Below are 72,089 nucleotides of genomic sequence, written 5' to 3'. Positions count from 1 at the left end.
GCAAAGAATTAGAAATTATAGGGATGTCCATCATTTGGGGAATGGCTGAACAAGTTGTAATATATTAATGTAATGGAATGCTGTTGTGCAATAAGAAATGATGAGCAGGCACATTTCAGAAAAACCTAGAAAAACTCATAGACTGATGCAAAATGAAGTGAGTAGAACCAAGAGAACATTGTACACAGTAACAACAACATTATACGATGATTAATTCTGATAGTCGTGGCTCTTTTCAACAATGAGATGATTCAGGGCTGTTCCAATGATTTTATGATGAAGAGAGCCATTTACACCCAGAGAGAGAACTGTGGGGACTGAGTGTGATTCACAACATGACATTCTCATTCTTTTTGTTGTTGTTAGCTTGTTTTTGCTTTTTTTCTCATTTTTTCCTTTTTGATCTGATTTCTATTGTGCAGCATGATTATTGTAGAAATATATATAGAAGAATTGCACACATTTAACATATATTGGATTACTTACCATCCAGGGAGAGGGTGGGGGAAGGTAGGGAAAAAATTTGGAACACAAGGTTTTACAAGAATGAATGTTGAAAATTATCTATGTTTTGAATTGTTTTGAAAAAAAAAAACAATGTAAAACTATGTAGATTATTTCAGTGAAATAATTAAATTTAGTTGTTAGCTATTGCTGGCAGATATTATGGAATTATAAAACTTGCAAGGACTTCAAATTGTCACCCAATTCTCCATAGTCTGGTCATTACAGTTGTCCTTGCCTTGCTTAAAAAACAAAACAAACAAAAAATTACAGATGAGATTACCCAGTTCTTCTTAGTAGAATGTTTAAATATTTATCTTAACATTGGTTAAACATTTATCTTAATATATAACCTAATCTTTCATTTCTTAATCTACGAGCAGATCAAGTCAGAGAGTCTCAATAATATGGAAGAGGAAGGGAGGATAGTTCATGAGTGCCTGACCTAAATACTGAATACCTGCCTTGATACTGAAATTAATCTTTGTGACCATAAATAGTTATTACATTTTGCCTTGCTGTTTAAGAACAGTCTTTGTCTTTTGCAACTAAAATGCATTGATTGTTGCCAATTTCTCAGTAGAAACTAAGTAGCTGTTCTTCCCTAGGCAGATCTTGTAGACTTAAAAGCTTTAAAATTGAATGTCTCCTCCCTTTATGTCCTAAGTTCTACTTTCATCACTTTCTCCAAGCCAAGTAAATTCAGTTTCTTGAGCCAGTTTTTTCCAATGTTTTCAAAAACAACAGGGAATTAAAAGACTATTCACCTTATAAAACTTTAATTATGCTTTCATAATTAAAAAAAACCCAATCCTTTTTATTGAGAATAAGATGGTCTTGTGAAAAATTCATCAACATTCTAGGTAACAAGCCTCCTGTCCTCCAAGATTATCTTTGCACCTAGCCCATGACTACTTAACAATTCAACTCCTTATTCATGTTAAGGGTAGATTAAGAGTATCAGAGTCCTACATTATAGCTTTAACAAATATGGTAGTCAAATGCCAAAAGAAAGCTTGGCTGATTAAATTTTTAAAAAAAGGTTTTAAGCCATAAATGTTATTGTTAAAGTGCACCTAGTGGATTTTTGCTTTTACACAATATCTATTGTCTGTAGATAATCTTAATATATCAGCCTTAAATTCTTCTGAAGAAACATAAATGCCAAAGAAGTAATTAACTGATCTTTCATATATAGCTCAAGATCTTATTTCTTTAAAATTTTTACTAGGATTTTATTAGTGATTTATGACTAAACAACTCAACACATAGTAATTTTTGTTATACATATCTGTTAGTATTTACTGTAATGTCACAGTATTTCTAAATGTCAATGATTTCATCAAAACAGGCTCTCTCACAATTAAAATAGATGAAACCCCTTCCCAGTGAGTTACCTTGGTAGGGAAGAAATGCATTCCTTGGTGGCCAATGTTGATGATAAGGCTCTCCAGATTTAGCAGGCTGGTCCATGGGCCAGTTAATGTTTTCTGGTAAAGAACCTGTAACTTCAAAACTTACAGCTTAATGACACATTAGAGTTTGTGCTTTTTTGGAATAATTTTCAAAACCCCCATGTCATCCAGTTATTGTTTTGTCATTCAGTCTCTTCCAGTCTTTGTGACCCCATGGACCACAGAATTCTAGGATTTTCTGTCTTCCACACTTTCCTGAAATCTTTCAAAGCTCATGTTCATTGTTTCCATGATACTATCTGTCTATCTCATGCTCTGCTATCCCCTTCTTTGCCCTCAATCTTTCTGATCATCAGGGTCTTTTCCAAAGAATTTTCTCATTATATGACCAAAGTATTTAAGCTTCAGCTTCGATATTTATTCTTCCAACGAACAGTCAATTTCTTTAAGTATTGAAATGATTTTATCTCCTTGCTGTCGAAGAGAGTTTTTAATTGGAATAACAAACAAGTTTGACCTTGGAGGACAAAATGAAGCAAGGTAGAACCTAATAGAGTGTTGTCAAAATAATTGTTCATAGCAAACACTCTTTTTCAACTACCCAAAAGGTAGCTCTAAATTTTTTTTTTTTTTTGAGGCAATTGAGGTTAAGTGACTTGCCCAGGGTCACACAGCTAGGAAGTGTTAAGTGTCTTGAAACCAGATTTGAACTCAGGTCTTCCTGACTTCAGGGCTGTTCATTGCACCATCTAGCTGCCTCCCAAAAGGTAACTCTATACATGGATATTACTATATGGTCAACCCAGAAATTAGATTATATATTTTGTAGCCAAAGGTGAGAAGCTCTATTTAGTCAGTAGGAATAAGACCTGGAACTGATTTGTGATTCAGATCACGAGCATCTTATTGTAAAATTTAGACTTAAATTAAAGAAGGTAGTGGAAACCATCAGACTGTATAGGTATAACCTAAATAATATCCCTTATTAATGAGAATAGGAAGTGTTGAATATTAAAGGATTAGATTTGCAAAAAAGAAAGCCTGAATGATTTCAGAAAAGCCAGGGAAGACTTACATGAACTGATACTGAATGAAATAAGCAGAACTTAGAGAACATTGTCCATATTAACAACAAGATTATGTGATGATCAATTGTGATAGACTTGGCAATGCAGTGATTCAAAGAAATTTCAATAGACTTGGAATAAAAAAATGCCATCTGCATCCAGAGAGAGAACTGTGGACATTGAATATGGATGGAAGCATAGTACTTTTACCTTTTTGTTGTTGTAGTTGTTGTTTATTTGCTTTTTTGTGGTTTTTTTCCCTTTTGATCTGACACAATATGACCAATATGGAAATATCTTTAAAAGGATTGTACATATTGAAACTATATCAGATTGCTGGCTATCTTGTGGAAGGTGGAATTAAGGAAAGAAGGAAGAAAGATTTGTAACACAAAGTCTTACAAAAATGAATGTTGAAACCTATCTTTATATGTATTTGGAAAAACAAAATACTATTGAGGGAAAAATAGATCCTAAAGAACTAAGGACAGAATTTTCTAGTATTGTACAAAAGACAGTAACAAAAAGCATCTCCAAGAAAAGGAAGAACAAGAAAGCAAAATAACTGTCAGATGAGGCTTTACAAATAGTTGAAGCATGAAGGAAAGTGAAAGAGAAAGAAAAAAGGGAAAGATATACCCAACTGAATATAGAATTCTGGAGAATATAAGGATAAAAGATATAAGTTTTTTTTTTAAAGCTAGCCATTTAAAGAAATAAAAAAGGTCTATTAGGACAATTAAGGAAGAATTGCTACTACAACAACAACTACTACTATAAAAAAGCAGTAACACTTACACTTACACTGTGGTTTTGTAGTTGTTTGCTTGGAATTTAAAACATACTTCTACAAAGTGAATAATGTTATTTGTAACATATAGGGAACTTAGATGGGGATTTTCTCCTGATTCTTTTCCTAGCTGCTCTTCAATCTCCTTGCTGAATCTTCATCCAGGTCTCACTCACAAACTTCAGGCATCTCATAGGGCTCTGTCCAGGGCCCTCTTCTCTTCTCCCTCTATATTAGTTCAATTCTTAATTTCATCAATTCCCAAGGATTCAATGATTATATCTACATTAATGAGTCTTAAACTTATTTATCTAGCACTAAACTTTGTTCTCCAATCTTGCACCGGCAAACGCCTGTTGGATATCTTAAACTATAGATCCTATAGATATTTAAAAGCCAACATACCATACCCAAAAATGAATTTATCATCTTTCCCTACAAACCCTTCTCTCTTCCAAATTTCCCTAATAGTATTTAGGACATCACTACCTTTCCAGGGCCTCAGGCTTACAATTTAAGTGTCATCCCTTACTATCACATTCTCCACTCTTCATATACAATCTGTTCCCAAGCTTTTCAATTTCAATTTTGCAACATCTCTCCAATATGACCCCCTCTCTCCTTTGGCACTATCACTATCCTGGTACAAGCCCTCATCACTTCATCCCTCATCTCATACTACAATATCCCACTGGTGGGTGTACCTGCCTCAAGTCTCATCCTCCAATCAGCTATCAAAGTGATCTTCCTAAAACTCAAGTTCCACTGTCACCCCGGTGATTAGTAGATTCCAGTGGCCTCCTATCACCTTCAGGATCAAATATAAAGCCCTCTGCTTTGGTGTTCAAAGTTCTTCATAATTTGATCCCTCCTTATCTTTCAGACAGTATTTTCTTTTGGGGGCACTTGGGGTTAAGTGACTTGCTCAGGGTCACACAGCTAAGAAGTATTAAGTGTCTGAGGTCAGATTCTGAATTCAGGTTCTCTCTTCTGACTCCGGGGTCAGTGTTCTGTTATACCATCTGGCTGTTCCAACAATGAGTGTTTTTAACTGTCTCCTGTGCCTAATGTGCTTAGAATTCGTTCTCTCTTCATTTACTTCCTAACTTCCCTGGATTCCCTCAAATCTCAACTAAAATCCCACCTTCATAAGAATCTTTTCCCAATTAATACTTACTTTTTTCCTTCTGTTGATTATTTCCAATTTATCCTACTTGTATTGTACATAATTGTCTATGTGTTAGACTGTAAATTTCTTGAGGGTAAGGACTATCTTTTGCCTTTATTTTTATCCCTAGCATTTTTAGCACAATACCTGGCACATAATTAATTAAATGTTTATTGTGACTGGTGAAATTTCATTCTTAAAAAAAAATTCCCATGTGAAGAAAGTCCCACTAGAAATGGAAGTGAGCATCTTTTTTGCAACATAGAGTTTTTTGAGAGTTGTCAGAATTCAGAAATTAAATAACTCACCCAGAATTACATGTTCAATATGTATCAGAGGAAGAATTTGAATCCTGGCCTTCCAGACTTACAGGCTAGCTTTCTATGCAGTAAGTCCTGTTGCCTGTTTGAAATGGATCCGGACTAGCCCCCATCCAAATATATATATATATACAGTATTGTAGTTATATTATGCATTTTATATATATATATATAATTATATATATATAATGCATAATATAACTATAATACTGTACATTTGAAGTGAAAAAATAGTAGAAAACAATGTCACCTGAATAATATAATAAAACAAAATGCAAGATTATATGTTCACATGTAAGATATTTTTGTTAACTTGGGTTAATAAAATGAAGCTCTTAAGAGGTGTTGAGATATATAAATATTGAGATATATATGTATATATAATATAGAACTATATACACATATACATATACATCCATATGTGTATGTACATTTATATACACATACATATATATCTTGTACACCCCTCTCTGAGGAAGACTTCAATTATTGCCTTGAAGGGAACAATATATTGAAGGACCACAAGGTAGGGCATTCTTTTCTCCAGTATCTGAGTAGATTGGTTTATCTATTCCCCAACTACTACCACCCTTAGATGCAGATATATCACTTTTTTATTCAATAGTATTTTATTTTTCCAATTACATGTAAAGATAGTTTTCAATATTCATTTTTGTAAGATTTTGAGTTCCAAATTTTTTTCTGTCTTTCTTCCTTACCTCCCCACTTCCCAAGTCAGCAATATATATACAAATATGTAGGTCACACATGTATAATCATTTTAAACATATTTTCTTTTTAATTGTGTTGTAAAAGAAAAACAGAACAAAGGAGAAAAATAACAAAAATCAAGCAACAAAAAAGGTGAAAATATTATGCTTCAGTCCTCACTCAATCGCCATAGTTCTCCCTCTGGCTGTGGATGTCATTTTCCACCTCAAGTCTATTGGAATTACCTTGGATCAATATATCACTGAGAAGAGCTAAGTCTATAATCTTGCTATTACTATGTACAATGTCCTCTTGGTTCTGCTCACTTTACTCAACATCAGTTCATGTAAATTTTTTCAGGTTTTTCTGAAATCAGCCTTCTCATTATTTCTTATAGAATAATAACAGTTCTATACATTGCATTACATACCATTATATTATATAACTTATTCAGCCATTCCCCAATTAATGGGCATCTACCCAATTTCTAATTCCTGCTACCACAAAAGGAGTTGCTACAAACATTTTTACACATGTGGGTCTTTTTCTCTATTTTATGATCTCTTTGGGATCTAGTATTGGCACTGCTGCTTCAAAGGCTATGCATAGTTTTATAGCCCTTTGGACATAGTTCCAAATTTCTCTTCAGAATGGCTGGATTACTTCACAATTCCACCAATAATGCATTAGTGTTCCAGTTTTCCTACATCCCCTCCAACATTCATCAATATCTTTTCGATGCAGGTATATTATATAGTAATAAGGTTTTTTAGACATCATTAGTAAAGAGACAACATGTATAGAAAGAAGAAAATGAGAAGGGCGAGAAAAGGAAAGAGGAAGGGAAATTTTCCTCAGTTACCTGAGAAAAAGTTGGAAGAGATTTAGGAAGGAAGATGTTAATGAGGATGTATGTATTTGTGAGGAAGAGAAGGCCTAACGTAGAATTAACTGAGTTGAAAAAGAGAGGAAAAAACAGAGAACAAAGTCTATGCATGAAGGAGAAAAGAAATGTGAGGAAGAAATACTGTCAAACCATTTTGTCTATTAAATTGGAAGACTACTACTCAGAGGTAGAGGGGTAAGATGAACTGGGCCTGTGCATAGAAGTATCTTTAATGATTGAAAGAGGAGTGCAAGGTAGCCATTTTATAAATGACTATTTTTATGTATGTTTATAAGTTAGAGAAAACCCTCTACAAAATAACTGACAAATAGAAGACTTCCAAAGAGGAGGAATCAATCACCTTCTGGACAGCCCATATGGGCTCAACAGCTGATCTTCCTAAGACCCATATAGGCTCAAGGCCTTTTACTGTCTCGGTTATCTGTTCTGGATGTTTTCCAGTTTACTATTGTCTTTTTTAATCTGTGACACCAAGAACTGAACATAGTATTCCAGATAAGGAATAATAAGGACAAAGTACAGAGGATTCCCTTTTTTATGCCTGGAAATGATACCTCTTTTAAAGAAATCAATTTGCATTCATTTTTGGGCTGCCAAGTCTCATTACTAACTAATATTGATCTAGCAGTCCACTAAAATTCCTAAATATTTTTCAAATAAACTGCATTTTAAAAATATATTTATTAAATTTTGAAATTTATTTTAACTTCCAAATGATATTTTATATTTCTGACAGTTCAATAAACTGCAACTTAACTATGCCTCCCTCATCTTGTATATTGACTTTTTATACCTAAGTGTAAGACTTTACATTTATTCTGAAATAAATTTATTTTTTTATTATAGCTTTTTATTTACAAGATATATGCATGGATAATTTTTCAGCACTGATAATTGCAAAACCTTTTGTTCCAATTTTTCTCCTCCTTCCTCCCACCCCCTCCCCCAGATGGCAGGTTGACCAATACCTGTTAAATATGTTAAAGTATAAGTTAAATACAATATATGTATACATGTCTATATAGTTATTTTGCTATCAAAATGAATCGGACTTTGAAACCGTGTACAATTAACCTGTGAAGGAAATAAAAAATGCAGATGGACAAAAATAGAGGGATTAGGAATTCTATGTAGTGGTTCACCCTCATTTCCCAGAGTTCTTTCGCTGGGTGTGGCTGGTTCAATTAATTACTGCTCTATTGGAACTGATTTGTTTCATCTCATTGTTGAAGAAGGCCACGTCCATCAAAATTGATCATCATATAGTGTTGTTGTTGAAGTATGCAACGATCTCCTGGTCCTGCTCATTTCACTCAGCATCAGTTCATATAAGTCTCTCCAAGACTTTCTGAAATCATCCTGCTGTTCACTTCTTACAGAACAGTAATATTATATAACATTCATCTACCATAATCAGCCATTCTACAATTGATGGGCATCCACTCAGTTTCCAGTTTCTGGCCACTACAAAGAGGGCTGCCACAAACATTCTTGCACATACAGGTCCCTTTCCCTTCTGAAATAATTTTAGCCCTATTACTCTCAGCCTGATGCTTTAGTTTATTTTTTTGTCAGTCAGTCTATGAACATGTATTACTACAGCAGACAGACAGGGATTCCACGTTGTGGTTGAAACAAAAAAAACCAACAATTTTTGCAAAGATGTTTTCACTCATTGGTACACGGAATGTGCCAATAAAATATAACACAATATCCACTCAACTAGGCTTGAGAAATAAACAGCTCTTGTGAGAGAACTCAGCAGGTATTACATCCAAATGGCATCCTTGACTGAAACAAGGCTGGCAAATATAAAGGCCAAGCTTTCTGAAGTTGGAATGGGATACATGTTTTTCTTGAGTAGCGGCTGTTATGTGGAACACTTGGAAACTGGCATAGATTTTGCAATCAGACATAATTTAGTCAGCAATCTTATATGCCTCCTAAAATGAGTGAATGACAGGCTCATGACAATGTAACTGCAATTTTATTTTCTTTCTTTCTTTTTAAACCATATTAAAAAAATTTAGGTTATATATGTATATTCATTTTCTACATGTTTCCTTATGAGTCATTTTGGCAGAACAAAAGAGAAAAATCGCAAGGAAAAAAAAAACAGAAAAAAAGGTAGAAATAGTATGGTTTGATCTATATTCAGTTTCCATAGTTCTCTCTCTGGATCCAGATAGCATTTTCTATCCAAGGAATTGCCTTGTATCACTGAATTGCTGAGAAGAGCTAAATTTTTAATAGGTGATCACACAATCTTGCTGTTACTATGTTATGTTTGCCTGGTTCTGCTTACTTCACTCAACATCAGTTCATGCAAGTCTTTCTAGGCTTTTCTGAAATCAGTCTGCTCATCATTTCTTATAGAACAATAATATTCTATTACATTCATTTATCATAATTTATTTAGCCTATTCCCAATTGATGGGCATCTACTCATTTTCCAGTTCTTTGCCACTACAAAAAGAGCTGCTACAATCATTTTTGCACATGTGGGTCCTTTTCCCTTTGTAATGATCTCTTTGGGATACAGGCCCAGGAAAGACACTGCTGGATCAAAGAGTATACACAGTTTGATAAATCTTTGGACATAATTCCAAATTGCTCTCCAGAATGGTTGCATCAGTTCACAATTCCATCAACAATACATTAGTGTTTCCAGTTTTCCCACATCCCCTCCAACATATATCATTATCTTTTTCTGTCATCTTAGCCAATCTAATAGGTGGGAGATGGTACCTCAGAGATGTTTTAATGTGTATTTTCTAATCAACAGTAATTTAGAACATTTTTTTCATATTACTATAGATAGCTTTGATTTCATCTGAAAATTCATATTCTTTGACACTTATCAATTGGAGAATGATTTGATTTCTTAAAAATTTGACTCAGTTTTCTCATATATATTTTAGAAATGAAGTTTTTATTAGAAGCCCTGGCTACAAAAATTGTTTCACAGCTTTCTGTTTCCCTTCTAATCTTGGCTACTTTGATTTTGTTTGTGTAAAACCTTTTTAAATTTAATGTAATCAAAATTATCCATTTTGCATTTTATATTGTTTTCTATTTTTTGTTGGTCATAAATTCCCATCACCTCCAAAGATTTGACAGGTAAACTCTCTCTTACTCTTCTAATTCACTCATACTATCATCCTTTATGTCTAAATCATGCACCCATTTAGACCTTATCTTGATATAAAATATGATATTTCTTTTTTTAGCTTTTTATTTTCAGAATATATGCATAGTTTTCAACATTCACTCTTATAAAACCTTGTGTTCCAAATTTTTTCTCCCTCCCTTGCCTTCACCCCCTCCCTTAGACAACAAGTAATCCAATATTTTTAAACATGTGTAATTCTTCTATACATATTTCCACATTTATCATGATGTACAAAAAATCAGATCAAAAAGGAAAGATAATGAGAAAGAAAACAAAAAGCAAGCAAACAACAAAATAGGATGAAAGTACTATATTGTGATCTACATTCACTCCCCATGGTCCTCTTTCTGGATGTAGATGGCTCTTTATATCACAAGTATGATGAGTTTCTGACATACTATTTTCTAATGTCCCCAGCAATTTTTGTCAAAAGTGAATTCTTATCCCAGAAAGTGGAGCCTTTGCATTGATATATCAGATTATTATAATCATTGATTATTGTGTCTTATTCCTATTCCAGTGATCCACCACTCTATTTCTTAGCCAATACCAAATGGTTTTGATGACTGCTGCTTTATAATACTGTTTTAGGTCTGGTATTGCTAGGCCACTATCTTTTATATATTTTTTTTATTAATTTCCTTGATATTCTTGACCTTTTCTTTTTCTGGATAAGGTTAAAGAAAAATTTTGTGGAGACCTGAAGATCCTTATCATTATAGTGTTAAAAGGGGGCAAAATTGTAATTCTGGGTGATTTAACGCTATAGTAGGAACAATTAGACATGGCAGGGAATACTTGGGAGGAATGAAGTTGGAAACAAACAGTATTGGTCACTTACTCCTGAAGACTCATGACCATCTCATCACTAACACTGTCTTCTGTTGCCCTAAAAGCAATAAAATGTATGGATACACTACAAGCAAGCACTGGCATTTAATATACCACATTATTATGAGGAGAAGAGAGATAGGATCTAAGAAGGACAAAGGCACAGAGTGCTGGACTTCTCTCCAAACTAAACATTCCTATTTAATAACATCAGAGGCCCCAAGGCAAGACAAATGTCAGGAAACTCAACATCAATAGATTAGAGCATTTCTCCATGCGGGAAATTTATTGCTGATCTGGAGGGAAAGCTGGGTCAGCACTCAGCAACAGAGAAGAAGAAAAGGAGTAGGAAGCTGTCAGAGACCTAGTATACAGTACTGTATTCCTTCACTTGAGTCAGAACACTCACAAACATCAATACTGATTGGATGAAAATGATGGAATAATTCAAAAACTGCGAAACAAAAATAAGAACTCTATAGGATTTACCAGTAAGACAGTTTGTCCATCTCTAAGAAGGCAACATTTAACTCTATCAAAAGTAAAGTGCAAGCAAAGCTGAGAGAGATGCAAGGTTCAGTAAAAAAAAGCAGATGAAATTCAGTTTTACACTGTTGATAGCAACAATCCAAAGTGCTTTTATGATGCCCTGAAGACTTTTTATGGGCCAAAAATTTAGGAGGCATCTCAACTACTTAGTCCTGATAGAGCCATACTAATGAACAATAAGGACATGATCCTGGAGAGATAAGCTAGATATTTCCATGGTGTTTTCAACAGACAACCATTGAGCAATGCAGAAGCCACTAATCATATACTGAAGGTTGAAGTCAGTCCTTCTCTAGTCAAAATTCCAACTGAAGAGGTTTTGAATGACATCAGGTTCCTCTTGTATGGCAAAGTACCTAGTGCTGGTTCTTTTTCAGCTGAGATTGGGTTTCACTACTTATAGAAAAGCTGCTTGAATTCTTCTGGATTTTATGGCAAGAAGAAGTTATTTCCCAGAAGATCAAGGTTTCCTCGACTGTACATTTCTAGAAAGAAAAAGGAAACTGGTTGTTCTGTGACAATCACAAGGGTAATGTCTTAGTCATTACTGGCAAGATTCTTTGCTAGAGTTCTTCTTAATCAGCTGATCCTTCATTTAGAAGATGGTCATTTAATCAGAGCCATTCTGTCTTCAGAAAGGCCTGAGGAACATGGACATGGTATTTACTACCTGAGAACTCCAAGAGAAATGACAGGAACAGAAGAAAATTCTTTTTTATAACATTCATTGATCTGGTCAAGGCTTTTGATACTGTCATTCATGAGGACTTGTGAAACATCATGGTGAAATCTGGTTGTGTGCCAGTTTTATGATAGCATGCTTGCATGTTCTGGATAAAGGAGGATATTTTCATACTTTCTCAGAAAGGAACAAAGAAAGAAAGAAAGGAAGAAGGAAAGAAAGAAAGAAAGAAAGAAAGAAAGAAAGAAAGAAAGAAAGAAAGAAAGAAAGAAAGAAAGAAAGAAAGAAAGAAAGAAAGAAAGAAAGAAAGAAAGAAAGAAAGAAAGAAAGAAAGAAAGAAAGAAAGAAAGAAAGAAAGAAAGAAAGAAAGAAAGAAAGAAAGAAAGAAAGAAAGAAAGAAAGAAAGAAAGAAAGAAAGAAAGAAAGAAAGAAAGAAAGAAAGAAAGAAAGAAAGAAAGAAAGAAATTATCTACTTTTGAGAAAACTTCAAGACTGGATCTAGTCCATGTAGGTTAATCACTCAACATTCTGGAACTGTGCTAAGCACTAGGCTAAACAGAGTTCTAAGATACTTTCTGATTATGCTGTATGACTTTTTGTTCACAGATGATTGTGTATTCATTATAGCCTCTGAAGTTGAGATGCAACAGAATATGGATTATATTTCTCATTTGTGCTAATTTTGAACTGACAAATAACACCAAGAAAACAGAGATCCTTCACTATACAGCATTACATGATCCATACATGTATCAATTATAGCAAATGGAGAAATTTTGAATGTTGTGGATAAGTTCACATAATTGGGTAGGGAATGTATAAATAAATGATGAGATTGATGCATACCTTGCCAGAGCTAGCTCAGTGTTTGGGAGGCTCTAAAGTAAAATGTGGGAGAGAAGGGGTATTAGTCTGCCTATTACACTGAAGATCTATAAAGCTATTGTGTTGACCTCATTGTTGTATAACTGTGAAATCTGGACAATACACCAACACCTTGCCAAAAACTGGCATTCCATTTGAATTGTCTTATTAAGATTTTTGACAATCACCTAGCAAGATAAGGTATCAGACACTGAGGTCTGTTCTCAAGTTGAATTGCCAAGCATTTGAACTTTTATTACAGAGTGCAACTGTGATGAGATGGTCATGTAGCCTGAATATTAAATATATGTTTAACTTAAAAGAATTATTTTTATGGAGAACTAGCACAAAGCAAGCAGTCACATAGATATCAGAAGTGATACAAGATAACTTTCAAGGTCACTCTGGAGATTTGATTGAAAGCATTGGAGACACTGGCACAAGACTGCCCAGCATGACATACCTTCATCAAAGAAGAAGCTATACTCTACTAGCAAAGTAGAATTTCAGCAGCACAAACTGATATGCAAATGTAGAGACATCTCCATCCCAAATATTCAAATGGACTATTCGTGTTTTCTCTGAATTTGTATTGACTAGTCACATTTGGTCACTGTTCTTTGACCATGTCATTGGTCTTCTTGGAATGTGAAAGACAAACAATATTTATTCTCTATCAGTATCTCATAGGGATGGTTTCAGTCTTTAGATCTGTAACCTAGCTTAGCACATAGAGAGTACTTAATAAATGCCTTATTGATGGATTAAGTGCAATTATATATGTTCTTATCGCCTTATTTATTTTGGGTATTGATTTCCTGTTATCCATTTTTGTTCTATTATTTCTTCTGTAAGGGTCATTCTCATTATCATAGAAAACAAGCAAAGTTTATATTGAAGTCTTTCCATGAACCTTCTTTTTTAAAAAATTTCAATAGTATTTTATTTTTCTAATTACATATTTAGTTTCAATACAGATTTCCAATTTTTTCCTCCCTCCTTTTCTTCTTCCCAAGACAGCAAACAATCTGATATAGATATTTGTGTACAAACATTTAAAACATATTTTCATATTAGTTATGTTGTGAAAGAAAAATCAGAATAAAAGGGAAAAAACCATGTAGAAAAAAAGAAAGCAACATTTAAAAAAGGTGCATTCGGACTCCATAGTTCTGTTTCTAGATACAGATGACATTTTCAATTCTAAGTCTATTTGAATTGCATGAATCTTCAATTGACAGTCTTTCTTACCTTCTTTTAGATTTCTCTTAGGAGGCCTGCTAGTGTAACGGATAGAATGCAGGATGCCGAATCAGCAAGACTTCTGTTTGAATCCTGGATCAAATACTAGTTAACTGAGTGACACTATGTAAGTCTCATAGCCTCAGGTTCCTCATCTATAAAATGGGTAGCTTTTATTTCACTACAGTGCTTTTGTGAGGCTCAAAAGAGATATGTATAAACACTTTGTAAACTTTAAAACTTATCTATATAGGTCCATCTTCCCATAAATACTCAAGAATGTTAACCGAATGTTTTGGAAGTCCTGCTTCTTTAGAGTCCTCCCCCACCCTATGTGTGTGTGTGTATATGTGTGTGTCTGTGCATATCAAGTAGACAGGTCATAGATAGGTGTTATATATTTGCTATATAAATATGAGCTATTGTTATTTTTTAATATACTATCACAGTAGTTAGGGTTGTCTGTCACAGGAAGAATGCTGGGTTTTAAAAACATGGCACTGGGTCCCAGACCAGCTTGAAATTACAAGTGTTACACATTTTTTCCATTGCAATCCAGCTCACTCCCTTCATTACATTTTGAGCTTAGCTCATTGTCCTTTCATATTAGGATAGGCTCTACATTCAACAATTCCTAACAAACCATGGGGAACTTAAGATTAATTAAACTTATAGGCATATAAAGTATATGAAACATTTAATGAAACTAAATGAGAAGTCAGCATGTTGTCATAAAAACACTTGATTATGGAGTCAGGAAATTTGTGTTCCAGCCTTGGCTCTGTCACTAATTAGCTGTGTGACCTTGGACACCTCTCTGAATCATAGTTCCTCATTTGCCAACTAAGCTTCCTTTCAGCTTTAAAATACTAAGATTTGAAATATGATTATTCCATATCTCAATGATTCAATGGATTTGTAAGGTCATAAGCAATATTTTTGATTCTATCCTATTTCTGTCCATTTCCTCCCATAAATCCTCAAGAATATTTAGTGTATGTTTTGGAAGTCCTGCTTCTTTAGGGTCCTCCCCCACCGTATGTATGCTTATATATATGTGTGTGTGTACGTGTGTATATAAATCAAATGGACAGGTCATAGATAGAAGGGATTATAGATCAAAATACTTTTTTTTCAAAGAACACAGAATCAATTTTATTTCTTTCCCATTCACACTCGCTCCTCACTGGAAAATTAAAAAAACCGAAAAATAGAAAAAAAAAAAAAAAAAGCTATGGATGTGAATTGTCAAACAAAATAAGTTTCTGCATTCTCCAAGCCCCAAAATACTTAGTTCTGCACTCTCAGACTATCATCTCTCTCTCAAGTGGTAGGAAGGTAACATGTTTTACCATATGTCCTCTGGAATCACGGCTAATTGCTGCATTGATCACAGTTCTTAAATCTTTCAAAGTTGCTTGGTTTTACCAAGTTGTTATTGGATAGATTATTGCCCTGGTTTTGTTCATTTCAATTTGAATTAGTTCACACAAGTCTTTCCAAGTTTTTCTGCAACTCTTTCAGAATTCTGGATGGCACAACAATATTTCATTTTTACATATTTATTAAATGTTTATATTTGTCCACCAATCTCCCTCTGTTTAGCATCCTCTTATCTTCAGCTCTACGCTACAACTGTTTTTGCACATACATGTTCTTTTCCTTTGCTCTGTATACATCTAGTAGTGGTATCACTGGGTCAAATAGTAACAAATTATTTTCCAGAATGATTGGACCAATTCATATTTAACGTTCCAGCGTCCTTTCTAAAAGTTGTCATTTTCCTTTTTCGGCCAAAAGTTTGCCATTTTGCGGGTCTGATAAGTATGAACTGTTACTTTTCTCACATTGCTTAGAAAATTCACTTTAAAAGAATACATGTAATTGACTTTTAAGATAATATCATGGGGGGGGGGGAAACTATTGGAATTGCATAGCCACAAGTCATGAACTTGTAAACTCCGGCCGAAGTTCTCGCATTTATTTAGATCCTCACATCGCACATCTTCCCGGTCCCTTTGGGAGGAGTAGAGCAGCGGGTGGGGTGGATCTGAGCGGCGGGGACACGACTTTAGTGCACAAATCAAACAATCTCAGATTCAGACTTCGGAAGAGACCTCGGCAGCCGCCGGTCCGACCACTCCGTTTTACAGATTAGAAGAAAGAAGCCCCGGGAGTTTAACTCACTTTCCCTGGAATACACGGGATTTAAGCTTCAGAAGTCATTTTAGAGGTGAAATGCAGGACCTCTTCCGGGGTCTTCCAACCCCTAGCTCACTCCCTTGAAGGGCGGCGGGGGAAGGGCGCTGGTTGGATTTGTCTCGGGACTGTTCTCGGAAAGCCCAGGTCCCTTTTCCAGCGCATGGCCGGAGGGGAAAAGCTGGGAGAGAACGCGTGGGCGGACCCTGGAGGCAGTCACGAGATAGGGGAGGTGGCTCAGTGGGTCCCGTAGCGCGGGGCGGGAGAGGTGCGAGGCGGGAGGGCGGAGACAGAGCGGGCCGACCCCCGCCCACCCCCTCCCGGGACTCTCGCTGCCCCTCCTTCCCTACCCCCACCCCCGTCCCTTTTCGCCTCTTCCGGTCCCTCCCCCCCCCCCCGCCCCGGCTGACTCTGCCACATCCTCCGGTGACATCAGCCCGCGCCGCCATATTGGAGGAAAGCCGCCGCCGCCGCTTCCACCTCAGCGCGCCCGTCACCGCTGCCGCCCCCGCGAGCAGGAGCCCCTTCCCTGCCCGCGCGCCGGCCTCTTCCCGGCCGCTGAGCGAGCTACCCCGAGGCCCATCCTCCATGACTCCCGCCGGCGCCGGCGCAGACGGACATCGCCTCAGCGCTTGAAGCGGAGCCCGTGGGGGCCATCGCGGGCTAGCGGAGAGCGAAGGCGAGGCGGCCCTCGCTCGCGCCGCGTCCTGCCGCTCGGCTCCGCCGCTGCCTCCGACCTCCGTGGCCCCGGCCGCAGTCATGACCTCGCTGACCCAGCGCAGCTCGGGCCTGGTGCAGCGCCGCACCGAGGCCTCGCGCAGCGCCGCTGACAAGGAGCGGGCGGCCGGCGGCGGAGGGGGCGGCGGCGGCGACGACGACGAGCAGAGCCGCCGGGACGAGCAGGACGACGACGACAAGGGCGACTCCAAGGAAACCCGGCTGACCCTGATGGAGGAGGTGCTGCTGCTGGGCCTGAAGGACCGAGAGGTACCGGCCCGGCCCCGGCCCTGGCGCGGAGGGAGGGACGGCCCCGCGGGACGCGTCCCGGCTCCCGGCCTCGCGGCCCCGGCTGCCGGGCCCGGGCTGGGGCATCCTCTCACCTGTCTGTCTTTGGGGAGGGACAGTGAGTGAGCGGGCTCGGGACTCGGAGGGCGGGGGGAGGGCAACTATCCCTCTTTTGCTCCGGGACCTGACACGGGAGAGAGAGCGTTCCACCGACCACTCTCCAAACATATGGTTTAACATTTCTTTCTATTCCTCTAAGTAAACAGCGCTTTCTAGTCCGGGAAACCGCTTAATAATGCCTGTTTCCGCGACACCTCTGCGTCTTCCTTTGTAGCACCGCCACGGGTACCATTTTACATTTGAGACTGTCCTTGAAATTGGAGTGATCCTGTTAATCCAGCCGCCCTCCAAAACTCCTCTTAAATTGTTCGCCCAGCCACCCCCACAAAAATCATCCGTAACTCCCTTGTTACGGGAAGAAAAAGCCACTCTTTTTGTTTGTTTTGAACTTGGATTAGAAAAAAGTTATGGGATTTCAAAGGTTAGATAAAAGTTTTTATGGAACCTCTGGACGTAAGACATCAGGAAGTAATGTTAGTGGCCGTTTAAAAATATGTGGAGTCCTTTGCAATCTCCCCCTCCCCCAAGTCCTTATTTGTACCGTTGGTTAAAGCTTATCCCGGAAGCTTTCTGCCCTTTTTCGATATCTGCCTGATTGATTGATTTTTGATGGTGGGAAGAGATAAATAGGGAAAGAATCCAGATGTCTTTTTGACCCAATAGAACTGATTGTGAGAATTGTCATTTAATCTTGTAGTAGTTTATAAAGTTGCAAGACTTATAAAAGCATGTTGTATTAAAAGATTTCTAATATAAGATTTTAAATGGAAAAATGTGCCAGAACCAGCTTCTGTAATTTTTCTTATTATGAATAGAGCTTTTTCTTCAAGAAATTGCATTGATTTGCTGATGACATTTTGGGCAGGAGGAAAGGTAAATAGACATCAGTCAGGACAGTCTGGTATTGGCACTAATTATAGTACTGCAAACTCAAAGGAAGTTAGTAAATTTTACTCTTTGTTTAAAGTTATTCAACATTCTCGAACACATAGAATTGCTGCACTGTGAGACATTTTAGTTTTTCTAACCTAATTTAACCTTTTTTTATCCCAGTTAGGTAATATTCTGTTAGGTTTTTCGGTTTTCTTGCCAAATGTTGCTGTTCTTTTAGAATACTGGTGTTTGGGAAAATTTTTAAAAAATCCTTTAATTTAACTGTATAGCATTTGTTCTAGTGTGTGTGGTGCCTCCTATTCATTTGCTTAGTCTTAGTTCTATAAATCAGTGATGTGTATCTTTGACCAAGTTAAACTCAGTGTATTTACAGTCTCCAAATATAAATGACTATATAATGCCTGTTCTTTTATCTGTTTCAGAAATGTCAATATTGTAAATGCAGTCTTGTACTACAGTTGTTTGTAAGGGAAGATTCTGGGAAGAGAGGAGATGAAGGATAGACTTTCTGGAGGAAATGGCATTCAAACTGAGTCTTGACAGAAGCCAGGAATTCTCTGGCAGAAAAGAGGAGGGAGAGCACTTAGAGACCGAGGCTGGAAATAGAGTGGCCATTGTTAGTAACAGCAAGTAGTAAGTCAGTACTGGCTGGTTCCTCTAAAGTGTAGGAGTAGTGTCTAAGAAAACTGGAAAGGTGGGAAGGGGTCAGGTTGTGAAGAGCTTTAAATGCCAAACAGGATTCTATAATTGATCTTTTATTTAAGAGGGGGCCTATTAGAATTTATTACTTTGGCATCTGAGTGTAAGATTTATTGAAGTGGGGAGAGACTTGAGGCAGGATTTCCAATTAGGAGGATACTTCATTAGTCCAGGTGAGAGATGATGAAGACCTGAATTAGTGTTGTGATTATGTGAGTGGAGAAATGGTACATGTATGATAAGAAAGATGAACAAAATTTGGTAACTGACTGAATATGTAAGGATTAGTTAAACTGAGGGATTTAGGTAGCAGAAAGGATTCCTTGACAGCAGAAAATTCAGATGGTAGGGTTTACAGGAAATGATGAGGTTTTGGAGATTATTATAAGCCATCCAGTTTGAACTATTTATTAGACAGTTGGTTAGAAAAGACTGGCGCTCAGGAGACCGACTAGGACTAGATATATTGATCTGAGAATCGGTTGTTTGCATGAAGAAAACTGAAACTCATGATAGCTGGTGAGATCTCCAGGTGAGCTGTTTATGAGGTTAATGCTAAGAACCTTTTGAATAGAGCTTTTTTGGACTGACTGATCCCAAATAGTGGGATTGTGGTGATTAAGTTTTGAGATGATCTGGTGAGAAATTGCATTGGTATGTTTTCAGTTTGTGAAGGATTAAACCCTTTGGCTTTCTCTGTATTCTTATTTTCCCTGAAAATAACTTATACCTAAGCCTCTCATTTGAGTTAATTTAATAGTTATTTTGAAGTTTAGATAGTTCAGTATTTTTCAGTGATAGACTCAGTCTCCAAGTAATTTAAGCAATCTGTTTACTTCATTTTAAGAACTGAAATGCTTTCAGTGTAATTGGATTTAGAACCCAAAGGGACCCTAAAGATCAAGTCTAATCCTTTAATTTCATATATAAGAAATTGAATCAAGGAGTGGTTCTATGACTTGCCTAGAATCATATAAGCAGTAATTCATATCCAGGATTCCTACACTCATAAATCCCATGTGTTTCCACTATGCTATACTTTACTGACTATGACTATCCAAGATTGCTGATGTCAACACTAGTCATAATTAGAGGAAAGATTTACATCTTCTCTTAGAGATTATAATTGTATGGAAGGCTAGCATAGTTAATTTTTGTATCAGTCTAATTTTCCCCTATACTAGAAAATAGTTACTGGATTCATAGATTGTCATGAATATGACATATGTACTTGGGTTTTAGCAAGCCTTTTAACAGTCTTTTCACAAATGGAAATAGGTGAATTGAATGATTGTATTGAAAGGTGGATTCAGAATTGGCTAGATGACTAGAACCAAAGATAACTGAGAAATGATATGGCTTAGTAGAAAGCGCACTATGTAAAATGAAAAGTGCATGAGAATACATAATTAAGAACTCAGGGGATTACTGGAAAATTTATTTTTCATGTATTTAAATTAAATATAAAGCAAATTCGATTGTACATATTTATATGTCTTAATAAGTTATCGACTACTATGTGCCAGGTACTATGCTAGCTAAGAGATGTTGATAAAAATTTTTTTAAGAAAAGAAGAGTGAGCAGTAGTCTTCCTGTGATGAGACCTGGCTTTGCTTCCTGATTCCAAAAACTAATTGCAATTATTTGGAAATATTTGGAAAAGTTTGCATAAAAAGATATATAACAGCAATTTTATTCCCTTTCTTCTACTGGGAAGACTGTTCAGCTATCCAGAGTGTGTCCTGGAACAGCCACCAAATCCTTGAACAGGCTTTTTTATGCCCATAGGTGACCAGGGAAGCTACTCTCATCAGGTCTGAAGCCACCTGGAAGCCTTATCTACTGCTGTATGGCTTGAGTCTTCTGGCCACTTAAATCTTTTAGTTAGCTTTTTTTTTTTTTTTTTTTTTTTTCCCTCTCCCTTTTAGGTAAAGAGCCTAGAGGTGTCAGATACCTGGTTTGCACTACTGAGTACAGCCCAAACCAGATTAACATGTAATTGGGAAATAAAAATGAATGAATTTTTTTAAAAAAGGGGTAACATTACATTTTAGAATGAAGTCAATAATGCAGCCTCCAGGGATCCCTATGTATAGATTACTGGTTCAAGTTTCTATTTGAGTTTGATATGTCTCAATTAGCCTCACCTTTATGGAGAAGGGAGCTAGGTATTGATTCTATTTCAAGGGCTCTTAATTATCTTTCACTTTTGTCAGGGTGAAAGACAGCCTTCCAGAAAATCTGACATGTCAAGAGGGGGTTGGATGGGATGGGTAGATAAGTGGGATCTGTACAGTTGTTGGTGTGGGTTCCTAATACTATTTTATAGGTAAAGACATAAGATAATAGATTAAAACCTGGAAGAGACTATACTGGCTTTTGATTCCATTTTACAGATAGGGAAATTGAGGTACAGAGGTTAAATGCTCACAAGTCACTCTATTCTAGTAAGAATTTGAGTATATTTTTAAATCTAGATCTTCTTTATTCCAAGTACTGTTTCTTATCCATAGTGTGCCAGAGCACTTTGGTTTCATTCATTACCTGGTTTTGCATTTGGAGGAATGGTGAAAATAAGGATAGTTATGATTGTGTTGGAGACAGTTGACTAGCAGAATAAAGGTCATATGACCCACTAGGTCACATTTCTTGGGGCAGGCTAGTACCTCCTGATTCTATTTCCCATTTAGAAAGGGAAGGGGGAATGGAATAGTTTCTATATAGTACCTTTTATATATCAAGCACTGCTAAGGGCTTTGCAAATATATCTTTTTCTTTTTTGGAGACTACTGACTGAGCTAGATTCTGCCTGCTAATTTTTTGGTCCTCTCCCTTCCTTCCTCCCCTTATTTTATTTTATTTATTTTTTTGCTAGAAGAAAATTACAAAGAGAATTTCATTGTGACTTAAAAGCCAATCATCTTACTAAAACATCAAAAGTGGGAATGATTCTATTATTTAAAAAAGCATTAGAATTTCCCCTCCAGCTTTTAATCCAAAAAAATGATCTCGGTTTGATGTTGTATTCTCACTATAAAATAGTGAAATTTCCTGTGGCCTGTAGGATTAATTTTATATTTCAGTTATAGCTTGTATTTTTTAAAGACTCATGCTTTGAAACTAAATATACTTAAAAATAATCAGACTTTAAGTGATAATTTTATTTTTAAAAGATCACATAATGAATTAAAGGTTTAAAAATGAGTTTTCAATAACTTATGAATTGCTAGTTTTTGGGGGTAGTTGGAAAATAAAAAAGATAATTGGTAGTAGACAAAGGGATAGTCGTGCACATGACTGGGCTTAGATGAGTTAGAACCTTGGTAGGAACTAATATTATTATTAATATTGGAAGTTCACAAAAAAAAAAAAAAAACTATAGAAAAAAGGGATAGTGCCAATGCGCAATTGACCTTGTTGAAAATTATTTATTGACTTGTATTGATACCTTAGTCTTGAAATTAAGCATATTTATATATATAGTTTGCACTAGTGATATATATATATATATAATATAGTTTATATATATATATTATATTATATATATATATAATATAGACTATAATATAGTTTGCACTAGTGAAGTTATTAAACCTGCTCTTAATACTTTAACTGCAGACCAAAGTTGTTAATATTTTAAAATAGATTTTAATTGATATTTTTATTTTGTGTCACTTACAATCCCCTTGAATCTTCCCTTTTTTTACTAAAAATTAAATGCACAAAATCTGACTTTATACATTTTAATTAATTGTATTTAACTTAAAATTACTAATTGATGATTAATTGTTCTCTTGGATTTGGTGCTCTTTATCATTTGTTAAGTTTTGTAAACAATCTTGAAAAAGACTTCATATATTGATTAAATCAAAAGTGTGCATCCTCTCTCTCTCTCTCTCTCTCTCTCTCTCTCTCTCTCTCTCTCTCTCTCTCTCTCTCTCTCTCTCTCTCTCTCTATATATATATATATATATATATATATATATATATATATATATATAAATTAGCAATGAGGTCCTGCGTCACTAGATGGAGTTAATAGAGAAAGCTTAAAGTACTGATAAGATTGCTTTCTGAGGTGAGCAGGGAAGGACAGTGATGGGGCCCAATACCTGGAGAGGTCTTAGGTAACCCCCCACCTTTGCTAAATCCCTTTTGGGTTAGGCCATCATGGCATTTTTTCCTCTCCTCTCCATCCCCCATGCCTCATGGTGTCTTTCTCCTACTTATGGCTAACTAACTTTTTTTAGGGTACTAAACTCTTCTATAGATTTAACCTGCCAATCAATGGCATATTCCTGTTGAGTATTTCCTCTCCTGGTTAATAGTGAGTTCCACTAAGGAATTTGTCTTTTTCATTGTTGATTTTTAAATCTCTTTTCCTTGCTAACTATATGTGCTCTTTACCACTCTTTATTTTGTCTGTAACCTTGTCTCATACATATATATATATAATATATATATATATTTTACCAAAGAGGAAGGCCATTGTGAATTCTTGCCATTGTTAGTCCCTGGATAGCAGGCCACATACTCCACCTCCCTTTTTTTCATTTGTGCAATTAGACTTGGAAAAATTGAATTTAAGAAGAAAACTTTTAAACCTTGAAGCTCCGACTCTCCTTCATATACCAATGAAAGATAGAAAAGAAAAACATTATCCAGGTGCTTCTTTGACTTCATCCCTGTCCAAAAACCACCTTGGGAATAGAATTATTAAGGACAATCTCATGTCCTGTAGTTAGTTATGTCTTTGTTATAGCTAGGATCTATCCAAGAATGGTTCTCCTCCCCTGTCTGACAGAACCAGAGCCTTAGTCTCCAAGCTGTAAATACCACCAAGTTAACTCCTCTCTCTTTGCCCTCTCTTTGAAGTAAAGATAATAAAAGCTGCAAGACTAATTGTACTCTTGATTCTGTAGTTTGCTTGCTAGAAAACTTTAAGTAAACAGTGTGCCTCTGTTACTCTGGACTGAATGCCCATAATACTACTCATCCAATCCCATTATAATGGATACCTTAAAAATTTTTAGCTGACAAAAAACTACCCAAGCCCAGACAAAGACATACTCATTTTAAAATGTGTTTAACGTAAAAAAATCTTGTAAAACAAAGTGGATGACCTTTTAGAGGTTCTTTTAGCACAGTTTATAATAACTTTTAATCATACAGGATCCTGGATTCTCCAACTTTTCTTCTAGATGCTTCTTTTTTTTTTTTTTTTGGCTACCTGAATCAAAAGATGCATAGGAGATGAACCTATTCTGTGATCATATGTAGTATATGATTTGGGCCACTTATAAATTGCTGTAGCCAAACTGGGTGCATATGGCAATCTATCTCATGACCAAGAACCATGCTGGCTTAAATAGAATAATTGGCTGTAAAATAATTCATTCCTTATACTTTGTTCTACTGCTGTTCATGGTAGTTAGTATAAATTTATTGGAGAGAAAACTCTTTACTGAAATGAAATTTTGAGGTTATGAATTTTAATCCTTTTTTGATCTTTACATCTTTGGAGTATTATCTACACAGCCATAAAGGATGAGTAGGTACCTATTGTTTACATGTTTTAAATATATGTATATTATGTATGTGTGTGTATATATATATATATTTGCAACATTTTGTTTCTATATCACTTACATTCCCAATATATTCCTCGCTGTTTCTTCCAGGGAGAATTATCTTTTATTAAGAATAAAGGATCATAAAGATATAAGATCAAAAAGAATAAAGGGGAAGGGGCAGTAGGTGGCACAGTAGATAGAGCACCAGCCCTGAAATCTGGAGGACCTGAGTCAAATTTGACCTCAGACAATTAACACTTCCTAGCTATATGATCCTGGGCAAGTCACTTAACCTCAGCTGCCCCCACAAAAACAAATAAGTAAATAAATAAATAAATGAAAGAATAAATAAATAAATAGGCAGATAAATTTAACAAATCTAGCTAATACATTGAGAAAGCCCAGTGTTTTGTTCATTGTTTCATATCCATTATCTCTCACCTCTGTGTAGAAGTTGGAGATTATCTATAAACTAGTTTGTGGCCTCTACAATTCAAGAGTTCACATGAATATGAGACATACTGATTGGACTATTGAATTTTAGTAAGATTATTTGCCAAGATTTTCAGCAAAGAGTATGTAATCATCAGTTATGGTGAGAAACACATGTAGTTGAAAAATTAGTTGTGAATAAATTCCATCTTAATTATAACTTCTACAATAACATGTTTTGGTATTGATTCTGGGTTGGTGGATTTTGTTGTTATTGTTTGTTTTAAATTTTGGACCAAGGACCAGAGAAGGAAGGCATGCTTAAGAAATATTTATTGAATTAATGGAAACCTGGAAGAAAATGTGTGGTGAGGTTGTTAACAGCCGATTAAATTACAGAAAAGCACAGGTTCTTGTTTACCATTTTAAAATAGAATATACTTTTCTTTACATTTTTAAAAAAATCTTGATATTGGAATTATTAAAGTGACTTTTTAATCTTGAAATACAGACAAATGCTGTTTATTTGATTATGAGGTATCTTCTGTGAAAGAGTTTATAACCAGGGTACAGAGTAACATAGCTGCTTTCTTGTGAATTATGGACCAGGATCAAGATCCTTATCATTTTTCCTCCTTTTAAAAATTTATTCAATAAGTCGTATAAACTTTTTCCTTGTGTCTTTTTGCTCCTCCAGGCAGCATGATCAAATATTTTCTGGTTTATGTACAAGGTATTATTAACAGAATACTTTTCTCCATCAAGATAAGTAGATTTTTTCTTTTTTAATTGTTTCTCCACTTCGTTTTTTTCTCCTACTTTCCATCTTTTATACTGTTCTGTCAAATTAGGCAACTCTCTACGCTCCAGAGGGCAGCCCACAGCAGATAAAATTATAATTGATAAATATTTAACAAAATAAATAAATTAAAGCAAAAATTTTTAAATTTACATTTACATTTTAAAACTTAGAAAATATGCAACTTGCAGTGATCATTATATACAGATTAATGGCCCTCTTTTCTATTTGTGTTTTACTTAAAATCTTTTTAAATTAAAAGTCTTTTGTATTTCTTTGCATTCCTTTCAGTGATATAGAGTGATTCCTTGACTTGTGTGTAAATTGCATTTAAGTCATATAGAGTTGCAAAAGTTGTCAGTCTCACTGACTTCCTGAAACATCAAAGTACAGTGGCAAGATAAAATGACTGTCAGTAGCCTGGAATGAATTGGATGATCTTGGTGTCTTCAAAGTCTGACCGGGTTCTAAGGGTTCCATAGTGCCTGTTTTCAGCTACCTTCATGACTGTTGGAAGAAATTGTTCTCATCTGTCCATTCCCTTAAAGGAAGTCTTCATGTGCTTGGGATAGACATACTCTTAAAGTCTTGAAAACATGAAACCTTGAGAAAGTAGTCTGGGCTAGTGAAGGATATAGGAAACTTGGGATAGATAGTAAGGATAGAACCAATCAATAGGAAGAGATTGAAGATTAAAGAAGAGGGAGATTGTATATGTTGTTTGCCTAATTCTGCTCACTTCACTTTGTATCTGTTTATTTCCATTTTCCTTGTATTCATTATGGTCATTGTTTCTTATGGTTCATTAATTTGCCATTATTTTATATACTGCGACTTAGCATGCAAATCTATGTTCCCAATTCTTTGCTACTGCAAAAAGTGTTGGTGTAAAATATTTTGCGATGTAGGGGATGTTTCTTTTTGTCATTGATTTCCTTGGGATATACATGTAGTAGTGGAATCTCTGTCAAGGGTATGAGATGGATATCATAATCCTTTTTTTTCATATAATTCAAAGTTGTTTTCCAGAAGGTTCTTAACATTATCGGTAGCAGTGTTTCTTAGTTTTTTTTCCATGTCCTTAGATTATTTATCTGTACCTGAAAAAGAGGTGTGGAAAGAAACAAATTTTTTGAAAGCTACAATGGATATTTGAGTCTTCCCTTTTTAGCCAGTTCCACTGATTTTATTTTTTATTTTTTTTCCATCAGTATCAGGTAGTTTTCATGATTATTGCTTTATAATGTAATTGAAGTCTGGGAAAATTTCCCCCTTTATTCCCTTTACCTTCTTTAGGACTTAGATCTTTCCTTCCTCCAAATAAATTTTATTTTTTCTACTTTTGTAAAGTACTTTAAAAAATTTTTAAGCATTTAATTGATCAATATATAAGCATATTTATTCATGCTGTAGGAAATGGATTTGTAGGAATGGTAGCCTACTGAGAACATAAGGCAATTTGGTGCAGTGGAAAGAGGACTAGATTTGTAATCACAGGATCTAAGTTTGAATACCTATCTAGCTACTTGCTCCCTGTGTAACCTCAGGTAAATAAATATTTATAATGGCTCTTTTTATAGTGTCAAAGAATTTGTATGTGATTATTATAAGATTTCACAGTCTTATCATCCAGATAGTGTCCTCTTTCAATTGAACAGAAATGCTTTCATTCTAAATCATTACAATATCTTGATAGTAAACATCTTATTTTTGTTAGGTTCTGTAATGGATAAAATTTGTATATACAAAACAGTGCATGTTTGAATGCTATCTTTCCTTGAAAATTAAGGAAAAAAGTTTATGTTGCTCTTATATCTTTCTTTGACTTTTTAAATGCCATTATATATTTTGGTTATCAGTCTTGCTTTAGAAATAAATGAATGCCAGGGTTTCTCATCCTCTGCTGCATCTTTTTAGCTGCATTGGTTTTATTTATGCAGAAAATTTAAATTGAAATTTTTTTTTAATAACCTTTAATCTCTTGTGTAGTTGAGAATTCTCTAATAATGGTAATAGTTACATGCTTTTGGATATGTATATATGCCTAATAACCAGATTTGCCACTGCAATGTTCCATGCCCTTACAAATATGAGTATTTGAGTATTTCTCATGTTTCCACTTTTCTATTTTAAATTGTCTTTTTTCTTTTTTGTGACTTATGCATACTTTTGTTATAATGTTCCTGACTATATTGATTTCAATATTTGTCAAAATATTTGAAATTCTGGGACAGTTACGATTTGTAAAGGAAAAAGAAAAGAATATTTTGAAATCAGAATTTTGGGTTACAATAAATGTAATACTATGTAGGGGGAGAGAAAACTTTCCTTCTGTGGTATGTGTTAAATCTATTTGGTAAAGCTAATTTTCATCTCTACTTAAAAGAATATAAGAGAACTAAATTTAGAAAAATAATTTGCCACTTTCTCAGTATTTCCATAGAGATATATTGAGGTATAAATATAACCTATGTACATGGTATAATTTTGTAGGAATGTTGAAGGTGTGATTGGTAAGGACCGGGAAGATAGAGCATTTTTGCAAGAAACACTGTTGTATCCTCACACCAGTTTTGATTTTGAAATAAAAGAAAATTAGATATTTTACCACTACTTTTTTTTTTTTCTTTTAAACAGGGCTACACTTCGTTTTGGAATGACTGTATATCATCTGGATTGCGGGGCTGTATGTTAATTGAATTAGCTTTGAGAGGGCGCCTACAACTAGAAGCTTGTGGAATGAGGCGCAAAAGTCTTTTAACAAGAAAGGTAAGAGGAAGGATATTTTTGCTCAAGAACCTTAAACATGCAACTATTTCCAAATGAAAAATTTTACTATGAAATGAACTTTCTGAAATTAAAGAGGAAAGTGGTGTTTTTTTTGCCATCAAAACTCATGTAGTTGGTTCACTTAAATCCAAGTATGTTTTTTAACATCTGAAAGTGGTTTTGTAATTCATCCTTTTTTGCATGAAAAAGATACCAAGTTCTGGCTTACATATTAGGTTATTGTACATTTATGCTTCATAATATTTCATTGAGCTTAGTTAGGATAGGTCTTTTCAGAAAGATTCTGAAACTATAATTACTGCTTCTGGAACCATAATTCTGAAGGAACTGGCAAAATGTTTCTTTCTACAAAAGTTTGCTATTCATGAGCCAGCTATCCTGTTTCTATTTATCTTTTTTAGTAACATTTGAATACTTTCCAGAATTCAGCTTTCAACACTCTAAGAATTAAGTCTCTGTGTAGGTAGACAGATCTTGATGTAATGAAAGTGTTCAGTGTTGGTTAGCTTGTAGTGAGTCTTTCACCCTTTTCTTTTCCTCTCCTCTTCTTAAACCAGAGTGTAGTGCCTTGGATTTTTTCTCAAAAAAATTCTAAAATGTTCCTGAATATAATAAGACTATATTTATTTGGTGTAATCTGTAGTGCCACATTTCTTGGTATGAATTTTTTTTTTTAAACATTACCCTTTTAATTTTTTTTTTTTTTTTAACTATAAGAAATGATGACTACTTCTTTATTGTACTATAGGGATTCATGGTATTTCTACCTTAGCACTTATAAATAAAGATGTGGCATTATTAGACAAAGTAAAATTTATCACTGTTTCATTTTTCTCTTATGCGGAAAAGAACTAGGTAGGAATCACAAAATCTTATTTGTCCAGTTCCCAGAATTGATTCCTACCCTAAATTACTCTCAACCCTAAAATTAAAACTTTTTGTCACATAAAAATTATACTAAGTGTTTTCATTTGTGTAAATAATGCTATTTCATGGTTTTTATATAGTGTCTGATAGAAATTCATCTTAATGACCATCATTTTAAAGATGAAAACAGTTTTTTGGAAGGTTGTTAAAGGCCCTATTTTTCATTTATAGCTTAGTGTCGGTTACAATTTAGTCTTTTCTAAACAGTAATTACTTTTGTAACATACTAAAAAAAAAAAAAAAAAAAGACTTTTGAGTTTTTGCTTGAAGACTATTCTAGTAAGGAGAAACCCCAGTTTCCACTTTCCCTCACATTAAGCTTAATTTTTTCCTCTTTGTAATATATAAACCATTGCTTTTAGCTCTCTAGAACAAAGTAAATCTAATTCCTCTTTTACAAAAACAATTCTTTAGAACAGCCATCATCCTTCAAAGTCTTTGCTTCTTAGAGTAAACTATCCAGTTTTTTAGCCAGTCCTCATGTTATGAGCTGGAGGCCCATTATCATATTAGTTTATCTCCTTTAAAGACTGACCTCCATATGTTTTCCTAAAATGTGATACCCAGATGCAAACAATTTGCTAAGAATAATTTTGATTAAAGACTATAGAGTTGGGGGGAAAGTAGGAGATAAAATATATTATGGGAGAAGGGCCACTTATCTGTAATCAAAAGACCCAAGATGAAGTTCTGCCTTCGACTGCTTCCTACTTGGGTGACTTTGGGGAAGCCACTTCATTTCCCTGAGCCTCAGTTTTCTCAGTTGTAAAATAGGTGGGGAAGGGATGGGATTGGGACTAGATGGCTTATTGTCAGAAACCCACCCTTACAGGTCTAGATCTGTGAATTATGAAAACAAGTTAGGATGAGGTTTGAGAAGGGGGAAAAGAGGGAAAATTAAGCAATGACAGTATCACTGACAATAAGTAACAAAACTATGAATTCAGAGGGTTTTTTTTTTAATTGTAACATGTTAAACATTTATTTCATTTTAATACTTAGCCAAGTCCTAGAATAAAATATTGGGTGTTTCAGTTTCATGCTGTTGTTTCTCTTTTAAGCTGTCTAAATGACTTGAGAGATGCAGTTTTTCTTTCCTAGCTTTCTTTTAAAAATGTCAAAACATTTAAAAAAAAGTTGGCATTGATAATTGATTAGCACTTTGTCTTAAACATATCTTGACATTTTTAAGGTTATTTTTCTTCTGTCAGATTGAATTTCCATTTGAAGAACATGAATAATTCTCTTTTGATCCATACCATTTTCATTTGTATGATACATTGAAGATTGATTCTGTTTCTATTCAGTGCTTTTGTCTTGACTTTTATCATATGTGTAAGACAGAGAAAGATAGTGGATTTTAAAGATACATGAGAACAATTTGAAAATAAAATGCCTTTATTTCTTGCTAATTAATAAACTGAGGGTTTTTTAAAACAAAGTTTTAAAGCTTTTTTTTTTTTTTTTTTTTTTTTTTTTTTTTTTTTTTTTTTTTAAATTTAACTGTTGGCTAATTGTAATCAGACATATATCTTGTGAGTCATATTGCCTATTTGGAAGACTTGCTTTAGGTGATATCGGTGAAATTATTAATTTAACATATTTTGTTAGATTATTCAAATGAAATTAGGTATGTGATATATTTTGGGAAGATAACTATCAAAATAATTGGGAATTTTTAAAAAGTTTGGCATGTAAATTAATTAGCTTTAGTTATTTGAATTTGGAAAACATATGACTTTAGAAACTCTGAAGAACCTATATTTTCAGTGGTATGGGTATTCTTTTCACTGATATAGATCACAAACCCTTAGTGGCCCTAAAATATCAAGATAACTTATGTCAAGGAATTCACCCTCTGCTCTAAATGGCCATGCAGCAGAGCCATAATTCTCACAGATCATACCAAGCCAGAAAGGCTTCAAATTTAGGTGATAGACCTATGTAGTTTGCTGAGGTTCATCAATAGAAGGCACAATAGATGAATGGGAAATTATTTTAATGTATGTGGAACATACTAGATCCCTCTTAACCCAAATTTGCTACTTGGAATACGCTCCAGATACAAACAGAAAGCATTTATTCAGTTCTTGCAAGAAGTGGGCTAGCATACTAGCTGTGCAGTGTAGCATGGTGTGTGGCTCAGTGTAGAAGCAGAAGTTTTGTTATGTAGCCAAAAAACTACTTATCCTATTGATTTTTTTAAATTCATTGGATGGACTGAATTCTTCAAGAACAAGGAAGTGGTCATTGACCAATGGATAATAACACTTTCTACTTTCTAGGGATCATGTGACTTCCTGAAGCTTAGGCATAGGGTCTGCTCTACTTTACCCTACAGTCTTTTGAGAAATCTACACTTGTCCCATTCAAGTGCTTTCTGTGTACCAGGAACTTTGCTAATTCCTGGGGGAAATATGAGCAAGGTTTGGTGGTCAATATATGGTATTCAAAAAGGTACACAGCAAGGTGGCTTGGCTATAAGCTCATGCACTAGAGCATAGTACTTAGGAAGCATGTCCCTTAGAACTTGGTTGAAAAGGAAGAAAAAGTATTACTTCAAAGTAGGTTTTGTTACTTACCCTGTATAAATAGGCTTACAGTGCAATAGGAATCATACTGATGTTTATCCCCCCTGGGATCCACTGCTCCTACAAACCTCTCACAGGACACAGTTTAGCCTCCATTTCTTATTATCATGGTGGAATCTTAACTAAAGAGGAAGATATTATGGCATCTATGGCATCTGAAGAAGAGGGAGTATTGGTCGTAACTGAGCCCAACTTGTCTGAGACATAATAACATTTAATAAACCAAAATTTGTTGAATTCCAACCTTTAAAAGAAAAAAATGACAAATTTCTGATTCACAAGTGATAAGTCACAAAATGTTAATCCCAAGTAGAGCTATTTTTCTGTGGCTCAATTTAGTTGAAAGATTACTAGACTGTTCTTGAAAACAAGATATATTTTTCATATATCTATACTTCTGATAGTATAAAATATTGAGAAACAGCATGAATTTATAATGAAGAGATAGACCTGAATTCCACCAGCCTTTGACAATTAACTAGTTTTATAATTTTGAATGAATTACAATCTCTCTGAACCAGTTTCCTAGTCTGTAAAATGGGGTAACAATGTTTGTATTTTTTTTTTTTCATTGTAAGAATCAGATGAGATAGCCCTTTCAAAAAAGTTTATTGCAAATCTTTTGGCTATATAAAAAAAGAAACTGTTTACTATTGCATGTAGCAGTAATAATCCTTAAAAGAATGGAATCAGTGATAGCAGAAACTGGTCTGAAAATATCACTGTTTATTTAGGTTCCTCCTCTTCTACATCAAGATTAATTGAAACCTTTGATTACCCAGACCTGATTTGAATGAATATGTGCAACATTGAATTCATTATCTTTATCTCTAAACTTTTCCCCTTTCCAGTCTTCCCTTTTACTGTCTAGGGTACACCATCCTACTCCCTCAGGCTCAAAACCTAAATATCATCTATGATTCCTTATTGACTCTTCCATATCCATTCTGTGCCAAGACCCGTCAGTTTCGCCTTTGCATTTCTCCCGCATATATCCTCTTTCTCCTCTCATGGTGCCCTCCACCCTGTTCACACCTTTATCTTCTGAATTAGTATAATAGTCTGCTGGTTGGATTGTTTGCCACACAGTTCTCCCTTCTCCAGTCTATTCTTCAGTCATCCACCAAAGTAACTTTCTTGAAGGGTTGTACCATATCACCCACATCTTATTCAGTAGATTTGTGGCTCTCTCTCACCTCTAAGATCAAAAAACATAGTCTTTGGTGATCACAACCTCTCGTAACTTAGGCCATTCTACCCCCATCCTCACTCCCTTTCCAGTCTTCTTACATCTTCCCTCTTCCCTGCTCCTTGTGCACTCTGCTGTTCAGTGACATTAAGCTCCTTGTAATTTTTCTGAATAAGTAATTCCTTTGTGCCTGGAATCCTCTTGTTCATCATTTTCACCTCTTGATTTTCCTGGCTTCTTTCAAGACTAAGCCAAAGACCTAACTTCTACTAGGAAACCTTTTCCGATCTCTGTTCATTCTAGTGCTTATTTTAATTCTTATTTATCTTGCAAAAAGCTTGTTTGTACATATTTTTGTTTGCATGTCTTTCTTTGCATTTCTAGAACTTATGCAGTGTTCCAAGCCCTGAGCTAAGCTCAGGGGATGCATATTCAAAATCAAGACCATCCGGGCACTAGTGCTGGAGACAAAAACCTAGTGACAGGGTCTAGATGTTCATTACAAAGATGATGGCTGGAACAAAAGGTCAGTCAGTTGATGGATCCTTTACCAAGTCTCTTTATTTAAGTTGATTGTGTTTATCTGAGCTAGAAGTGGTATCAGGTTATGCACTTGTTCACTGGGTGAAGTTTAGCCTATGTGGTTCACAGTAATTCTTAATTAGGATTCTGGGAAACGTTGCCTCAGAAAATGGAGGAGAAAAGTATATGATTATAAAATATCTTCCCTTTTCACTTTGCTTATAACAGAATATCAACTTGTAAGGTTTAAAAAAAGGTGATTTACTAAAAAGCAGCATAGGGAAAATAGGGAGAGAGGTAGTATAATACTAGATATAAAGGGATGGAAGTTTTTAAGTTTAAAGGTTCTAATGGTTTCATCCTTATCTGAGCATTAATTAATTATAAGAACTATTCTTAGGGTCTCATATTTTAATAGCTTAAAAAACTAAGGAGTATTGCTCACTAAGACTTGGGACATAGTGTAATTCTTATATGTGTGTGGATGTGTATTTGTTTTCACACATATATATATTATATATATATGTGTATTTGTTTTCACACATATATATATTATATATATACATATATATAATATACACACACACACACACACACACACACACACACACACACACACACAGTACAAGTATAAAAGGGGTTAAATGCATAGGTCAGGCTTGGCCTAAAATATTGGAGTGGGAGGCAAATCACTTCTTAGAGGGGCACAGGGAGAATAGAGAATCTATAATGGAGGAAATGGATATTTTGGGGATATGGGAGAGGAAAGGGTGATAATGAAGGAAAGAAATAATTATCAGGAAAAACATTTATTTATGAGAGTTAGAAGGGATCTTCTAATTAGAGATCTTCTAATACAATTTTTTAAATTTTATAAATGAAGTAACAAAGGGGAAGTGACTGATTTAAAAGGTCATAGAAGCATTTAACATAATGTCCAGATATTCCACCTTCCCAGAGGGCCAATCCATATTACATATTTTTTAAAAATTTCTAAAATTTTAAAAGTTAAGTCTTAAGAGACTTTTTTCTTCAATATTTTATTTTTCCAATTACATGTAAAGCTAGTTTTCAACATCACTCTTTTGTAAGAGTTTGAGTTCCAGAATTTTTCTCCCTTCCTCACTTCCCCCCCAAGACAGCAAAGTAATATGATAATAGGTTATACATGTACAATCATTTTAAACATTTCCATATTTGTCATGTTTTGAAAGAAAAATCAGAACACGGTTGGGGGGGGGGGAACCATGAGAAAGAAAAAGCAAGCAAACAGAAAAGGTTTCAAGAATATCCACATTCAGTCTTCTGTATGCAAATGGAACATTTTCCATCCCAAATCTACAGAAGTTGAGTTTGCCAAGTAAAGCTAAGTCTCTTAGTTGATCATGACATAAGCTCGCTGTTGATGTACACAGTACTCTCCTAGTTCTACTCACTGTACTTAGCATCAGTTCATGTCTTTAAAGAAAAAGAGGTAGGAAAAAAATGAGCAAAACAGTCAATATATTGTAAAAACAGACAAGCACATGCTGTTCCACAATCATGGACTTTCTACCTCTATAGAGAAGTTGGACAAAATATCTTAAAATATCTCTTCTCTAGAGCCATTCCCATAACATTCATTTTTGGTTTTTGCTTTGTTTTTTTCTTTTTACATTTGTATATTGTATATGTTTATATGTAATTGGTATGTTTTTGTATTTGTAAAGTGTTTTCTTGGCTTTGCTTCCTTCATTTTATCTATCAGTTCATGTAAGTCTTCCTTTGCTTCTTTATATTCATCATTCATTGTTTCAGCATAGTAATATTTAATTACATTTGTTGGTCAGAATTTTATTTGGTCATTCCCAAATTAATGGGCATCTACTTTGTTTCCAATTCTTTGCTATTATAAAAATGATTACTATAAATATTTTGATACATATCAGGATTCTGCCCTTTCAAATTGATCTTCTGGCCTACATAGTCTTTCAAGAATAATTTCTAGGTCAAAAAAGTGTTTTAGTCATTTTACTTGTATAGTTCTGAATTGTTTTCCAAAATTACTCTACTAGTAATACTTTAGTGTGCCTGTCTTCTTACAGCTTCTCCAACATTGACTTTTTTTTTTATCTTTGGCAGTGTGCTGTGTGAATTCAAACCTCAGTGATTTTTGATTGATTTTCAGTTCTTTTATTATTAATTATTTGATACCAAAATTTTTAAAAGACTTACATTCTAATGGGAAAATTAGCACATGTAGGAGAAAATCAGTCCATAACAGCATTTATTCATTGAATGGATCACTAAATGAAAATCAGGATTTTTGAGGTGGAAGGGACCAGAGCTTCTATCCAGAACTCTTATATTATATATAGTTGGTTGATTGTTGTCCTTTATACTTGAGGAGCATCAAAATGACATATTTATATCAGGGTCATGGTATGGTATAACTTGATTGTGGCTGCTCAGACCAATATGACTCAGAAGGCTCCACCACAGATTGGGCACAAATAAATAGTTTATGTGAACATTTGAAATGGAAATGTCTCTAAATTGACACCTCTCATATTTCCTTTGAGCTTTACATCTCTTTTTGATAAGAGCATGCATGCCGCATGATCCTATGCCAGTGTCTCCCATATCTCACAATTGATTCTAGAGTTCTTCAAAGAGATTTTGAAAGTGTTCTTGTGATCTCTATCTGAGCACTTGCCTGTTTGTATTACTCCTCTATAGAATAGTCTTTTAGGCAAACATATGTTTGGCTTTCACTATGCACCTCCTTCCACTCTGCATTGGAGTTGTGTTCCCTGCAGTACAGTTTGAATGCTTGGCATTTCAACTTGAGAAAGGATCCCAGTGTGGGACATCTTATATTTCTAGGTGACCTTCAGAATCTTTCTAAGAGTTGAAATGGAAGTGATTTGTTTTCCTTATTCAATTTTATTTCCTTATACAGGAGACCTTATACTTGTACTATACAAAAATGGACCTGATAAATGATCATTTAACCTCTGGCTGAACATTACCTTCAACCCTTCCATCCTCACCTCATTCTTTTACACTCACACTTCTCAAGGCAAACTGTTCAACTTTTCAACCTTGCTGATTATTGGAAAACTTTTTTCTGATACCAAACCTAAATTGTTTCTGCCACTCATGCCACCAATTACTCTTAGATTAGCCCTTTGGGTACAGGAAACGCTTCTCTCTTTCCCATAATAATCCCTCCTTCTCAACACTTGACTCCTTGTGTCCCTGCCCTTGGACTTGAGTCCTGGACACTTTATCTCATAGTCCTCCCTATGATAATCACTTTACTATTTCAAGGTGATGAATCATTGAGCCATACCTAGTACCCTTTTCTCCTTTCTCCCACCCCCAGAATGGGATTCTTTATACTTTTTTACCCTTAACTTAAAATGCTTTTGATACAGTATCATCATATTCTTCCGTAGTCTTTCAAATATTTGGGTAAGATCATAGTACTATGTTGCCTCACCTGAACATTCCCCCTTTCCTTTCTTTTATTTGCTGTACATTTTCCTCCTTTTTTGGGGTCATTACTAACACAAGTATCTTTACAGGAGCTTTTTTTATTTAAATTCTTAGGTCATGAGTTTTGGACTTTTTAATATAAAAATTAGCTGGAAAGAACCATTGTTGTTGCTTGGTAATGCACCAAATTATAAAGTGTTTTTTCATGGTTGTTGATTATTTTATTAGGGGCATTTCTGGTTATTTAACTTAATTACAGTAATTTTATCATGGTACAAACCTGTAATTCCTGCCACTGCTTGAATATCAGAATAGGCTTTGCTGAATAGATCTCTTGGTCAGCCTCTAGCAGTTGAGGGGCCCACAAGGCTGCATAGGAATGATCTAACTAGCCCAAGTTACAAACAACAAGCCAAAGTTATCATGCTTCATTCAGGGACTAACTGCACTTCCAGTCTTGGGAGATATAGGAAGACCCAGCCCCAGTAAACAAATAACCAAAGTTTGATTTGAATGCAAGATTTCTAGTAATGTAACTTTTCCTCATTTACATCAAATCATCTCTTAATTTAAAAAATTTTTGCATTTTTTTCACTTACTATTATTTCTACTTTAGGTGATTTGTAAGTCAGATGCTCCAACTGGGGATGTTTTACTTGATGAAGCCTTGAAACATGTTAAAGAAACTCAGCCTCCAGAAACAGTCCAAAATTGGATCGAACTCCTTAGTGGTAAGCCATAAAGATAAAAAAAAAAATGAATATTGAAATTTATTTGGAGCAGTTTTTTAAAACTACTATAGTAATTTGGAAATAATCGTGTTTCTACTATTCTTATTTGTGACACTTAGATAAATAGAACTTGAAGGAAATTAGGTAGTGAGTTTACATGATAATGGTTTTTGAAATTTTTTTCCTAGGGACTCTAAAGAAGTGACTTGGGTAGTAATTGGGAATAAGAGATAGGAATAGACAGTGAGAAAATATGTGTAAAGTACAATTAAAAGAATTAGTTCTCCTAAATTCTTCTAAGTAGAAAATCACATTGATTAGCTAAAATATAAATTTATATATTGTATATAAAAATATAAATTATATAAATCAGAATTTGGATGTGATTTTCATTTTCTGACTTATCACTATTCATAGTAGTAAATTAAATCTGCTTATTTTCAAAGGTTTAGAATTTAAAGAGTCATTGTTTATTCCCTGGATTTTTAGTATGTGACATGTACATATCTAGAAATGTTTCAAATGGAAAAAAAGATGTTTAAAGATTTTGTTGTTTCTTCAGTATATCAGCTAAATAAAAAAGCAAGAATTCAGTTACTAAATGACACTTATCTTTTCCAACTTTATATTCTGAAATTGTCCAATTGGACTACAAACTATCAATTGTCAGAGTCCGTTTTAGTGGAAAGTTTCTCATATGACAGTGTAGTATGTCTACAATTCAGGAGAGGTAAAGAAAAATGTCACATGTATGCCATATGTAGCAAGAAGTTTGTATATAATTACAGGAAATAATAGCAATTTATAATTATAGGAATAGAAAGGCTCATACCTTATGTGTCTTTTATTATTGTATATTAAAATTTATACTGAGTGTAGCCAGTAAAACCTCAGTCTTCATCCTCACCTAATGTCTTGCATTTGATTACTTCTAATGAGCTTTTATTTTATTACAAAAATTGGGAAGAAAGGCATGCTATTGAAAGGATTTCTTACAAATGCAGATTTAAAAATTGGTTAAATAACTCCTTTATTTAAAATTTAAAAAAGAATTAACAAGATTCCAGTGTTATCAAACTTGGTACTTGATAAAATATTTGATGTTATATTTTTCTGAAACACTGAAACCTTTTAAGGAAACTACCTTAGAACCTCTTTATCAAAAGTTCTTTAAATTGTGCCACTGATTTTATTTGTTACAGAAGAATAAATTTTTAATCTGTATTCAAAGTCCATTAGCTAATGGGCATTTTACAAAAAGGATTAAGATGAAATATCGTTTTGGAGGAAGTAGTCATCTAAAACATCATGCTTCCATTAAAAAATCTTCCAAAGACAATTTATTTACTGAGGGAACTAGAATTGGCTTTGAAACATATGAGCTAAAAATCGTAATGAATTCTGCTTGTTACCCTAGGATTTCTATAGCATACTCTTAATTTTTAAAATTATATTTTTTTCATTGAAGAAAAAAAAATTTTTTTAGTAACATGCATAGTCAAAGAAAATGAATTCTTACATTGGCCATATCAAAAAAATATGCTTTATTTTGCACCCTGGTCTACTACTTTTCTGTCAGGAGGTGATAGCAGTGATCTGCAAGGCAGTTTTTCTTAATTTGGCTTAAGACTATATTAATTTGGGCGCTGTTATTACACTATTGAGTTACTGATTTTGTATTTCTTTTTTTTTTTTTCTGATATATTTTTCAGATTGCCACCTAATGTTCCTCTCTTATCATTCTCCCCCCCCCCCCCCCAGGCTGGGGTTAAGTGACTTGCCCAGGGTCACACAGCTAGGAAGTGTTAAGTGTCTGAGACCAAATTTGAACTCAGGTCCTCCTGAATTCAAGGCTGCACCACCTAGCTGCCCCCTCTCTTATCATCTTGAACCAGTGAAGTTGATTTTTTTCATTTTATTTTTATTGATTTTTTTTATTGGTTTTTTTTTTTTAAATAAGGAAAAAAAAGTAGAAAAGAAATTCAAAACAAAATAAAGCAGAACAAAAGAGAACCATTGTCATGTGCCCAGCAGAACATCAGGGAAGATTCAAAATATGTAACAATTTATCAGATCAAAAAAAGTATATACATTAGTAGAAGAAATTATATTCATGAATGTCCATTTTTTTTCTTGTAAATTATTTTTTGGTTTTCTGGTGCACATCTTATTTATTTTATTATTTCTTCCTCCTTTTACCTCTCCCTCACCCCCAAGAAATTGACTTTTTTTAACTTAAAGTATAAAATTTCCCCATATTTTAGATTCATTCCTGTATTGCCACCTAACAAAAATCTTTTTGAATTCTGATTCGGTCTGTCAATCAATGTTAGCTTCCTTTCTCAGATTTGTAATGAATTTGCATCTATGTCCTTATCAAATCCAAGTTTACATAGAACTACTATTAACTATACTTTGGGCCTAACCATCCAGTTTTATAATCCATTTAATTATATTATTGTACAGTCTACATCTTTCAATTTTTTGGAGATGTGTATTTAATTTTATGCTTATGTTAACATCCAAGCAATGACTTGGATCAGATACATGCTGGATATTTTGGAGATTTACAGAGGATGTTAACTTCAGGGGGCCAGCTAACATACCGAAGGGAAAAGTTTGGATAGAATTTTTAAAATCAGCTTTACAAGTACAGGAAAGGATATGAATGGATATGGCAGCTTATCTAGTGATGTGTATGTTCTGTGTGTTGTGTAAACCCAAACAACTAATGAGATATTTGGCTACATTAAGGTAACTAAAGCTTTCAGGAATAAGGAGGTGATAATCCTCCTGTATCATTGTCATATTCACAAGTTTTTTACTTGGAGTTTTTGGATTTGGTTTTCATTGTTTTGATGATTGTATTTTGCTATAACAGGGTTCCTTTGCTGTCCTATCTTATTTTATTTTATGCATTTAAAAATATTCTGAGAAAGGGCCTAAAGGTTTCATAAGACTGCTAAAAGAGAACCATCACACAAATAACTTTTATCCTAATCAAACTATATCTGGAATATTATATTTAGTTGTGAGAGTCAGTTGAAGTTGAAAAGCATTCAGAAGATGACAGTCTTATTGATAGGCAGTTAGTTTGATGCAGGGTCCTGAGTCCAATACTTTGTGAGACTTTAGGGAAGTGAGGATGTTTAGCTTATAGAAGAGAAGTCTAAAGAGTTGAAATAATGCTGTCTTCAAGTATTAGAAGAACTGTCTTATGGAAAAGGGATTAGATTTGTTCTTTTTGACTTCACAAAACAAAACTAAATCAATAAATGGGAAGTTATTTTTAAAAAGTCAAATTTAGACTTGATATCAGGAAGAACTTTGTAATAATTAAAGCTGTTCAAAAAGTAAATGTGAAATTCTACTCTTGAAATCATAAAGGAGAGAATGACTGGATAAGTTACTTAATATGTATATATTAGAATGGGGATTTCTTTGTGGGACTAGATGACTGTTGAAATTTTTTCCAACTCTAAATCTTATGGAAGTGTATGTCTGTTTCTGTCATTTTACAATTTGAGTAAGCAGTGAAAATAGAGTATCAATTTTCACAGGGCTGCTTTTCATGAGTTAGTTTCTTGTTAGAAATTTTTAGATGGGAATAATTCCATAAATTCTATATATTACTGAAATTATAGCAGAACTAAATTCATTATTTGATTTCTAGATAAGTATTAGTGATTTTGTTTAGTAAAGCTAACATAAATTATGTCAAGATCCACTTCAGTGACTTAAGATGAATGGTTTTTCTTTGCTTATCATGCCTTTGATAACAATTTAATTCAACAAGCATTTAAGTGTCTTGTCTGTAGGTCCCACTGACACATTTTGTTTACAGAAGCTTTATACTAGAGAAACAATATGTGAAACAGGAATATTTTAGGATGTCAGAGAAAAATAGAAGAGAAGTCTAAAGAGTTGAAATAATGCTGTCTTCAAGTATTAGAAGAACTGTCTTATGGAAAAGGGATTAGATTTGTTCTTTTTGACTCCACAAAACAAAACTAAATCAATAAATGGGAAGTTATTTTTAAAAAGTCAAATTTAGACTTGATATCAGGAAGAACTTTGTAATAATTAAAGCTGTTCAAAAAGGAAATGTAAAATTCTACTCTTGAAGTCATAAAAGAGAGAATGACTGGATACTGACTAAAAATATATATGTATATACACACATACATACCTGTACATATGTGTATATTTTTACACATACACACAAGGTGCGTTACATAATTTTTTCTATTACCTAACTCTTTTATATGTGCTAATAATTATTAGGTTATCAAATAATACTGTTGAATCATAACCATGAATAACTGTAGGCTACTTGAATTTTTTTCATCTTTTCCCTAATCAGGATAGGGTAATAATTCTGAAACTCTTAAGAATAATTAGTTCTTTGAAACTTTTCCAAATTAATCTCATTTAATCCCTTTCATGTATACTACATAGTTCAGCTAAACTGACTTTTGAAATTCTTTATACTTGAAATTGTATTTCCCATATCCAGGCTGTCTTTTTGGCACTTAGAATGTACTCCTTTTTTGGGGGAGGGGGGCAGCAAGAGGAAAGAAGTCTGTAATTCCTAGTTTCTTTCTAAGGTCAACTCAAAGACTGTTTCTTACAATTAGGATTTTCTCCTTATGCCAAACTAATACCAAGCTACTAATGCTCTCCTCCATGTTGCAGTTGTAATGACTTTTATATATATATATGTGTGTATATATACATTATTTATCTAGATAAAATAAAAGCTCCTTTTTTGCCTTTGTAATTTGTCTAATACTGGAACCATAATACATACTTGTTCATTGGTTTGTTTATAATTGGCTTTTGTAAAAGAGAAGTAGCTTACATACAAAAGAAGTTTATGTAGACAGATTCATGAAAAAAGACTTGTTTTTTAAATACTATGCATTCCATTTTTTTTTAATCCTGCAGTTAAGTGGTTTGGTCAGAAGGTGTCACCAGACTGCCACATATATCCAGCCATTCTTTACAATCACTGCCAATCAGAGTAGATTAATATTTTTTTTTTTTTTTTAAACCATGGAAATCAGAAAGTAAATTATAAGTCTAACATATTTTCAAGAAAGCCTTCTTAAAGACTGGCCAGAAATTTTAAATTACCTTTGAACTTTTCCAGTCCTACCAATATTTTCAGCCCTAACAAATATCATCTTATATGGAATAAGGTTTATTCTGTCTTCTACTCTCATTTTGTTTAAGGGATACCAGTATACCTCAATATGTTGCAACTATATGAAATTTCATGTATTTATTAAAGATAATGTGAGCAAAATTTTCCTTTACAAAAGGTTTTATTATGATTTATTAAAGTTATACTGTTAATAATTTAACATGCAAATTTTGATTCACAGTTCTTCCAAACTTTGTCTTTTATATAATGTGAGTTGTTTTCCCTGTCAAGAGTAGGATTCTAACAGAAATGGTTAGAAAGTTTTTAGCTTTGTTCTAGGTGTTCCTTTTAAATTTTCTAATGAAAAATTTATATTTTCTTTCTGTTCTAGTATATTTTTCTAGGTATGACTCCTTCATGTTTCTCCATGTTTTCTTCTTCTGTTACTCAGAATAGAAAAGCTGTCATAGTGAGTATCAGAGCTAGGATCCTTAATTAATGGATGTATTTTCCTGGAGGGGACATAATGGAAGTCTTATTGGAAGAGAATTAGATTGTTCACTTTGGCTCCAGAAGACAGAAGTAGGATCAATGAGTAGATGTTATTAAGAAGTAGAATTAGGTGTAATATAAAGCACCACTTCCTAATCACTGGAGTTATTACAGAAGTGGAATGGATTGCCTCATAAAGTAGTATATACTCTCATTGGAGATATTTAAAGCAGATCATTTATCAGTAATGTTATAGAGGAGATTGTCAGCTCTGGATTGGCTTGGATGGCTTTTAAAGCCCTTTTGATTTCAAGATACTGTGGCTTATAAATCTATTTTTTAATTTTATTTATAATGTGATGAACACTAGTAGGATGGGGATAGAAAAGTCCTTTCTGCTTCTCCCTTTCCTCACTATCCAAGCAAGATCTTCTCATGTATGGAAATAAATTTTTTCTAAACTGGGCCCACAGTCACCTTCAGTTTACATAACTAATAGTATCTTAGCTCTCTGATTAGAGAAACAACTGATCTGCCTTTTCATTCTCGAAGCCAATTTTTTTTTCCTGTCTCTCCTTTGGCAAGTTTCCTGTTGGAAGATAAAAACAAGATACTTTTATTTCTTCTTCTTAAAAAGTCTATCAAGTAGTACTAATAACTTCTTATATTTTTTTAGGAATAAAACCTCTTATGGGCTATTCTATTTTCAAAATAATTCTTTCTGTCTGGCCAGCAGTCTTATCTTTTTCCATACTCTGAAGCAGATATGGGGTCCAGAGATCCTCCTGAGAACTTTCTCTGTGACATAGAAAAGTTGTATATTCCTGGGTAATTCATGTAACCTTGCAGTGTCCAGGCAACATAGGCACAAATCTGCATTGGTAGAGGGATTCCACTAAGATCTGTCCAAAACAAAATAGCTGTCGTTCTGACCTTTGAGGCCTGTCTTTTCAGTTTTCATCTATCCAAGTTCTTCACATGTTTCTTGTTTCAGTTGAACTCTGTTATTTGACCTATCCTCTCCTGCTTCTTTGCATTTGCAGAGGCCATTTTACCCCTACCTGAAATCAGTGATTGCAGATGTGTGTGGCACAATGGATGTAGTCAAAAAGATCTGAGTTCAAATTTGACCTCAAGACACTTAGTAGCTATATGTGTGTGAGACTTTAGGCAAGCTGCTTTACCTCTGTTTATCTTAGTTTCCTTATCAGTAAAAAGGGGATTATACTGGCACCTACCTCCAGGAGTTGTGAAACTTGAAAGAGATAATATTTGTGAAGTACAGTACCTGATATGTAGTAAGCACCATATAAATGTTTTTCTTGTTATTACATCTCAACCTTCTGAAATAAGCTTCTCTTAAAGTCTTAGGTCAGGTGTTATCCATTACATGAATATTCCTTTCTCAATCTTCTCCTAGTCCTTAGATACATTTACTTTGCTATGTATTTACCATATTCTGACTTTAATTTTTATTATTTATGAACTTATTACATCATTTTTTCTTCATATCACCAATATCTAACAGGTACTTAATGTTGAGTTGAATTAAATTATACCAACTACTGAAAAATGTAATTAGGATTTTTTTTAAAATTCATTCATTCATTTATTTATTTGGCTGGGGTTAAGTGACTTGCCCAGGGTCACACAGCTAGGAAGTGTTAAGTGTCTGAGATCATATTTGAACTCAGGTCCTCCTGAATTCAAGGCTGGTGCTCTTATCCACTGTGCCACCTAGCTGTCCCCGTAATTAGGATTTTTAAAAAGCAGTTCTTTCTATGATTATGTATCATCTTTGATGGTTTGCATGTTTCTTCCCTTCAACCTGCTCTCAAGATGTCCCAGATGGTTTTTTCTCTAGGTCTTTTCAACATCTAGCTAATGCTGTTTGATTATTAAGTGGGCTTTGAAAAACTGGGTGGATCCTTAGCCAAAGGGAATGACTATAGCTTGTTTCTTAGTCCTTCCAACACTATGATCGCTTTCTTCTGAACACATTACATCCTATCATATTATTTAAGTTGTGGTATCCAGAACTGAGCTTCAAGAAAGAGAACATTTCTATATACATAGCAGATTCAAAAAAGAGAATTCTATATGAAGCTACTTCTCTATTTTCATACCTCTTGCTTTGAAAAAGTATGTAACACTACATTTTACTTTTAAAACTGCCTTGCTTTTCTTCTCAGCTTTATTCTATGTATTAAAAATGTTTGAGTAAACTCCTACATTGTTTCTTATTAAAAACAGAAAGAAAAGAAAAACTAAAACAGCATCATTCACCTGTTTGTCCGGAGACAGATCACCCACTCTATCATAGGACTTTGGTGATGTGATTGATGAGAGTTTTTAAGTGTTTTAAAGTTTTCTTTCCAATGTTATTGTCCTCCTAGAACATATTATGGCTATTTTTTCCCATTTAATTCATACTATGAAGGATTCTCTGAAGTTTTCTTCCTTTTCTTTTCTTACAGGGCAATATTATTCCACTACATTCACATGTTAAAATTTTTTCAGCCATTCCTCAATTGTCTAAAAGCAATCTAAGGTATTTTTATGTTTTAGTTATTCATTTGTTTTAATTTTTCTTTCCCAATTTCTACCCACCCCATTAATAGCCCTCATTACTTTTTCCATGATGTTTGATGTTTCTATACTAAGCTGTGTGTGTGTTTATGTTGTACATGTACAGAAACAATCCTCCTTTCTTTTCAGATAAGAGTGAAGTTTATCTGGTATTGAATTCCCCCCAACTCCTTCCTCAATATTTGTAGACTTTTAGTGAATTGTGAATAAAGCAACTTTCTACTCACTTTTTTTCCCCTCTTGTATATGAGTATATTTCTTTTAGATTCTATTCTTTTTCCTGTGCTCAACCTCAGTTATTTAGCTTTCTTAATATCCATTGATGAAATTAAATACTTGCTTCTTAACCCTTCCAGAGTGTTACTAACACATCATTGTACAGTTTTGGTAGTTTAGATAAATTTACCTTTTTGAATTTCTCTTGATTGAAGTACTTGATTGTAGTTCCTCCTCAGCTTTAGTCTTACTAGACATGATTGGAAGTCCTCTTTTGCCTTGTAAGACTGATTATGCTCAGCTTTGCAAGATGTTATTTTTTTAATTTTAAACTTATTTTAGCCACTTAGAATACTGTATTCCAAGAACCCAGATTCTTAATAGAAGCTTCCAGGTCTTATGTAGTCTTTATTGTGGTTCCTTAGTACTTGAACTGCTGGTTCTTTCTGGATAATATTTTTTCTTGAATTTTGACAGTGGCATTTCTAGGGCTTTCTTTTTTGATGTCTCCCCCCTCCCCCCCGCCCCAAGTGGTATTGCTGTTTGTGCTTGTTGTAAAACATAAACCACTGATGTTAAATTGTAGAAAATTATACCACTTTAATTGTTTTATATTTGGATACCTCAAAATAGTTGTGGCATTAGGTTGACTAATTTAAATACTGTAGTTTCTTGTTGAATATATGCACAATCTTTATACCCAAATATTAATATAGAACATTAATATATGGAATATATTAATAGAACATTGTTAGATCTGCAAAAAATTGTTTACTGCAACTTAAGCCCTGGAAGCAGTACATATGATTAAAATTATATATTTGGTATTACACATATACTTATATATGGGCAAGTAAGGGATTCCCAATGAGAATCTATCATTGCAGAGAGAAGACTGTAAATTACTTAAGAAAATTATTAAATTTTCCAAATTAAAAATTTATCCAAAATTATTATTAAATTTATCCAAAAATAAAAACTAAACATTGTTTCCTAAGTAAGCAGAAAGGAATTAATTTAAAAAGGAAAAGTCTTTCCCAGCAAATACTACAGGCAATGTCTTTTATTTATGACATACTGAAAAGACTGTTTGTTATTAAAGATAAGATTGCTGTCTCCATAGGTTTTTCAAAACAAAACCTTAAAGAATTATGGCTCTGTTATGAAGTGGTACAATAAAGATGATAAGCTCCAAATATCAGAAGCAGTTACCTATAGTACAATCTTTGCATTGGTAGACACTTGGAGGTGTTTTTTTTGTTTGTTTGTTTGTTTTGTTTTTCTTGGCTAAAATAGTCATACTTTTAGGATTTACATCATTGTACCTTCCAATAGAAAGTTTGAGGCATGTTAAATTTTATAGTATGCATTTTTATGCATGTGCAATATCAGTGGGGTGAACAGTGTGTGTCTCTTAGCAATAATATTGAATGTAATCTGGATTTGCTAGTTTATTATAAGTAAAAATCTCATGTGACACTGCAAAGTAATTATTAGATTGTGCAAATTGATGCCATGACTTTCATTCACATCTTAAAAGATAACCACCATTGGAAAGCCCGTTTAAGATTTTGGTAGGCTTAGTAAAATTTGAATGTTGCTGACACTCTTATGTTGGACATTAATAGATCCTCAGTTCTGGTTCACAGCTACAATATTAAAGCAGTTGACCTGATAATTTTTTATAGACCTTCACAGACACTATAATTTTCTCAATTTTGTATATTAAATATTGCTGAGCAATTTATACTTGAAATCTTGGGTACTATAGAGATGCCGAATGTTCCTCTTAATGTAAATAGAATTTGATCAATTACATATTGGACCATGAAACCTTTCTTAAATTTCCAAGTTACTATCCTTTAACAAATGTTGCTTAGGAAATGTTTGCTGTGTGCTTTGAGCACTGTTTAAAATGCCAAACCTTATTAGATAGATATGCCCTTTCTAGACATATTGTATATGAGTGACTTAGTCTTCACACTCCCTTTTAGGCTACATAGAGTTGTCTTCATAGACAAATCAAAAGTTAACAGTGATGAATAGTAGTTTGATCCTTTGTAATAAAATTAATTTCTGACCAGATATTCACTTTAGTATGTTTGGTCACAGACTGGCAGTGACTGAGAACAACAGTAGCTTGTTATTCAGTTTCATTAACTCTTAATATAATTTGGGGAATAGATTTAAGGTGGAATATGTTTTGTTTGTTTCTATTTTTAACAACTCCTTTCATTCCCCAAAATGGATTTTTAAAGAGTAAATTTTTCTCATTTAACTTTTAGTTATGTCTTACTATGTTTGGTATTTTTAAAGATGCCAAAAAATTCATTCATTTTTATACTAAATTAAACTTGTAGTTTTCTGTATTGGTTCTATGATTTGAAGAGTGCTTAATGGATATTCCACTCTAGAAAAACAAATTAACTAAAATTATTTTTCTTGTACATTAGCAGAGTTTGATCAAAAATTTTAATTATTTTCTAATTTTTGAAATCTTTTATTTAGGTGAAACTTGGAATCCGCTAAAATTGCACTACCAGTTAAGAAATGTTCGTGAAAGATTAGCGAAAAACCTGGTGGAAAAAGGTGTACTGACAACAGAAAAGCAGAACTTTCTCCTTTTTGACATGACCACACATCCACTTACCAACAACAACATTAAGCAACGTCTCATCAAGAAAGTACAAGAAGCTGTTCTTGACAAATGGGTAAATGACCCTCATCGAATGGACAAGCGCTTGCTGGCTCTTATTTACCTCGCCCATGCTTCTGATGTCCTTGAGAACGCTTTTGCCCCTCTTCTAGATGAGCAGTATGATCTAGCCACAAAGAGAGTGCGACAGCTTCTGGATTTAGACCCAGAAGTTGAATGTATGAAGGCCAACACAAATGAGGTTCTGTGGGCTGTAGTTGCAGCCTTTACAAAATAACTGTTGTTGGACTCTTCTTTCATGTTGTTTCTCTTCTATTGACTTCTTGTTTTCTGTAATTCGTACTTTCTCACAATATGAATTGGATCTTGTTTTATGGAAACAATGGGTGGCTTTTCCTGTATGTTGTGTGTATGCAAGATTCTGCTGGTACGAGACTTCTTCCTATTTCTGTTATTAAAAACAAATACTGCCATATTGGCATTCCATTTACTATTGGACTCAAGTTGCTTGCAATTCTTAATGTAAATTTTTGTTTGTTTCTGCTATGTTTTGACTTTCAAAGTACCTCCACTCTCACATACACATCTTTTGGATTACCTCATCTTGAGTTGTTCCACATGTGTATGTATCTAGCATTCTACAGTACAGTTCAGACAGAAGTCACAATAAAGGCCTTTAACTCACCAAAGGTAAATATCTGTATCTATTAGGACATTTTATACATAGACCTCAGTTGAGATGTATACTTAGCAAAGTTATTTTTAAATTAAAACAGCACATTAAATACTTAATGTAAAATGCCCCCTTGAAATTTTGCTTCCAGTGTAAATCTTATTGTACACATATGCTATGGTTTTAGTAGTTAAAAATCAAAATGAAAGCTTGTGTCTAACGGTCCAGTTGTTTCACATAGCAGGTTTGGGATGAAATATGCATTCCAGTATATTCTGTATATAGTTTGAATTGTATATTAACAGCCCCTTCCTCTTGATCCTATTTCTCTCCATCTAAGTATTTTTCAAGGTTTAATTAGTTATACCTGTACATCTCCTTGCTTCAACCATTGCCATTTGATCAAAACTTTGATCTCTTAAAGGGGAAGAAAGAATGTGTGTGTATGGATACTTGTATGTTTGATTCCCAGTGTCTACTGAGCTGTGCCATTCATGGTACTCTGCCTATGCATCTATATTTTGGACATTTATCATCCCGTTCGTTTAGTTTTTGTTTGGAAATAGGCTTGTGACCAGTACTGATCTTGAGTACAGTTTAAAAAAACAAAACAAAACAAAAAAAACCTTTTGTCTGCAAGTTAGCGTTTGTGTCTTAAATGTCATTTATCTACTTAACACTTTTTTGGGGGGACAGGGTGGGGGAGGTGGGAAGCAAATGTCAATCCTAGCAGGTGTTGCATGTAAATTGTTAGTGAGTAATGACTACAGCTCAGATGATTAAGATTTCTGTAACAGGAAGCTCTATGTTTTCATTTTTTATATATTATAATTATGATGATTTGCTCATTATTGTAAAATTATAAACTTTGGCTTTATAAAGTTTAGTTATTACGTTACCACTGCTTATCATACATCCCACCATTGGTTTCATAATGTAAATACTAAACATTGAAAAATAAAACGTCAATTTTTTTATCACCATAGTACATACTAATATTGGGGCTTTCAGGTGTTTAGAATTATTTTGTTTAACATTGAGGGCAAAAATACTAGATGGTGTATCATTCTAGAGTTGAAATTTAAGGGATCCCTAATCTGTATACTAGCTTTTTACCTGAAGTAATAAATAAACTATGATCTTGAAAGTGCCTGAACCAGAGCAAGCATGTCATTTGTAATTTTGTTTTCCAGATAAATTTCATTCATAGGAAATTAGTAGACGTTGTTACATTGTATAATTGTAATTGTTTTTGTGTATAACTACATAGTTTCTATTTCTCAAAGATCACATTACTTAGAGTATTAAGTTTGAGGTGCTAAGTTGATATATTTTACTCCCTCATAAGTATTCAAACACCATTGCCAGTATTTTATAATCTGTTGAGGCAGCTAGATGCCATAGTCATAGAGTACTGGGCCAGGAGTTGGGAAGACCTGAATTAAAATCCAGCCTCAGATACTTAGCATCTGTGAAACAGATTCCAGTGAGATTAATAGTAGCACCTACCTCTCATAGTTGTTGTGAGGATCAAATGAAATAATAATTGTAAAGCACTTTACAATCTTTAAAATGTTATATAAATATTATTATCTTGAAAAATTCATTACTTTGCTGCATTAAAAAAAAACAGATTATGAAGTTTATGTTATTTCTAAAGAAGTCTTTTAGAAGGATAATATTTAAGTACTCAGACATGGTGAATCTGATTGTCGTCTGTACATAATGAAGAGCTTATACATAACTAAGCATAGAGTATATTCTTCCAAGGTATTATTCCAGAGCATAATACGTGAAGTCCTGGTATTGCTGGATCATTTTTTGTTGTTGTTGTTGTGTACCTGAATTGGGATTCAAGTATTATTCATTTTTAAAACCCCAAAAATAGTGGCATAGAGGGTTACTAAGTCCCAACACTTTATTTCCTGGAAAAATAAATAAAACTACCTGTGAGAAGCAGGAGCAGAATCAGTATATGTGGAAATTATTACTCTCTGTGGTTGTTGAGTATTCTGCGATATTCCATAGTTCTGAGAACAAATATTTTAACAGAGTATAAAAATATATCTGATAATTCAGACTTGTCATCTGAGTTAGTAGAATATGTGGGAAGATATTAGTATTTGAAATAACATGATCTAATAATACAGAACTGAAATTGAGCCAGAGACTCAAATATTAAATTGCAGTTCTTAAATATTGCCATTGCCTGGATAATTGCTGTTCTTGGCTTAAGGCAGGCCTTAATTATTGTATAAATTCATAATTTTAGTGCTCTTAAGACACCTCAGAGTTCATCTAGTCTACCTCCCTAGTTTTACAGATGTGGAAACTGAAACCCAGGGAGACTTAAGTGACCTGCCCAAAGTCGCATATAATGAACATCTGATTAAATTGTTACCCAATACCTCAGATTTCAGAGCTAATGCTCCTTACAAGAAATAAACTTATTTCTCCTGTTTTGGGCTCTAAGGGGCCAATCTCACTTGGAATGAAAACATTCATTTAGAATATTTTTTCTTTAAAACTCATAAAAAGTTCCATCTTCTGTGAAAAGAAAGATTTTCAAATTCCTTTTTAATTGCCAGTCACTATTCTAAGTAGTGGAGGTACAAATATGAAAACTGAGCAACAAAGACTTTTTCCCTCAAGGAATTCACATTCTAAAGGGGACCAAAAGTGGTGACTAGAAGCTGGTGTTTCAGGGAAATTTTAGGGATGATGAATAGAATCATGAGACAGGTGACTGAGAACCTCTTCCCAGGTTATATAGTACTATTGAATCTATGATTCTAAAAAATAGTGTTTTACAAATCTTAAGTGATTATAAATATCAGCTATTATGAATAAATGTTGAGTTAAAACCCATTTGGCCGATTGGCATTGTTTATGTATCATTTATTCCTATGCATTTCATATATATGTGCTTCACTTTTTCAATTACCAGATGAACTATTTCCAGTCTCTGGTTTTGTTTTATTGTTTCTTGATGTCTCTGAGTTATTAATTTCAACTTGACCAATTCTGATTTTTAAGGAATTATTTTGTTCACTATTTTTTGTGCATCTTTTACTAAACCATTAATTCTTTTCTATTTTGAAATTATTTCAAATTTATTTAGATTTTTCCCAGTTAACATGTAAAATACGACAATCATTTTTTAAAAATGTTTATATTCAAATTCTCTTGCTTTTCGGAAACATTTTTTTGTTTTCATTGTGGGTTCTTAGGAATTGAGTAGTATGATTATCTTGATCAGAGTATCCAACAATATTGTTATTGTATACAACATTCTTATAATTCTGTTTACTTCATCTGGCATGAGTTCATTATTGCAAATCTTTCCAAGGTTATTTTGAAAGTAGCTTACTCTCATAGCAAAATAGTATTCCATCAAAATTATATACCACAACTTGTTGAGCCATTCCTCAATTGATGAACATCTCAATTTCTAATTCTTTGCCACCACAAAGAGCTGCTAGAAATATTTTTGTGCAAATAAGTCATTTTCTTTTTGATCTCTTTGGGAAATAGACCTAGTAGTGATATTGGTGTGTGAAAAGGTGTGCAGAATTTTATATGAGTATAGTTCCAAATTGTCCTCCAGAGTGGTGGTACTAGTTTACAACTCCACCAATAGGACATTAGTGTCACAAATTTTCCATATCCCCTCCAGTATTTATCATTTTTTTTTTTTTGCTGTCATGTTAACCAATCTGATAGGTGTGAAGTGGTATCTCAGAATTGTTTGGATTTCTCTAATCTCTGATTTAGAACATTTTTTATGTGACTTAATACCTTTGATTTCTTCTGAAAACTACTTATTCATACTCTTTGCCCATTTTATCAACTGGAGAATAGTTCATATTTTTTACAAATTTGGTTCAGCCCCTATATGAAAAATAAGGCTTTTGTCAGAGAAATTTGCTGTAAAAATATCTTCTCAGTTTCCTATTTTCTTTCTAATTTTGACTCCATTAGTTTTGTTTTCTAGGCAAAAACACCTAAATTTTATATAATCAAACTTTTTCTATTTTACTCTCTACCATCACTTGTTTTGGCCATAAACTTACCTTATCCATAGATATGACAGGCACATTTTCCCCCATACTCTCTAATTTACTAATGATATTATCCTTTATATCTAAATCATTTATACATTTTGATCTTGTCTTGTTATATGTGATATGCTGATCTATATCTAGTTTCTGCCAAACTGCTTTCCAGTTTCCCAGCAGTTACCTCGAAAGTTTGGATCTCTGGGTTTGTCAAACATCTAGATTATTATGATCCTTTGCTACTGTATTGTGTGCCTAATCTATTCCACTGATCCACTGCTCTATTTAATAGACAGGACCAGATTATTTTGATGACTACCTCTTTAAAATGTTCTGAAATCTGGTTCTTCTAGGCTGCCTTTCTTCATTTTTTATTTTTAAACTTTCCTTGATTTTTGACCTTTTGTTCTTCAGGATGAATTTTATTACTATTTTTCCTAGCTCTATAAAATAATTCTTAAATAATTTAGCATGATACTGAATAAGCAAATTAGATAGAATTGCTTTATATTAGCCCAACCTTTTTTTCTTTTTAGTCATTTTAGTCCAACTCTGTGATCCCATTGAGGTTTCTTGCAAAGATACTAGAGTGATTTACCATTTCTTTCTCCAGCTTATTTTACAGACAAGGTTCTTGTTTTATTTTACAGATTGGCCTAGTCTACCCATGAGCAGTTAATATTTCTCTAATTGTTTATAATTTCCTTATTTCTGTGAAAAGTATTATGGAATTGTGTTCACATAATCCCTAATAATTTATGTGGGTTTGTTTTATATCTTGCAAATTTGCTGAAGTGAATTGTTTCAGCTAATTTTTTTTTTTAGCTGATTCCCTAGGATTTTTTAAGTATATCATCATATCATCTGCAGAGTGATATTTTTGTTTCATCATTGCTTATTTTTATTTCTAAAATTTCTTTTTCTTAAAGCTATAGCTAACACTTCTAGTACAAAATGGAATGATAGTTGTGACAATGGACATCCATCCTTTTTCCACTCCTGATCTTGTTAGAAATGCTTCAAGTTCATCCCCATTAGACATAATGTTTGCTCTTGGTTTTATTTAGATAACTACTTATTATTTTAAGAAAAGCTCTGATCAAAGCATACTATTTTTTGCTTTCTGTATTTTTTTTCCTTTAAATCTTATTTATTTTTTCACAACATGACTAATGTAATATGTTTTGCATCATTTAAGATGTATAACCATATCAAATTGCTTGCTGTCTCAGGGAAGGGGATGGTAAGATATGGAGAGAGAAAATTTGATGGTTAGAGAAAAAAAATTTTAAATAAGTGTTAAAATTCTGTTTTATGTGTAAATGGGGGAAAATAAAATATTCAAACAAAAATGAAATGTTCCTTTGATTCCTATGCTTGCTAGTGTTTTTAATAGGGATGAGTATTGTATTTTTTCAGTGTTATTATATATCTAATGATATAAGACTTTTGTTGTTTTTGTTATTGTATTGATATGATTAGTTAATTTTATAGTTTTCCTAATATTGAGCCAGTTTTTCATTATCAGTGTAAATCTGATCACAGTGAATGAACATTGTGTTATATTGCTATAGTTGATATTCATTAATGAAATTTATCTATAGTTTTCTTTCTCTTGTTTTTTCTCTTGTTTAGGTAACATGCCATATGTCATAAAAGGAATTTGGGTAGGACTTATTTACCTATTTTTATCCCAAATAGTTTACATAGTATTGGGATTAATTGTTCCTCAGATATTTGGTAGAATTCAATTGTAAATCCATCTGGTCTTGGGAATTTTTTTTCTTAGGCTGCTCTTTGATGGCTTATTCAATTTTTTAAAAAATTATATTGTTTTTAAAAAGCATAATATATTTCCTTTAATTCACCAATTTATCATGACAACTTCTATGTGAGAAGGTAACCCATTATAATGAGATTTTTGAAGAAGCAGAATAAGAAATTAGAAGGGCTTTGTAACAGAAATTTTTTTTTTTTTTTAAATAGGACTATTTAAGTATTTTATTTCCTCTTCTGTTAATCTGGGCAAATTCCATTTTTAAAATATTCATCCAGCTCATCTGAAGTGTCAGTTTTGTTGACTTAAAATAGGGCAAAATAACATAATTGCTCCAATTTTATCTTTACTGAATAATTCTCTTCATAATTGTATTGCTCTCATTTCTTTCCTCAATTTTACCTTTTATTTGGTTTTTTAAATTATTTTTTTTCCCCTCTTAAAATCTCTTTAGTTTTTCTAAGAATTCTTTTGGGCTTATGTCCCATATATATTTTTCTTTCAGTCTTTGATTATAGACATTTTCAAGTCATTATCTTCTGCATTTGTGCCTTGACCTTCTCTGTTATCATAGTAGCTTTTTATCATCAAGTTCTTTTCTTGCTGTTTGCTCATTTTTGCAATCTGTTTCTTGATTTTGAACTTAGTCACTTCTGGAGGTGATTATCCTGAGCTACAAGCTTTTATGTACCTGCTGCTTTCATAGCTAGGTTTGGGGGGCCTGTAATTTTTCGGTGATTCTAGAGTAGTATGTTCAGGAGAGTGGTCTGTGCCCTGACCATTACTCAGACATCAACTCCTTTCTGCCTCAGAACTGAGACCTTGAAATGGGTAATAGCTGATAGAGCTGCCAAATTATATCCAGTTTCACTTAGTGCTAGCAGAAATAGCCTCTAGAATCTCATATTCACTTCCTTTACTGTCCCTGTTCACTATAGGTGCTGCTGCTATCCATCAGCCACAGCTAGTGCTACTTCTTGTTACAATGAGCTCCCACCCAACCTCCACCCCATTGTTCATAGATCTCCCTGTTTTCCAGGTGGTTTGGGGCTGGAAAAATAAAACTGCTGTTTTGTTGGTTATTCTGTTCAGAATTCAGTTATTTTAGAGAGGTATCTTGGGAGAGCTCAGAAAAATCCTCACTTTGGTCAACTGAATTTGATTTCATTTCACCACTTAGAATTTACTAGCTCTGCTTGAGGATTTGAGGTCTAGTCTTAATAATTGTTGTTGGGGCCGAATGTTCTTGCTTTGAGCCAAATCCAATGAGAGGTATGATTCAAACAACACTCATCCCCTCCCTCCTCCTTTCCCTGGATTGTTCCCTCTTTCCCTAGGTCTTTTGTGCCTCTCCATAAGATGTATTTTACACTACTTTGCTTCTCCCTTTCTTCTTCTCAGTACAATTCTTTTTTTCCACCTTTTAATTTTTTTTATATCATCATATCTAAGTCAACTTATACCCATACTCTCTGCCTAAGAATACTCTTTAACTGTCCTATTAGAGATATAGTTTTTAAGAGTTCCTAATATAAAGATGGGGCCAAAATAATGGAGTGAAGGTAGAGACTTGCATGAGTTCTCCTTCAAATACCTTTAAATAATTACTCTGAACAATTTTTAGACATCAGAAACCCACAAAAAAAGATAGGTAACACAAGATCTAATAGCTTCTACATTAAAGGGTCAGAGAACTTGGAACATGATATTCTGGAGAATAATGGAGCTAGGATTACAACTAAGAATCAATTACCCACCAAAACAGCATAATCCTTCATGGGAAAAGAGGGACATTAAATGAAATTGAGGACTTTCAAGTATTTGTGATGAAAAGACCAGGACTGATTTGAAAATTTGGTTTTCAAATACAGAAACTTGGGAGGAGCATAAGGAGGTGATCAGGAAAGAGGAATCATAACTTAATGAAGTTTTATCAGTTTACATTCCTACATAGGAAGATGATACTTATAATTCATAAGAACTTTTATTATTATAGTTAGGAGTATATATGTGTGTGTATGTGTGTGTATGTATATATATATATATATATGTATGTATATATATATATACACATACACACATAGAGGGATATAGATGTGAGCTGATTATGAAGGGAAAAAGGTACTAGGAGAAAAGGAAAGGGAGAGGTGGAGTGGTGTGGTAAGAGGTAAAGAGGAGAGGAAGTGAGTAAACCTTAGAATTGGCTCAAAGAGGAAATACATTCAATTTGGGTATAGAAAGCTATGTTATCCTGCAGGAAGTAATTTTAATCATGTATACTGGTTACAGGGCTAAAGTTGCAGAAAATAGGAGGGGAAAGGGGATTTGAAGAGGGAGGGGCTAGCCAGGCACACATTTCATAGGAGGGTAAGGTGAAAGGAAAGAATAGAATAAACAGGGGATAGAGAGCAATAATAATTATGAAAAAAAATTCTGAAGCAAGTTTCTCTGATGAAGGCTTGTTTCTCAAATGTATGAGGAATTGAATCACTTATAAAAAAATAATAAAGCCATTCCCTAATAAATGATCAAAAGATATGATTTATGATCCCAGGGCTATAAAATAATGCACATCCATTGATCTAACTAATGTTCTGTTGTCTCTCAATTTGAGATCATTCTCTGGGAGGAGATCTCTTGGGGAGCTTCTGGGGAGGCAGCCTTGGCTTTAGTTCTGTATTGTGTCTTTAAAAGTCTTGAATCTTTTCCTGTCAGAATCTCTCCAGCCAGCTTCAGTCTCTAGCTCCCTCTGAATCCAAAGCCTCCAGTCAGCATGAAGGTAGAATCTGGAATCCTCCTTCCTGAATCCTGGCTCCTTTTATACTCCCAGGGGCTTGTGGGAACTCCTACAACCAATGAACTTGCTTCTTTAAAGGTGTAAATTCCTTTAAAGATTTGAACTAAAGGAACTCTGAGCTAGAGAATTGTTAAGTACTATGCTAATTTAGACAACCGAGTTAGCACCTAGTAATCCTAACATCTAACAAAACCACTACTAGGGATGAATCCCAAAAAAGAATTTCTTAAAAAAAAAAAAAAAAGTATTAGCTGTGAATGCCTTTGCTTTTCTCAGCAATACAATGATCCAAGACTACTCTGAAAGACATGATAAAAAATGCTATCCCCAGAGAAAGATTGTGTCTGAATATAGACTGAAGCATACTTTTGTTTTTATGTTTTTTCTCTTGAAGGTGTTTTTTTGGGGAGGTGGAGTAGACTTATGTTTTGCAACATGACTTATGGAAATGTTTTGCACAATTTCACATGAACCTTCTCATTGGGCATGTGTAGGAAGGAAAGAGGAGAATCTAGAACTCAAAATTTTAAAAACATGTAAAGTTGTTTTACACATAACTGGGGAAAATAAAAATGTTAAAACATACAAGAAAATTACATTTTAGTTAAAATTATTTTATTCTGAATTTAAATACCATTAAATGACCATTTCCATGGATATGCCTTAGCACAAAAATAGGATTCTATATGAAACTAAATCTGTTTTATACTGTTTGTTTTAAACACAAATAATAATAATGTTACTTTGAAAATTATCCTGAGGATTTCCTTCTGTTCTCTTTAGTGCATTCCCCCCACATTTAATTGCTCATTCTGCCTATTAGTTTATTACTTCTCATTTAGGAGGTAGGTAGCATTGATCTTTCTCTAAAATCATGTTTGATCATTAAATTGATCCGAGTTTTTCAGTCTTTAAATGTTTTCCTTTACAATGATGCTATGGTATGAATTGTTCTGATTTGTTTACATCACCCAGCTATCAATGCCTACAAGTCTTGTTTGAACAAACACAGTTTTAACTAGATTTCCAGAATGTCCAAACCAATTCACAGTTCCACTGTTTGTCTTCAGAGTGCATATTTTCATGCAGTTCCTTCAAAATTTATCATTTTCCTGTTTTTTCAACTTTGCAAATCTGGTATGTATGTAGAACCTCAGAGTTTATTTAATTTTCATTTCTAAAATATTGACATGGAACATTCTTTAAGTATACATAACTTGAAAGGTGTTATAAATGGCAGAGAGGACACATGCTTCCTTCTGAGCTCCCCTACTACCTCCACTAATAATTACCAAATTCAGCCTCTGAAATAGTGCTTGACTGGTAGAATCCACAAGTATTGGAAATACAAGAAATTACCAGCAGAAGATAACTTGAAAGATCACCAGAAGAGGCCAGTGCAGGAAGAGAGGCAGAATACAGAGGCTAGCCCATGCTGAACAGACCAGGGACAGAGTGCAGTCTCCATGGATGGAGAATTTGCAGGGAAAACTCTACTATGGTTGGTTGCTCTGCTTTGGTTGCAAAGCAGTCAATCAGCAGAGAAGTTACACAAACGCCAAGGGTAGAATGTACCCCCAAACACCAGAGTTTAATAGGACCTGGCCATACCCACCCAGCACCAGGAATGACTCAACACAATCACAGAGCAGCCACTCTACCCAGGGTAGTGACACTTCTGCTGTGCTCTTCCCAGGGCAGTGACACTTCTGCAGCATGGCTGCTTTTCACAGCCTGTTTGACGGACAGTCACTGTCCTTCGTTGTCTATCACTGTTCTGTAGAGGAAGCTGAGAAACTCCTTCACCTAAAGGCAGACTCCAAGGGTTTTTTAAAAAATGAGTACAAAAGCAAAGCGAGCTCTAACTATAGGTAGCTTCTGTACTGAAAGAAAGCTGATTTCCAACCCTGAGGAGACTAATAGCAGACAGTCTTCAGACAAAATCCCAAAGGGGGATATAAGTGGTTCTCATCATACAAGGCTCTTCTAGAAGAAATTATAAAAGATCTTAAAAGAGAGCTAGAAGAAAAATAGGAAAAGGAAAGAGAAGCTCTGCAAGAGAGTATGGAGAAGGCATATAACTCATTAAAAGAAAAATTTGATAAAATTGGAAAAGAAAACAACTTCCTGAAATGTGAATTGAAAAAGGAAATATTAAAAAAATTAGTGAAATGGAAAAAATTCCATAGAGCAAAACAACTCATTTAAAAACTCAATTGGACATATACAAAAAGAAGTAAAAGAAGTTAATGAAGAAAATAATTCATTAAAAATCAGAACTGAATAAATGGAAATGAATGATTCATTGAGACATCAAGAATCAGTCAAGTAAAACCAAAAAAAAGTTAAATATCTACTTGGAAAAACAACAGACCTGGAAAATAAATCTAGGAGAGATAGTCTAAGGATTATTGGGCTCCTTGAAAACCATGATGAAAAAAGAGCCTAGAGACTTTTTCAGGAAATCATCAAAGAGAATGGTCTATATGCAATAGAATCAGAAGGTAAAATAGGCACTGAAAGAATTCATTGAACACCTTCTGAAAGAGACCCCAAATTAAAAGATCCAAGGAATATTGTGGCTAAATTTCAGAACCATCAAACTAAGAAAAAATTATTACAAGCAGCCAGAAAAAAACAATTCAAATACCAAGGAGCCACAATAAGGATCACTCAGGATCTAGCAGCTTCCACATTAAAGGATCAAAGGGCCTGGAATCTAATATTCTGAAAGGCAAAAGAACTTGGAATGCAGCCAAAAATAAATTACCCAGCTAAAGCTGAGCATTTTCTTCCAGGGAAGAAGATGGACATTCAATGAAACAGGTGAATTCCATTTATTCCTAATGAAAAAAAAACAGAGCTAAACAAAAAATTTGACCTCCAAATATAAGACTCAAGAGAAGCATAAAAAGCATTCCTGAGAACTATATTTTGGTTATGGGGAAACATAACAAGTGCATGTATAATTTGATTTTACTTTTATAATTTTATTTAAAAAGCAATTAGAAGTGGAAAGGGGATTGTATCAAAAAAAGGGAAAAGTAGAGGCAAAAAGAGGGAAATTACATCTCATGAAAAGGCAAAAGAAACCTATCATATCTGAGGGAATTAAGAGAAGGGAAGGAACATTGTGTGAATCTTACTCTCATTAGATTTGGCTCAAAAAGAAAATATTAGAAATATTTGGTTTACAGAGAAACTCTCATTTCATTAAAAAGTGGGAGAGGAAAAGGGAAAAGGAAAAGAATAGGCTAAATAAAAGAGAATATAGAAATAATAAGGAAAAAAACATAAGAAAGGGAAAGGGACTCAAAAGGGTAGGAGGGATTCTAAAGAGGGAGAGCTCCATGAGGCAAGTGGTGCCCATAAGTTTAATATTGGGAAAGGGGGTAAGGGAAAAAAGAAAGAGTAAAGTATAATCTGGAAATAATAAGATGGCTGGAAATACAGAATTAGTAGTTTTAACCATAAATGTGAATGGGATGAACTCTCCCATAAAGTGCAGACTGGATCAAAATCCAGAATCCTACAATATGTTGTTTACAAGAAACATATTTAAAGCAGGGTAATATATACAGAGTAAAGGTAAAAGGCTGGAGCAGAATCTACTATGCTTCAGGGAAAGTAAAAAAAGCAGGAGTAGCCCTCCTTATCTCAAATCAAGAAAAAGCAAAAATTGATCTAATTAAAAGAGATAAGGAAGGAAACTATATCTTGCTAAAGAGTATCATAGATAATGAAACAATATCAATACTAAACATATGCACCAAGTGATATAGCGTCTAACTTCCTAAAGGAATTTGCAGCTAAGAGAGCTGCAAGAAGAAATAAATAGCAAAATTATAATAGTGGAAGATCTCAACCTTGCACTCTCAGAATTAGATAAATCAAACCACCAAACAAATAAGGAAGAAGTTAAAGATATAAACAGAATATTAGGAAAGTTACATATGATAGATCTTTGGAAAAAACTGAATGGATACAGAAACGAGTACATTTTCTTCTCAGCAGTTTATGGAACCTATATAAAAATTGACCATATGTATTAGGACATAAAGACCTCAAAATTAAGGGCAGAAATAGTAAATGCATTCTTTTCATATCACAATACAATAAAAACTACATTCAACAAAAAAACTAGGGGAAAATAGACCAAAAAGTAATTGGAAATTTAAATAATCTATCCTAAAGAATGAATGGGTGAAACAGCAAAATATACACACAATTAATAATTTCGCCCAAGAAAATAACAACGAGACAACATGCCAAAATTTGTGGGATGCAACCAGAGTGGTAATAAAGGGAAAATTTATATCTCTAGAGGCTTACTTGAATAAAATAGAGAAAGAGAAGATCAATGAATTGTGCTTACAACTTAAAAAGCTAAAGAAAAAAAAAAGCCAATTAAAACCCCCCAATCAAATACTAAACTTGAAATACTAAAATTAAAAGGAGAAATTAATAAAATTAAATTTAGAAAACTATTGAATTAATAAATAAAACTAAGAGTTGGTTTTATGAAAAAACCAACAAAATAGATAAACTTTTGGTAAATTTGATTAGAAAAAGGAAAGAGGAAAACCAAATTGTTAGTTTTAAAAATGAAAAAGGAGAACTCTCCACTAATGAAGAGGAAATTAGAGCAATAATTAGGAGTTACTTTTCCCAGCTTTATGCCAATAAATTTGATAATCTAAGTGAAATGGATAACTACCTTCAAAAATATAGGCTGCCCAGATTAACAGAGGAGGAAGTAAATTGCTTAAATAGTCCCATTTTAGAAAAAGAAATAGAACAAGCTATTAGTCAACTCCCTAAGAAAAAATCCCTGGACTAGATGGATTTATATGTGAATTCTACCAAACATTTAAAGAACAATTAACTCCAATGTTATATAAACTATTTGAAAAAATAGGGAATGAAGGACTCCTACCAAGTGGACACAAACATGGTACTGATACCTAAACTAGGTAGGTTGAAAACAGAGAAAGAAAATTATAGACCAATTTCCCTAATGAATATTGATGTTAAAATCTTAAATATTAGCAAAAAAATTACAGAAAATCATCCCCAAGATAAAACACCATGACCAAGTAGGATTTATAGCAGGAATGCAGGGCTAGTTAAATATTAGGAAAACTATTAGCATAATTGGCTATATTAATAACCAAATTAACAAAAACCATATGATTATCTCAATAGATGCAAAAAAAAGCATTTGATAAAATTCAACACCTATTCCTATTAAAAAACACTTGAGAATATAGGAATAAATGGACTTTTCCTTAAAATAATCAGTAGCATCTATTTAAAACCATCAGTAAGTATCATATGTAATGGGCATAAACTGGAACTATTCCCAATAAGATCAGGAGTGAAACAAAGTTGCCCACTATCACCATTACTATTCAGTATTGTATTAGAAATGCTAGCTTCAGCAATAAGAGTTGAGAAAGAGATTAAAGGAATTAGAGTACGTAATGAGGAAACCAAATTATCATTCTTTGCATATGATATGATGGTATACTTAGAGAACCCCAGAGATTCTACTAAAAAGCGATTAGAAATAATCCACAACTTCAGCAAAGTTGCAGGATACAAAATAAATCCACATATATCATCAGCATTCTTATATATCACTAACAAAATCCAACAGCTAGAGATACAAAGAGAAATTCTGTTTAAAATAACTGTTGATAGTACAAAATATTTGGGACTCTATCTGCCAAGGGTAAGTCAGGAACTATATGAGCAAAACTACAAAACACTTTACACACAAATAAAGTAGATTTAACCAACTGGAAAAATATTAAGAACTCTTCGATAGGTCAAGTGAATATAATAAAGATGACAATGCTACCTAAACTAATCTATTTATTTAGGGCTATACCAATCAGACTCCCAAAAAACTATTTTAATGACTTAGAAAAAATAACAGCAAAATTCATTGGGAAGAACAAAAGGTCAAGACTTTCAAGGGAACTAATGAAAAAAAAAAATCAAATGAAGGTGGCCTGGCTGTACCAGATCTAAAACTATATTATAAAGCAGTAGTCACCAAAATCATTCGGTATTTGCTAAGAAATAGACTAGTTAATCAGTGGAATAGGTAGGTTCACAGGACAAAATAGTCAATAACTATAATAATCTAGTGTTTGACAAACTTAAAGACCCCAGCTTTTGGGCTAAAAATTCACTGTTTGACAAAAACTGCTGTGAAAATTGGAAATTAGTATGGCAGAAACTAGGCATTGACCCACACTTAACACCATACACCAATATAAGGTCAAAATTGGTTCATGATCTAGGCATAAAGAATGAGATTATAAATAAATTAGAAGAACCTAGGATAGGTACATATAATTCTTCTATATATATTTCCACGATTATCATGCTGCAAAAAAAAAATCAGATCAAAAAGGAAAAAAAAATGAGAAAGAAAACAAAATGCAAGCAGACCAAAAAAAAAAAAAAAAAAAAAAAAAAAAAGCAAAAATGCTATTGTGGTCAGTTCCCACATACCTCTGTCTGGGTGCAAATGACTCTTCATCACAAGACCATTGGAACTGGCCTGAATCATCTCATTATTATTATATATTTTTATTTACAAAACATATGTATGGGTAATTTTTTTAAACATTGACCTTTGTAAAACTTTCTGTTCCAAATTTTCCCCTCCTTTCCTCCACTCCTTCCCTTAGATGGCAGGTAGTCCAATACATGTTAAATATGTTAAATCCAATATATGTATACATATTTATACAGTTATTTGCTGTACAAGAAAAACTGGATCTAGAAAGAAAAAGAAACTGAGAAAGAAAACACAAATGCAAGCAAACAATAATAGAAAGAGTAAAAATACTATGTTGTGGTCCACACTCAGTTCCCATAGTCCTCTCTCTGGGTATAGATAGCTCTCTTCATTACTGGACAATTGGAACTGGTTTGAATCATTTCATGTTGAAGAGAGCCACGTCCATCAGAATTGATCATCATATAATTTTGTTTTTGCTGTTTACAGTGATCTCCTGGTTCTGCTTACTTCACTTAGCATCAGTTCATGTAAATCTTTCCAGGTCTCTCTAAAATCATCCTCTGGATCATTTCTTATAGAACAATAATATTCCATAACATTCATATACCATAACTTATTCAGCCATTCTCCAGCTGATGGAAATTCACTCACTTTCCAGTTTCTAGCCACTACAAAAAAGGCTGCCACAAACATTTTTGCACATATGGGTCCCTTTCACTCTTTTAAGATCTCTTTGGGATATAAGCCCAGTAGCAACACTGCTGGCTCAAAGGGTATGCACAGTTTGATAGTCCTTTGGGCATAGTTCCATATTACTCTCCAGACTGGTTGGATTACTTTGCAACTCCATCAACAATGTATTATTGTTACAACTTCCCCACATCTCCTTACATTTATTATTATCTTTTCCTGTCATCCTAGCCAATCTGAGAGATATGTAGTGGTACCTCAGAGTTGTCTTAATTTGCATTTCTCTAAGCAATAGTGATTTAGATGACCTTTTTTATATGACTACAAATGGCTTTAACTTCTTCATCTGAAAATTGTCTGTTCTTATGCTTTGACCATTTATCAATTGGAGAATGGCTTGAATTCTTATAAATTTGAATCAGTTCTCTATATATTTTAGAAATGAAGCCTTTATCAAAATCCTTGAATGTAAATTTCCCCCCAGTTTATTGTTTCCTTTCTAATATTGTTTGCTTTGGTTTTGTTCATACAAAAACTTTTAAACTTAATATAATCAAAATTATCCATTTTGTGTTCAATAATGCACTTCACTTCTTCTTTGGCCATAAATTCCTTCCTTCTCCACAGATTTGAGGGATAAACTATACTTTGCTCTTCTAATTTTCTTATAATATCACTCTTTATGTCTAAATCATGAATCTATTTCGACCTTATCTTGGTATACAGTGTTAGCTATAGGTATATGCCTAGTTTCTGCCATACTAATTTCCAATTTTTCCAGAAGTTTTTTATCAAATAGTGAGTTCTTATCCCAAAAGCTGGGATCTTTGGATTTGTCAAACACTAGATTACTATAGTTAGTCATTGACTTTTTTTTCCCATGGGATGAGAGATTCTTTTTTTTTTTTTTATTTTTATTTTATTTTATAATTATAACTTTTTTTTTTTTTGACCGTACATATGCATGGGTAATTTTTTACAACATTATCCCTTGCACTTACTTCTATTCAGATTTTTTCCCTTCCTCCCCCAACCCCCTCCCCCAGATGGCAGGCAGTCTTATACATGTTAAATGTATTACAGTATATTCTAGATACAATATATGTGTGTAGAACCGAATTTCTTGTTGCACAGGAAGAATTGGATTCAGAAGGTAAAAATAACAGTTTACACTCATTTCCCATTGTTCCTTTTCTGGATGTAGCTGATTCTGTCCATCAATAATCAATTGGAATTGGATTAGCTCTTCTCTATGTTGAATATATCCACTTCCGTCAACATACATCCTCGTACAGTATCATTGTTGAAGTGTATAATGATCTTCTGGTTCTACTCGTTTCACTCACCATCAGTTGATGTAAGTCTCGCCAAGCCTCTCTGTATTTCTCCTGTTGGTCATTTCTTACAGAACAATAATATTCCATAACATTCATATACCATAATTTACCCAACCATTCTCCAATTGATGGACATCCATTCATCTTCCAGCTTCTAGCCACTATGAAAAGGGCTGCCACAAACATTTTGGCACATACAGGTCCCTTTCTCTTCTTTAGTATTTCCTTGGGATATAAGCCCAGTAGTAGTATGGCTGGTTCAAAGGGTATGCACGTTTTGATAACTTTTTGGGCATAATTCCAGATTGCTCTCCAGAATGGTTGGATTCTTTCACAACTCCACCAATAATGCATCAGTGTCCCAGTTTTCCCACAGCTCCTCCAACATTCATCGTTATTTGTTCCTGTCATCTTAGCCAATCTGACAGGTGTGTAATGATATCTCAGAGTTGTCTTAATTTGCATTTCTCTTGATCAATAGTGATTTGGAACACTCTTTCATATGAGTGGAAATAGTTTTAATTTCATCATCTGAAAATTGTCTGTTCATATCCTTTGACCATTTATCAATTGGAGAATGGCTTGATTTCTTATAAATTAAAGTCAATTCTCTGTATATTTTGGAGATGAGGCCTTTATCAGAACCTTTAACTATAAAAATGTTTTCCCAATTTGTTACTTCCCTTCTAATCTTGTTTGCACTAGTTTTGTTTGTTCAGAAACTTTTTAATTTGGTGTAATCAAAATTTTCTATTTTGTGATCAATAATGGTCTCTAGTTCTCCCTTGGACACAAACTCCTTCCTCCTCCACAAGTCTGAGAGGTAAACCATCCCATGTTCCTCCAATTTATTTATGATTTCGTTCTTTATGCCTAAATCTTGGACCCATTTTGATCTAATCTTAGTATGTGGTGTTAAATGTGGGTCCAGGCCTAGTTTCTGCCATACTAATTTCCAGTTTTCCCAGCAGTTTTTGTCAAATAATGAATTCTTATCCCAAAATTTGGGATCTTTGGGTTTGTCAAACACTAGATTGCTATTTTTATTCACTATCTTGCCCCGTGAACCTAACCTATGCCACTGATCAACTAGTCTATTTCTTAGCCAATACCAAATGGTTTTGGTGACTGTTGCTTTATAATATAGTTCTAGATCAGGTACAGCTAGACCACCCTCACTTAATTTTTTTTTCATTACTTCCCTTGAAATTCTTGACCTTTTGTTGTTCCATATGAATTCTGTTGTTATTTTTTCTAGGTTATTTAAATAGTTTCTTGGAAGTCTGATTGGTATAGCACTAAATAAATAGATTAGTTTAGGGAGTATTGTCATCTTAATTATATTCGCTCGGCCTATCCAAGAGCACTGAATGTCTTTCCAATTATTTAAATCTGACTTTATTTTTGTGGCAAGTGTTTTGTAATTTTGCTCATATAATTCCTGACTCTCCTTTGGTAGATATATTCCCAAATATTTTATACTATCGACCGTTATTTTGAATGGAATTTCTCTTTGTATCTCTTGCTGTTGGATTGTATTGTTAATGTATAAAAATGCTGAGGATTTATGTGGATTTATTTTGTATCCTGCAACTTTGCTAAAATTCTGAATTATTTCTAAAGTCATTGACTATTTTATCCTGTGAATCTAACCTATTCCACTGATCGACCACTCTATTTCTTAGCCAGTACCAAATAGTTTTGATGACTACTGCTTATAATATAGTTTTAGGTCTGGTACAGGTAGGCCACCTTCATTTGCATTTTTTCCATTAATTCCCTTGAAATTCTTGAACTTTTGTTCTTCCAAATGAACTTTGTTGTTATTTTTTTTATAGCTCTGTAAAATAATTTCTTGGGAGTGTGAATGGTGTGGCACTGAATAAGTAGATTAATTAAGATAGTATTGTCATTATTATATTAACTTGGTCTACCCATGAGCACTTGATATTTTACCATTTGATTAAATCTGACTTTATTTATGTGGAAAGTGTTTTATAATTGTTTTCAATTTGCCTTGGCAAATAGATTCTCAAATATTTTATATCATCTACAATTATTTTAAATGCAATTTCTCTTTGAATCTCTTACTGCTGGACTTTATTGGTAATATATAAAAATGCTGATAATTTATGTGGATTTATTTTGTATTCTGCAACTTTGCTAAAGTTGTGAATTGTTTCTAGTTTTTTTAGTTGATTCTCTAGGATTCTTTAAATATATCATTATGTCATCTGCAAAGAATGATGATTTAGTTTCCTCATTACTTCCTTTAATCTCTTTTTCTTCTCTTATTGCCAAAGCTAACATTTCTAATACAATATTGAATAGTAATTGTGATAGTAGGCTACCTTCTTTCATCCCTGATCTTATTGGGAATGGTTCTAGTTTATCCCCATTACATATGATGCTTGCTGATGTTTTTATTTTTTTAAATTTTATTTATAATTTTTTTGACAGTATATATGCATGAGTAATTTTTTAAATAACATTATCCCTTGTATTCATTTTTCCAAATTATCCCCTCCCTCCCTCTACTCCCTCCCCTTGATGATAGGCAATCCCATACATTTTACATGTGTTATAACCTAGATACAATATATGTGTGTAAATACCATTTTCTTGTTGCACATTAAGTATTAGATTCCGAAGGTATAAGTAACCTGAGTAGATAGACAGTAGTGCTAACAATTTACATTCACTTCCCAGTGTTCCTTCTCTGGGTGTAGTTGTTTCTGTCCATCATTGATCAACTGGAAGTGAGTTGGATCTTCTTTATGTTGAAGATATCCACTTCCATCAGAATACATCTTCATGCAGCATTGAAATATACAGAGATCTTCTGCTTTTATTCATTTCACTCAGCATCAGTTGATGTAAGTCTCTCCAAGCCTCTCTGTATTCCTCCTGCTGGTCATTTCTTACAGAGCAATAATATTCCATAACCTTCATATACCATAATTTACCCAACCATTCTCCAATTGATGGACATCCATTCATCTTCCAGTTTCTAGCCACTACGAAAAGAGTTGCCACAAACATTTTGGCACATACAGGTCCCTTTCCCTTCCTCAGTATTTCTTTGGGGTATAAGCCCAGTAGTAGTATGGCTGGGTCAAAGGGTATGCACATTTTGATAACTTTTTGGGCATAATTCCAGATTGCTCTCCAGAATGCCTGGATTCTTTCACAACTCCACCAACAATGTATTAGTGTCCCAGTTTTCCCACATCCCCTCCAACATCATCATTATTTGTTCCTGTCATCTTATCCAATCTGACAGGTGTGAAGTGGTATCTCAGAGTTGTCTTAATTTGCATTTCTCTGATCAGTAGTGATTTGGAACACTCTTTCATATGAGTGGATATAATTTCAATTTCATCATCTGAGAATTGTCTGTTCATATCCTTTGACCATTTATCAATTGGAGAATGGTTTGATTTCTTATAAATTGGGGTCAGTTCTCTATATATTTTGGAAATGAGACCTTTATCAGAACCTTTAACTTTAAAAATATTTTCCCAATTTGTTACTTCTTGCTGATGTTTTTAAATAGATGCTATCAATTATTTTAAGAAAACCCAATTTATTTGTATACTTTCTAGTGTTTTTTAATAAGAAATACTTTAATAAAAATTTTGTCAAATGATTTTTCTTCATCTATTGAGATAATCATATGATTTTTGTTAGTTTGGTTATTGATATAGTTAATTATGCAAATAACTTTCCTAATATTGAACCAGCCTTGCATTCCTGGTATAAATCCTACTTGGTCATGATGTCTTAATATCTTGGGGATGACTTGCTATAATTTCTTTGCTAATATTTTATTTAAGATTTTTGCATCAATATTTATTAGGGAAATTGGGCCACAATTTCCTTTTTCTCTTTTCACCTACCTGGTTTAGGTATCAGCATTGTATCTGTGTCATAAAAGGACTTTGGTAGGACTCCTCCTTTCCCTATTTTTCCAAATTGTTTGCAAAGTATTGGAATTGTTCTTTAAATATTTGGCAGAATTCACATGTAAATCCATCTGGTACTGGAGATTTTTTCTTATGGAGTTGACTAATAGCTTGTTCAATTTCTTTTTCTAAAATGGGACTATTTAATTAATTTATTTCTCCTCTGTTAATCTGAGAAATCTATATTTTTGTCAGTATTCCCCATTTCACTTAGATTATCAGATTTACTATCATATAGTTGGGCAAAATAACTCCTAGTTATTGCTCTGATTTCCTTTTCATTGATGAAAAGTTCTCCCTTTTCATTTTTTGATACTAACAATTTGATTTTCTTCTTTCCTTTTTCTAATAAAATTAACTAAAGGTTTATCTATTTTGTTGGGTTTTTTCCATGAAGCGAACTCTTAGTTTTGCTTATTAATTCAATATTTTCATTTTATCAATTTATTTTCTGAATTTCAAATTTGATATTTAAGAGAGGGTTTTAAATTTGTCCTTTTTTCTAGCTTTTTTAATTGCATGCCCAATTCACTGATCTTCTCTTTCTCTATTTTATGCTAATAAGCATCTAGCAATATAAAACTTCCCCTAAGAACTGCTTTGACTGCATCCCATAAATTTTGGTATGTTGTCTCATTATTATAATTCTCTTGGCTGAAATTATTTATTGTGTCTATGATTTGTTGTTTTACCCACTCATTCTTTAGAATTAGATTATTTAGTTTCCAATTAATTGGTCTATTTTCCCCTGGCCTTTTATTGCATCATGATTTGAATAAATGCATTTATTATTTCTGCTTTCTGCATTTGATTTTGAGATCTTTATGCCCTAATGGTCAGTTTTTGTGTAGGTTTCATGTACTGAAAGTATATTCCTTTTTTTCTCCATTTAATTTTCTCCAAAGGTCTATCATACCTAATTTTTCTAAAATTCCATTTATCTCCTTAACTTCTTTCTTATTTATTTTGTGGTTCAATTTA

At 33.7% G+C, this 72,089-nt stretch overlaps 1 protein-coding gene across 1 annotated transcript; it reads left to right on the top strand.

The window, feature by feature from the left end:
• The first annotated feature begins 16,666 nt into the window (after positions 1 to 16,666).
• GOLPH3 (golgi phosphoprotein 3) lies at positions 16,667 to 51,102 on the top strand. Its single transcript, XM_074279484.1, has 4 exons — positions 16,667 to 17,408; positions 28,582 to 28,713; positions 38,060 to 38,174; positions 49,126 to 51,102. Exons 1-4 carry the CDS (start codon positions 17,181 to 17,183, stop codon positions 49,548 to 49,550), a joined length of 900 nt encoding a protein of 299 aa, XP_074135585.1. The 5' UTR covers positions 16,667 to 17,180; the 3' UTR covers positions 49,551 to 51,102.
• Positions 51,103 to 72,089: the final 20,987 nt, after the last annotated feature.

The sequence above is a fragment of the Sminthopsis crassicaudata genome, chromosome 1 (assembly GCF_048593235.1).
Source record: "Sminthopsis crassicaudata isolate SCR6 chromosome 1, ASM4859323v1, whole genome shotgun sequence".
Lineage (NCBI taxonomy): Eukaryota > Metazoa > Chordata > Mammalia > Dasyuromorphia > Dasyuridae > Sminthopsis > Sminthopsis crassicaudata.
The sequence above is the reverse complement of the archived record's forward strand: the minus strand, read 5'-3'. Positions and strand labels throughout refer to the sequence as shown.

Excerpts from the sequence above, each read along its gene's own strand:
- GOLPH3 (XM_074279484.1), top strand. The coding sequence starts at position 17,181 with ATGACCTCGCTGACCCAGCGCAGCTCGGGCCTGGTGCAGCGCCGCACC. Across the intron at positions 17,409-28,581 it reads TGGGCCTGAAGGACCGAGAG|GGCTACACTTCGTTTTGGAA; the intron begins GTACCGGCCCGG and ends TCTTTTAAACAG. Across the intron at positions 28,714-38,059 it reads AAAGTCTTTTAACAAGAAAG|GTGATTTGTAAGTCAGATGC; the intron begins GTAAGAGGAAGG and ends TTTCTACTTTAG.